The sequence below is a fragment of the Amphiura filiformis genome, chromosome 13, assembly GCF_039555335.1.
Source record: "Amphiura filiformis chromosome 13, Afil_fr2py, whole genome shotgun sequence".
Lineage (NCBI taxonomy): Eukaryota > Metazoa > Echinodermata > Ophiuroidea > Amphilepidida > Amphiuridae > Amphiura > Amphiura filiformis.
This window is the reverse complement of record NC_092640.1, coordinates 30,167,389-30,228,336: the sequence shown is the minus strand read 5'-3', so window position 1 is coordinate 30,228,336 and position 60,948 is coordinate 30,167,389. Positions and strand designations below refer to the sequence as shown.

The 60,948-nt window shown below is 38.4% G+C and overlaps 4 protein-coding genes across 4 annotated transcripts in view; 1 reads left to right on the top strand and 3 right to left on the bottom strand.

Moving 5' to 3' along the window:
• Nucleotides 1–728: 728 nt before the first annotated feature.
• LOC140167575 (actin-binding protein IPP-like) lies at nucleotides 729–6,175 on the bottom strand. Its single transcript, XM_072190875.1, has 3 exons — nucleotides 6,003–6,175; nucleotides 2,380–2,701; nucleotides 729–1,898 (listed from the first exon to the last, which is right to left on the bottom strand). Exons 1-3 carry the CDS (start codon nucleotides 6,020–6,022, stop codon nucleotides 729–731), a joined length of 1,512 nt encoding a protein of 503 aa, XP_072046976.1. The 5' UTR covers nucleotides 6,023–6,175.
• Nucleotides 6,176–6,452: 277 nt separating this feature from the next.
• Nucleotides 6,453–31,552, top strand: LOC140168227 (protein mono-ADP-ribosyltransferase PARP12-like). Its single transcript, XM_072191564.1, has 10 exons — nucleotides 6,453–6,895; nucleotides 11,507–11,549; nucleotides 12,527–12,687; nucleotides 13,715–14,015; nucleotides 20,611–20,834; nucleotides 21,237–21,429; nucleotides 22,530–22,759; nucleotides 23,915–24,133; nucleotides 27,113–27,267; nucleotides 31,142–31,552. Exons 1-10 carry the CDS (start codon nucleotides 6,543–6,545, stop codon nucleotides 31,411–31,413), a joined length of 2,151 nt encoding a protein of 716 aa, XP_072047665.1. The 5' UTR covers nucleotides 6,453–6,542; the 3' UTR covers nucleotides 31,414–31,552.
• Nucleotides 31,553–55,561: 24,009 nt separating this feature from the next.
• LOC140167574 (craniofacial development protein 2-like) lies at nucleotides 55,562–56,521 on the bottom strand. Its single transcript, XM_072190873.1, has one exon. It carries the CDS (start codon nucleotides 56,519–56,521, stop codon nucleotides 55,562–55,564), a length of 960 nt encoding a protein of 319 aa, XP_072046974.1.
• Nucleotides 56,522–57,878: 1,357 nt separating this feature from the next.
• LOC140167249 (carbohydrate sulfotransferase 9-like) overlaps nucleotides 57,879–60,948 on the bottom strand; it is a 3,925-nt gene continuing 855 nt past the window's right edge. Inside the window, exon 2 of the mRNA XM_072190591.1 lies at nucleotides 57,879–58,918. Within this exon, the coding sequence (XP_072046692.1) occupies nucleotides 58,016–58,918 (903 nt within the window). The 3' untranslated portion in view covers nucleotides 57,879–58,015. The remainder of the gene's footprint in view (nucleotides 58,919–60,948) is intronic.

Here is a 60,948-nt window from a genome sequence, read left to right as displayed (position 1 = left end):
CTTAATTTAAGACAAGACACATTATTTATATACTCTATCTATACCTCATTCATCAACTTGTTTGGAAAAAAATCAATTAGGAAATACCTCTATTGACCCTTTGCATGGTCATCTCAAATGAGGTTCTTCCCCCAAATTGCATGATGTGCATAAGCCTTTCATACACATACTTAAAAGGGCATATCGTGATCCACAACCTCATCACCCCACTTTTCCCAAAAAAAAGTTGAGATTTTTACACCACTGGATACCTCTGGCTACATAATGTTTATGTACCAAATATTTCTTGCAGATTAATTCGCTTAGCAAAAATATCGCCAAATTTGAATTTCGTTCTGGTATACCAGAACAAAATTACAACAGTGGCCTATGGAGCAGTGTTATACACATAATCATGCATAACTCACAAACGCAAAATCGGAATCAAAATGGGAATAAGCTTTTTTCGTAGATATCTACTGAAAAATGTCATAAAAAGAGGATGCTAGGATCACGAAATCCTCCTTTAATTAACGATACGCTTTGTACACACCTTCTGGTGCATTGCTAGAAAAGCGCTAAAACAAAAATGCACTTCGACGGTTGAGAACTAAAACATTAAATACCAGTGCCTTTCATTGTGAGTTAAGGCTTTCTGGTTCTCAACTTTTTGCGCATGTGTTTACAAGGACGGAGAACCTAATTTTAGGATCAAGATGGCAGATCCATGCAAAGGCTTAATATTTCTACTACTCACTACTTTCCTCTACGGAAATGTAATAAGCCAACCAATTAGGGGTCTTGGGCGCCCCCACCAAAGCTGGATGTGTAACTTGGATTTTCTTTAAGAAGTTTGCCCGCATGCTATTCTGTGGAATTGCACCCCAGCTATTTGATTTCACCGCCGACCTTTGACCTGCACTACACACATGAAGCACCCTCCGCTTTTTGTTGTAAGCAACAATTTCAAACTGTCCAAATATTAACGGTCTGTTTAACCCTAATCCGCTTCCACTGCCAAAACCAAAATTAAATCCAAATAAATATGTTGATTTAGTCGGGTAGACCTCTACTTGTGCCGCGTAACCCGATTCGCAAACACCTTTGACCTTGTTCTTCGTGTTCGGTTTCATCATGTGAACTTTAATACTACCCACGGTGATATTGTTCTGATTGACTTCCACAATTGATGGACATTTTTTTTTTTTTTTCCTACTAACGCCATCTTTGCTTTTCACAGACATATCCGAGTAATATTTTTTGGCTTGTTCAGATCTTCTTGTGACCGGTACAGCTTGAACGGCTAAAAATTTATTTGAAAGAGAGACCTTCTCCTTCAAGTACTCACTCATGCAAGAGCTTTCGCGTGCAAGTTCAGAGTTTTCCACGTCCATAAGTTGTGACCCGTCCATCAGTTGGAATAGTACGGTGTCCAAAACAGCCTTGCCGTTGATTGCTACGTCGATTTTGTTTTGCTCCGCTAATAACCACTTTTCTATCGCATGAAATTCCCCAGTGCATTCTTTTGTGACCACAAAGGAGTTGATATTTTCAAAGTTACAATTTCTGTCTTTGAGGACTTTGATGATTTGTTCTTGCGTCAAAAACGCCCACTCTGGTAGTGAGGATGCTTCGTCTAAATTATGACGGATTACGTGATAGCACCATTTGATCATGTGCTCATGATTGATTTGTTCTGCAAAAGTTAACCATTGTACAGCACCCTCTATGTTGGCATCTTCGAGTGACTTGACGGCATATTCCTCGCAGTGTTTTCTCAATGTCATGACCTCGTACTTATCCGCTAACTGGAATATGGGGACTAGTGTTGACATCGTCACTGTGATGTCGACGCCGTAACAAAACTTGAGGAACTGGTCAAAAACCAACTCGCAGGCTGGATTCTCTTCAAGACGAACCTATAAAACAAACAAAACAATAATTATATGTAAACAAACATCAACAATAAAATCTTGGTGTAGATTATTCATCCAGTTGGTAAATCATGTGACCAATCGACCTAATTCAGTTACCTGATGATGTCCTAATTCAGTCACCTGATGATGTCCGATGGTTTTGAACGAAACGTTGTGTTAACGAAATATAAGTTCCAGTATTTCATTTATTTTCATCAACAATGAAGTTATTCATTTGTTATTTATTCAGGAAATTCCATCAATACAAATGTACTGGTCTCTCTGGATGACCAGATTATACTATGAACATGATAATAAGAATATAAGAAATATATACAAAATGAAGGAACCAAACATGATACAAAACAAAATGCAATCATGTTTAGCTCAAATTATTATTATGTGAAAATCCACTAAAAAGAGGAAAAGTTTCAGGTCTGTAGATAAAACAAGCAACTTTTGATCCCATTACTGATTTACCAACCTTGTGTTGAGTCGATTCTTTCCAGTCTCCGTAAAACATATTGGAGAAACACCGACTCGCAGTTGCTAAGATCATCTTATGAGCTGGGTACTCCTTGTCTCCGACAATAAGTGTCACATCCGATAGATTGCTGTCGTTGAAGAGTGACTGCAAGTTTTGTAGCAGGTCACCACTACAGGTGAACACAGCAACATCTTCTGCAGACCCCTGAGCTGCTCCCAGGGCAGCAGCTGTTCCCAGGGGTGGGTTATTTACAACAGGTTTAGATGTTGATGGTTTTTTGGCATTTTGTGCCATTCCTTTGGTATAGTCACTAAGAATCCTGAAATGAAAGATAATTCATTGTTAAATACTGGTATATAGTTTTATTATTTTCAATTCATACAATCTTACAACCACATAACAAATCAGAAAAAGCTGTTATATAGAAAAATACAAAGTGCATAACAAAACAGGCTCAAATTTCAGGGAGGCCACCAAGGCCATTGCCTGCCCTTTCTCAGTTTTGGCCTTGGTGCCCCAGATCTTTGTCTAACTTCAGGGCATTCTTCATCACTTGTTGCCCTTTGTACCCTTCCTTAATGTCTTTGCCCAGTGGCCTTGAAAATGGGTGCCTCAAAAACATTTTGAGGCCTGTAACAAAATATAATATGTTGATGGTGAACATACAGCAGATGGTAGGCCTGTTGCCTATGGGGGTTGACGATAAGTGCGGAGTGTGACAGCGAACTAAAAAATAGCACTAATAGAGGTAGTCATTGTGACGTCAACGCCGCCATCTTGTTGGTACGGAGTGCCTTGTTACCAAGATCACCGCGATGACGCTTGTAGAGATGCATCACGCGCTGCGACTTCCGCGTAATCAGGGGGCGTAATGTCTAACGCATGACATGAAGAACGGCAGTACCTACAAGATGGCGGATCCCGCGGAAAAGGCTGACGGCAGAGCTTGCACACAGGTCTGACAAGATGAGTGATCATGCTCAGATGACATTGCCAGGTTCAAACACTGTACTGCATCAACCGAATTAAAGCTTTAAAGCCAGTGCTCCATTGTCCTACTGTTGCAATGCAGAGTTTGAGTACATTGACAGCTAGCCACCTGTCATTTTGGCAGGCAGTTTGATCCTGGGACAGGCAACATTATGGTGGCACTAGGGGAGGGGAGGGGGCAAGGGGTTGCCCCTCCCACACACACTTTTGAGGTGAAACCCCCCAAATTACGTAAATTTCCGCTTTTTGGTGGCAATTTTGCGCAAAATTTGTTGATTTTGTCCCTCCTGAAATTCACTCCCCCCAATCCCCCCTGAAAAAAATTCCTGGTGCCGCCACTGCAGGTGACAGTATCCCAAATTCTATTTGAATAAGTTCTGTAAACCAAAAGACCAGGCAAACAAATCAAGATTATAGCATTTAGCTATTGACTGAACTTAAGAAGGGACAGAGGTCAAGTTCTTGTTTTCAAGGTCAAATTTTGGACAGGCAGTTTTGGTGAAAATGATTGGTACTTGTCAAATCCTAGTTAAGACCTTGAGTATTGACTAGTTCACCACATAAACTTGTATGGCTCAAAATTCGGACTGCTCGCCATCAAGTTTACTGACTTCCTTTGTTGACTTTTTAATGATCCCCCCGTGGGGGTCACTCCCATTGTGGCCTGTACACCATCCGCGATAATCAACTTTTGAAAAGCACCCTAAACAAGGATTTAACCCTTGGCTAAAACGACACCCTAAACAGGGATTTCATTCCTAACATCAAATTTCATACCCTAAATTTCATTTCGGCGTATTTAGCAATTGCAATTTTGCTACCCTTTTTTCCAATTTTTCATGTTTTTGACACCCTAAACGCGACACGCTGCAGATCGTGCCTACCACCTAAAAAACGACCCTTTTTACGCTTTTCATTATCGCGGATGGTGTACAGGCCACAATGGGAGTGACCCCCGGATGATCCCGATATCCAGTGGATTATTTTAGCTGTGTAACGTGTATGAAGCTTGTGGGAACCAGCCAAACTTTGGAAGAAAAAAATTCGCTGTCTTTTACGTACCGATAGCGAATTGAGGGACTTGTAGGTACAATTACCGAATAGGGTGCAACTTGCTAGACTTGAGTCCAGTCCTCGCCACGGAGTTTAGGGTTAGGGTTTAGGGTTGGGGTAGGGCAGTCTTGTAATAAGACTAGTAGAGTTGCACCCTATTCGGCAATCGCTCCGACTTGTATTTAGAGTGATTAAATTTAGCAAAATTTGACCTTTATAGGCTAGTTGACCAAACTTTATGTGCGTAATATGATAAAAGACAGTAAGTACTGTAAAACAACTTAATTTCGCTAGCAATTTAATTTCGCTAGCGCCTTCAATCGCTAAATTAAAGTGCCGCAAAATACATTTGTAATGGTTTTACAATAGCAAGAGGATACAAATTCACAAATTTAAATTGCCATAAAAAGATGACTTCTTGCCGATTCGCCAAATTAAGTTGCCGTGAAATTTAAGTGTCTTATAGTAAGTATATGTGCAATGCTTTTGGTGTTTTGATGTCTTGGGAGACTGTGAGGGATCCCAAACAATGGGTGACGGATCCTATTCTTGACTGTGTAATATTCCTTCAACGATTCCCTGTATGGTAATGGTCTTATACGTTGTCCAGAGACAACGTATATAAAAGTTCCTTGTACTAATTATTGACTGAGCATACAGAGGAAGTTTTGCAAAATTTTCTTTACATCACACCTCATCTGGAGTCGCTACAAAATGATACGTATTGAGCTCTGTGTCAAATATCCAACAACTCTGCCAACAGTCCACACTGTGTGGACTGGGGCACACACTACACTAGGTTTTAGAGAGGAATGGCAGTCCCTTGCTCAGATTGACGCGAGTGCTCTGTTAATGAGCGACATACGCCATGCATTGTTTGCGCAGACCAAGGTTTTGATGTGTAATCTGCCAATCAGATTACCGCGTCTGTTGTTATGTCAAACGATTGAATCAGCTAATCAGAATCTCACTTCCGCAATTCCGTGATTACGCATTGCACGCTCTCAAAAGTTGTACAAATTGGCTCACGGCGATACAACAGATCGCAGAATTGCGCGCATGGTTTACCACCACTCTCAGCAGGCTGCTAGGCCTATGTACAATACTGTATGAGTTTCTAATGAGTGCATGTCCATCTTATAATAATATTAAAGTCGGTTTGTACTTTTCATTAACTACTTTTTGAATCATAACTTTCGTGACCGAGGATATCTTATAACTATGTGAAGCTCGTCATGCAAATTCTAGAAATGAATGAATTTGCTTCACGCAATGAGTAAGTCGTATTTGATTGGTCAGTTTTTTACCTCCGCGTAATGAAAAACTCTAACATGATTGGTCAATTTTGGCTCAGCGGAGCAAAACGTAAGCTTAAAGCTACGCGTAGCAGCTCCACGTTGTGGCGGTTGCGGCCTACCATAGACGGACACCACTAAAGTAATTTACAGAATAGTATAATAATTATGATTACATGAAAAATATCATGTGATTGCAGATTGTTGTTTATTATTTTATTATTAATTAATGTTTTTTACTTTTTAGCCTTGGCTTTGGACTCAGACGTCTATATCACTCACCTATATTTCAGCGCATGCATGTGACCGATCAAGTTATATCACATAAAACACAAAAATAAAGCTTAGATTTGGTAAAAACCAGCAAATTACAGCACCAAAATTATGTGTAAACAACTGTCATTTTACAGCCACGAATAGGAAGTGAAGTCGGGAAATCCCCTTTGACCCAATAGCCTAAGTACTAGACTGTACTTGTAGGGTCTAAGTAGATCTGTGTTGTAAGATTGAATGCGTACACTACATAATTTGAAGCACTTACTTAAATATGATTTCCAATGGATTTTTTTACAAATTTTTCACACTAAATACAAAATAAAAGCAATATTTGACTTTTACAAAATATATCAATGTTTTTATTGCAACATTTATTTAACAAAACATTGTAAATAAGAAATGTTAACATTAATTATGAGGATGACTTTTTGACCTCTGACCAGGGAATGACCCACAGCCAGATACATTGCGAGATATGTGAGATGTTGACGGGAAAGTTGACTCAATTTTAACTCTTTTTACTTGCAAGATATTACATAATTCACCATGAGTAAACAACCTACAAGTACAAAATCAAAAAGAGACCCTGAGCTGCTTAATGCAAAAGCTCTAGGGATTTTAAATCGCTTGTGTTTATGCGGTGGATCGATGAGACTTTCGGCACTCGGCGGTGACAGTAAAACTTTTTTTTATCAAGATCCTGTGAAGTTTCTGAAAAGATTTCCGTGTTATTTTCGACTTGAGCACAGACGTAGTGAATCCGATTGGCTCGTTCACGCTCATACACAGGCTCAGCTATGTGTAGAGTTTGTTAAACAAAATGGTTGTCTGGATCCTGAATGTGATAAGTTGCATCTATGCAAGCATTTTGTGACGGGACGATGCAGATTTGGTGACGGGTAAGCTTATGCCTTAATCATGTTAATAATGAAAGTTCAATACTAAAATATTTTGCAATTTCCTTTGACAGATTAAGCGTACTGCTAACTGCCCAGGGCGTAATTTTTTTCACAAGGTCCTGTTTGATCGAGAAATCTACTCTCCACAACGACACGATATCTACAGCCAGTAGGAATTCCAGTTTCAATAGCTGCACTCGAATCTCGATCCAACCGCGATCGTATATCTCGCGTATTTCAAATTACAACGTGAACGCACAACCTTGGATACAATGCTAACCAATCACAAGTGCGTTGGCATGGTTGGGTTCACGTCCGCGTTACTCACGCACAATCGAAACAATCATAATACACGCTGGCGTACATCGTGCAGTGTACACAAAAATTCGTCATCATTCAATTGGAATTCCCACTATAGTTAATTCATTTGAGCAACGTTTTCGAGTGCTATACCCGATCATGTGATTTTGTTTACTTCTGAATTTCCATTGCTTTGTGTGGTGTCATGTTTCACCGATTGATTCTGATGCGATTTGATTTTAGCTCTGCAAGCTCATCCATTGTCGGTTATTTGTGGCCTGGATTGAGGATAGACTACAAGATCAAGGTGCTACATTGTAAGCGCACGCTTGATGTCTTACATAATATACGCGATGGTTTAACAGGAACCTTGCAACAGATCTGTATAATAAAAAACATTGGCATCCGTGTCACCAATAGCTGATGATGGATACTTTATGTTGGTAATATTATGCACCACTAAACAGGTTGCAATATTTAAGGGGCTGTGCAATAAGCTAATTCGATAATTCAGAACAGAGTGCATTGTGGGTAATATTCTTGGACATTCTTGGGGATATAATAACACAATCCTCCCATAGACGGCTGTGGGAATGGACTTTGACTGATCGGAAATTCCTGTGATTTCATTTGTCATTTACAACTTTGGTACTTCCAAGGTAGGTTCTAACTATCTTTGTTTGTTATATAAAAGTTCTATGGGGACAATCAGACCCAACAACTGGCAAAAAAAAATTTTTAAAGGTTTTTTTAAAAGTGCAAAGTTCGTCACCATTGAATTACTGTGTGAGGCATACCGCGGAAATATGGCATGTTGCCTTAGGGGATCGACGCTAAGTCAGGTACCGCGTGAGCAAACTCAAAATAGCGCAAACAGCGCGAGTGTACACAAAAGAAACTTCTCGCAGAAGATAAGCGATGTCGCCAGGTCTGTACGCTGTACCAAGGCCAGCTGAATTGGCACGCTTAGAGCGCACAGGCATGGAAAATTCCAATCTGTGTATTAATAATCTAAGGTGTGAGGCCTGGCTGTGATATCCCTACAGACTTTTACCCACAATGCACTGATTTGCACTCTGTTCTGAATTATCGAACTTGCTTATAATTATGAGCCCCCAAACCTTGCCCCCCCCCCCCTCGGCCTGCCAAAAATTCTTTGCCCCCCCCCCCCTTGTGCACACATGCCAAATTTTTGGGATCCCAATTTGCAAACCTTATAAGGTCTATACTTGATTCATTTTACCTTGACAGTCGCGGGAGTCCTTTCGAACGTTCCAATGAGTCAAATAGGGCCCAAACGTACGGTAGAGTGAACACGATAATTAATGCGATTTTTACGTAAAAATACGGCCAATTCAGAGAGAAAATCTTGTTTCTCGTATAGGGCCTACTATAGACAATTTCTTTTTGTTGGCCGGCCGCTGAGCTACATCTTTTCAGTAATTATAGATACTTCATAACATGTTCCCATGTTGAAAGTTGACAAGCTATTTCTACTTGCTTTAAAGAGAGCACAATTGAATGAAAACGATTTATTTGTGCTAGGATTTCATTTAATATAACTATTTTTTATTTTAATAATACCCCATACCCAGAGGCTCCGGAAGATGTTAAATATTGGGGGGCCAATGGTGCCTGGCCAAAATTATTGGGGGGGGGGCAATGGTAATTTTACAAATTATTGGGGGCCGAGCCCCTCCACCCCGGGCCCCCGGTTCCGGAGCCACTGATACCTAACCAAGAACATAATAAGAAAATATTTTAAAGGCCATAAATATACACACTCATGCATAGGGAGACAAACATGATAAAGTTAATCTGTTCTTTTCATTCTTCTAGGGCCATAGGCCTATAGTAATTTAAATCGTGAAACCGTAGAACGATCTGTTGGTCAGCATAGATATTGAATAAAATTGAATCCCATCACATCAATTCAAAGCTACACCTTTTTTGAAATACTGGTTACCAATCGACTTAAAATGAATTGACAATAGATATATGTTGCAAGCGCAGCGAGCTGGAAAATTTGCATATTAAAGTGTTTCCGCATTGTTTTCCTAAGCCTTTGGCGTTATTATTTAAAACGCGCCCATGAGTGTGTGCCAAAATCGCTTCCCCCCTCTCGGCTCGCCAAAAATTGCTTGCCCCCCCCCCTTTCAGCTCGCTAAAAATTTCTTGCCCGCCCCCACCCCCGGCTCATAGGATTGTAAAAATCATTGTTTATGCCCAGCACTGCCCGAGAAAATATAATGAATGAACCCGGCCCGTTCATACTTATTAGAACATTTTGTGATTGTTATTTAATACAGTACATTAAAAAAATAACAAAAAATGGTATGTAACTTTAACTGGAAAAAAAATAACCTCAGACACTGAATGGTAATTGCCTTGGGTGTCCCATGCCTTTGCCTTGGTGCCCCCTCAAAATGTGTAACATTGGATGTATTCTTTAGCATGTGATTGCCAAAATGAACTTTTTCCAGTGCAACATTATTTTTTTAAAGGGGCCAACACTTTGTGTATCCGCTGGTACATGTACTACTATTATGCTGTAAAATAAATGACTTGTCGTATTCATTTTTGTCAAAAAGAGAGGAATCTTTAAAATATTGCTCACGTTTAAGGGGGGCATTTATTGTTGAAGGGCAAAAAAATCCTGATATCACTTTAAAAGTAGGGATGACCAATGAACCATCAACTTGATTAGAACGCTCCCATAGACATGCATGGGAGCTCAACTGTGCACTGCTTGCACAGACATTTCTAAATTGATCTCATTCTTTTATTTTTCAATATTTTTCTGTAAAAATTGGGAAAGTGAATGCCAATTATATTTTGTAACTATCTTGCAAATTACAGCAACACAACTTATTTCATTTTCCTGTAAGTGCGAAGTCAAAATTGGTCCATCACCACAGTGCGTTTAATTGCCAGTGGCTGAGTTCAGCACTGCTCAAGAATGGCACAAAATATTCATGTCAATAATTTCAGGTGAAAAACGTGGCCTACTGAGCTGTAATTTGGCAGAGTTGCCAGTAATACCTCTATCATACACTCTGTAAAAAGGAAAAAAAAATTGAACAAGTAGATCTCGAGTTACAAATTAAATCACCAGCTTCCCTTTGGAATTTCCATACTCCTTTCGAATCATGCTAAGAAGACACCTTTCTGAACATAAATGTGAAGTTTCGTGCTCATTCGATGTATTTTTCACCTGATTTCAACCCTAAACGTTTTCTTATATTTAGGCCTATACCATCTACAACTTGCTGCTGGCTATACCTTGTTTAGAACTTTCAAAAGAAGTACCTGAATGTGCAACCATAACTGTTTCAAAATAGCCCATGAAAGTCATGCAGGTGACTCCGAGGTCATGCATTGAATTGGTTTGAATGAAGAATACTACGGGAGCCAGCACCTTTTGTTAGAAGTCACACATGAGCATGATGAGTGAAGTGGATTTCCTCTATTGTTGTGAATGAGTCAATGACCTTCAATGACACTGAAGATTTTGTTTGCATACACCTACTAATTGGTCATATTAAACCCAATAACATTGATATTTTTGGTTGTGGAAAAAAACTGTTCACCTGGACTTAGTGCAATTTTGATTTTGTGCCATATCAGCCATCTTGGATGATTTTTGGAAAATGTTCTCTAAATGCATGATTTCAATGCCTCAGTTTGAAAAAATAATTTATGCCATTGACTAGTAAAGTGCCATTTCACAAGAAACCCTTTGATACTTTCACAATATGCTTGTTTCATGTTTGCATATATGTTAAAATAAATAAATATATAAAGGGAAATATAGGCTTATGCCAATTTTGCGCCCATTTGCTACTTTTGGACCTTGTCATTTTATTTCGCTCCAATGACCGGTCAGAATGGGAAACTTTGAAAATTCATAATTGAAAAGTTTTTGTCCGATTTTGACCATTTAACCACCAAAATACTTCTGTTGATGTGTTCTATCCAGAAAACAATCTTTTGTAGCAATAGGGGCAACATGAAATTTTGATGGTTATCCCTATTAAAAGGGTTTTTTCGCAAAGATGCAAAAGTGGATGTTTTTGGAGTTATCCAAGGAGCATTCACTACATGTAGCTGTAGATACACAGAGCATGGGACTGGTAAATTATAAACTTTGTTTCCTGACAGCGTTTATGCCTGGCACTTGACCAATCAGAAATGCAGAAATTTAGTGAGTATGAATATATACTGTTTCATGCATGCCTGTATGCATCCACGGTGCATTTTAATTTTCCCATGGATGTTTTAAAACAACTCTTCATATTTGTATATTTTCAGTTGTCGTCATAGCCATGCGTTGCGGTCACCGCATAATGCAAAGGTAAGCTGTGGATTTTATGGTCATTTTCATGTTTAGAAAGCTCTAAAATCTCAGAGCTTCCGGGGGCGCTGCGCCCTGGACCCCAGCAGCCGACACTTTTTCGCGGGACCCATCCAGGGGCCATAAGGTGGCCCCTGGACCCCACCCACTATGGTGTTCTGTCGTGCACGCTCTCCCTCGCAAAATCCTCCCTTAACCATGTTAACACTTCATGATCACTAAAATTTCCCAGTTGGCGCTTCAAATAAACTAGTTGAAAAGGCCTGGTCTAGATACATGTTGCGAGTGCAGCGAGCAGGAAAATTTTCATATTTAAGCGTTTCTGTACTGTTTTCCTAAGCCTATTTACAGCATTTTATTTAAAAGGCGCCCCATGAATGCGTGCAAAAATCGCTTGCCCCCTCGGCTCGCCAAAAATTCTTCCCCCCAATTTTACCCTCCCCAGGGCTGACTCAAAATGCCCTGTGTGTAAATACAACATGTTACAGAACACTTGTAACAAGAACGCATTTTGAATCAAAGTTTGCCAGGCCTATAGCCATGGATGTTATCGGAAGCTAATGACTAAAAACTAGAAAAATTTATTAAAACTATCTCTTGATCTTCAATACATGTAAGTATTTGGTGACGCCATCAAAACCAGACAGAAGTGTTGCGGTGCTAAAAACATCTAGAAACACCAGTACCAGAGTGAACAAGATTCCTGATAGGAATTGAAATATTTCTGAGTGAGTAGTATCATTTTAATTGGATCTGAAAAAGAACCTTTATCAATCAAATGAACAATGAACGATCCTGATGAATCTGTTTCAAGAATGAAGATGTTATTCTTCCAACATTGCTGAATGTAAGCAGAGAATCTCTCTTGTCATGCCCAGGGTGACATCCCAGGGTCACATATACCCGCTTTGATTTTGTTACATTTCTATTTATTTCACTTCCCCACTATTCTTTTTTTTCTGCATTTTTGTTTTCAGATTCTAAAGAGCCACAGTCTCAATGAGCTGGATGATGAGATGATACGTCTAACTCTGAAGCAGTCCCTAATAGACATCACAGTGCCTGATATCTGTACACACTACAACTCCATCCATGGATGTAATAAGGATAACAGATGTCCATTTCTACATGTATGCACGTAAGTACTGCCTGTACGTTGATGGCAAGACTTTATGGGACCCAGGATAGATCCCCGAGGTACTCCATAACTGTAATCTGTACACACTACAACTCAATCCATGGATGTAATAAGGATAACAGATGTCCATTTCTACATGTCTGCACGTAAGTACTGCCTGTACATTGATGGTAAGACTTTATAATGGGACCCAGGATAGATCCCCGAGGTACTCCATAACTGTAATCTGTACACATTATTACTCCATCCATGGATGTAATAAGGATAACAGATGTCCATTTCTACATGTCTGCATGTAAGTACTGCCTGTACGTTGATGGTGGGACTTTATAATGGGACCCAGGATAGATCCATGGGGTACTCCATAACTGTATATTTCATGTGTGCAGATTTGGTCAATGAAACAGTGATGAGGGTGGGTGACGGGAAGTTTGGAATCAACTTTCATTAGCTTAAAGTAGAAAATACCATGAACAAGTGGAACCACCTACCTTAAATGTGAAAGTGTCACCAGTTTTTGGTTCATTTTGTCATTCTTGATGTAGCATTGGTTTGATGTGTTAAACAGTATGCCAATATGTAACACAATCTAGTCCATGGGGGCCAAAGGCTGCAGATTTGAAACCAAGGTAAAAGTAAAACATGGAGTAAAAAAACAATAAAATACATAAGAAAATAGACATCAAAAAACTTCATAACTTTAGAACCAAGTATGCTAGACCTTTGGTGTTTTGAGTAAATGATAGCCTATTATATAATTACAGTAGCTCAATTTTCAAAACTGCCTCCTTTGACCCCATGGACCAGATCGTGTCACATATGTAGCATGATTCATGATAATTTTTTGTACCCAGTGTGGCACCAAAGGGATGGGGAATTCTCCCTCCTCCCAAACAAATTTGTCTTTCATCCTTTCACTTAATCAAAATCTCACTATATTAGGCAAAAACTTGCAAAAGTTTAGGTTTTGCCCCCTCCCATTTCACCAGCACCAACGTTATAAATTTATATTTATATTTTTAAACAGCCATTACATAAAAGGAGACTGTCGTTACACGAACACCAAACAACAGCATTGTCGTTATTCTCACAATCTCCATGACAACCAACCCTTCATGGTACTGCAGAAGTTTAACATAGACATGACCCAAAGTGTGCAGGCGGTGCTAGATATTCTGAAATATAAGATGAAACAAGGCAAACAGCGGATACTGTCCACAGATGGCGCTGTGGATCATTTAGATCAGGAATTTGCCAAGAAAGTTGGGATTTCTAAACAGACTGATGGGAACCAGCTAGCATGCAGCTCTCCAGGTGCTCATCAACAGGTAAGGGATTGTAGCATTTGAGAAGATTCATGTCAAGCAGTCAAGTTAGTTCGACTATGGTGAGAGAGGTTGCGGGTTCGAACCCTGGTGGTGGTTAAGTAATAGTATGTTCTTGTGCAAAAATTGAGTTAGCTTGAATTTCCCCTGGACAAGGAACTTACTGCTAAATGTCTCGTTGTAACCCGTACAAATCTCTGGGTGCTGATCCTGGTTGCAAAGATAATCTGTGGAATGTGTAGAGTGTGTGCTCTTGAAGCTACAAAGTCCCCGTGTGGTTGTTAAATGATTTATGGAATGATATGGGCAAGACATATTTAAGGAAATACTGCTAGTGATCAGGCACACTATAGCGCACAATCATGCCATGTCCTTAACATGTCACAGGACTTGGTCATTGTAAAGCGTAGGTATGTTACATCACAAGATGTGGTCATTATACTTTTTCAATAAGCTGTAGTGTCTGCATATTTAAAAGTTATTAAAGTGTTTTTAACTATGAGCTAGTCTACTATGGTATGCTCACAGACTAATGGTGGGTTCATACTACGTCTTTTTCCGTCTGCAGACGTCTACCGACATCGGCCGACGTCGTTCTACTATCTCTGAGTGACGTCACAGCGATGAGATTTGACATCGCTGTCCATCGGCAGACGTCGCGGCGACGTCTTTGCCGAGTTGAAAAAAGTTCAACTTTTCACGGCGACGACGCGGCGATAACCAATCAAAATCGCGAATTAGGCCTATGTAACCTTTGACCTGTTTGGTGTTGTATTTTGTAAACAAAACACGTGTAGGCGCATTGTGTTTGTAAACAAAAGCACACCTGGATTACATTGCATGGGTCTACTTGTAGCCCGTTTTTGACAATTTTCGACCTTTGCCCACCATACGCTACTGGCACTCACACATAAAGATGTGAAATCACTTTGTATAGAGACCAGACAGCAAGAAATCTTGTTTTATATAGATGGGTGAAATTTGTAGGCATATGAAATTGACCCGAAAATTGAATTGTCAGTAGATTTACTTTATTATTCCGTTTTTTCCGGGGGGGGGGGATAATTGTTTGTCCAAGGTATCACTACTTTACTCGATCCTTTGGATCATCATAATCCATTAGTTAATGAAAATCAGTCCAATCATTTTTTTACCGTTTTTAAAAGTTAATTGCCTTTGAATCATTTCACAAATAATAACCTACCGCATAGGCCTAAACGTTTTTGAACTTCAACTCATTATTCAATGCCGATGTTTTGTGCTCTTGTACCAATAAAATAATAAAATAACAAACCTTTTTTTTTGTTCAAATGTTGACATCGGTTTTTTTTTTCCTTCTTCTTATTTCCCTTTTTTTGTACATTGGTTCTTTTTTAGTTTTTGAATATAAAATAATGGGGTCGCTGTGTAGGTTTTTGAATATAAAATATGGGGGTCGCTGTGTAGGGTTTGGACATTTGTTTTGGACTCTTTAGATATGATGTAGCGACAGTAGCGCACAATTATAAAAGATCAATTATAAAAGATCATGGTGGACTTAAACTGACAAATTTCACCAAACTTTGTGGACATAAGTCAGTCAGTGTAAGTTGTTTATGCAATTTTGAAATATTTTGAATTATTTCAACTTTTACTTCACTACATAGGCCTACATACGCCCTAATAGCTGTAACCCCATCAGCAAACACAAACACGTTTTTAAAACGTTTTAAATAAGTTGGGTTTTTGTATGAAAACACACAACAATATTTCAAAGTGTTGTTTTTTTGTAAACAATAATTTATTGTTTGCAAACATTTTTTGCCAAATATCTGTCAACACTTAAATAACATTAGGCCTATGTTTATACCCTTTATATAACCCGACATTTAAACGTTTTCTGACAACCTTTTATAACCTTTTGCGAATGATATCGAAAGTGTTTTTGTGTTTGCTGGGACTGATCCAACAAAAAACTTTTCCCCAGTATGTTTCCACGCCCTCTTTAGGGTGTAATATCGAAACAGTGCTCAAAATATCTATGGCAAAAATGACCCTCCCCAATTTTGGCCTGCCAACAAATCTGTGGCCCCCTTTGGCTTTCCAAAACATCTTCCCTCCTCCCTTTTGCCCCCTCTACAATTCACCACCGGGTACACATAATTATTCATTGCACCACTCCTAAAGGCAACTGACAATCAAACACAAACAAATATTGCATTTTATGTATATTATGTTTATTTTTACCAGTTATTAAAACAAACCAAATGTTAGAATTGCAGATTCATAAAATGAGAATAATTTAACACCACTTGTTTAGGGACCGTTCACAAACACTTGTTAGGGGGACCTGATGCAAAAAAAAAATTTCATTGCGACATGAAAATTATGGGTCAATCTGCCCCAATAAAAAGTATATAGACTCAATTTTCCTGGGAAAATTTGTGGTTAATTTTTTCAGAGCCATCCCCCCTTAGGAGGGTCAAAACTTTTAATGGCCCCCTTTTTTGCATCAGGCTCCCTCTAACAAGTGTTTGTGAACGGTCCCTTATTTCGCTTACGGGTACGGGAGCGCTTTCGAGGCGATGTTGTTGCTGTTTCATAAAAACGTTTTTAAAATGTTGCAGTTTTGCAAGTAATAATAAAAACGTTTTATACCCATTATCAATGTTTATATAACCCGACATTTAAACGTTTTCTGATTCTGACCTCTATACGTTTGCCAATATTATTGTCGAAAACGTTTGTGCTTGATGGAACATTGACTTTATAGTTAATGAATTAAGTAAGCATCTGGTCATTTATATTTCCATATGTATTTCCCCTTCCAGAAAAAAAAACCCATGGGGGAAAATAACACTCATTACAATGAGGCTAGATATTGAACCCATACCTTACGTGAGTGAGGACTTTATTTTTCTCAATATTTGAGCACAAACACCGCTAGCGCAGACACCGCTCCGATTCTCCTTAACAGATTGTGCAATATTTGGATTTAAGGGAATCCGAAAAATTTTGGGGTTCTTGAGGGCCTAGGGGGGAATCTTGATTTGGTTTTTATTTATTTGTACCAATGTCAAATTTTTAAATGGAAAACCTTGGGCATCACATGTGGGGAAATCAAAAAAATATACCAGGGTTAACATTTTTGGGCAAAAGGTTAACAATTAACATTTTCTGCACCTGCACCCTGCCCGCACACACACAGCTAAACTTTGTTTTTTAGCATCAGAGCAGCAACATATAACATTGAATTATGCTAAAATGCATGGGGGAAACCAAACAAATTAAAGCTTTCAAAATATACATTAGTCCAAGTGATGCAGATACATCCAGGAACTGAGGCTTGCATGATAATGGTTCCATCATAGGCCCTCAACAAATCAACTACATACTTCCAAACTTTATGGTTTGGAATTTGGAATAGCCATGGCATCGTTGATCAATGATCATACCGTAAAACGTGAAACAAGACCAATGCCATTGCCTTGAGGAACACCACCATAAAGTAAGGCCAATCGGAATGTATCTTTTAGTTTTACTCGACTCTTTTCATTGGCACTGGTATTATCCCTGGAATGACCTCATACTGCCAAATTGTTTGTCTGAAGTACATATATAATTATTTCTATAGAATGAAAGTAATCTGACGAGCTGGCCTGGCCAAGTGGCCACTTACAAAAAAAAAAGTTTAATGGTGGGTTCCTTATTGGGAAGGTGCACCACTCGACTCTCAGTGTGGATTCTTGATGACTTGATCTTCAATGGCAACTATGTCCTAAAGTCAGGTCCATTACAATGCACTATGGTGTGATATTCAACCGCCAGTAGGTGATTTCAAGTAGTGTGAGCTGATTGGGGGGAGTACATCCAGGTCATATCATCTCTAGTGTTAACTTGTTGCTGTAGGCCAGTTCAGGTACAGGTGCCAGTTTGTATCTGTTAATAAATGAAAGAATTTAAGAAATATTGTGATACTTGCAATATTACAACAGTATACTTATCATAAATGTCAGATGACATACACCCCTTTATATTATTGGCTTTTTTTTAAATGTAAGATTCTGAGAGATACACTCCCTAGAGTACCACAAAAAGTCTTGGAAATGAACCATGTTCTCAAATAAACTTATTTATATACGTAGGGCCTATACATTTTCCCAAGTATTCCGAAGTCTAATATATTTTTAAAAATCTAAAAAAAATCTGACAAATCCCAGAAATTGAGGCGGGAGGGGACCAGAACCAAAATATTAATTTGACACGGCTTTAAAGACTTGACTTTGGCCTAAAAAATTGTTTGACTGGCGTAACCCCACCTACCCCATTTTTTGGGGAAAAAAATGCAATTTACACAATTTACAAAAAATATCCCTACCTACCTAGTGTTTTTTATGTTATGCCAATCAAACATTTTTAGGCCTTCAACACAATGACTCTACATACACGCTTCAAAGCTAAATTTGAGGGAAAATTGTTTTAGCATGTCATGTGGATCATAATTGTCTTTTAGTGCAAGGCTCCCTTAAATTTGTGGAATTTGGTATTTCATGTTATATTATGATTGTACCACATCAATATGACATCATAAAATCAAAATATGAATGTATGCATTTAAATTTACATAAAGTTGTACATTTATGGCTATACTACATAGCGTACCTGTCTCCTGTTGCACGTTGGTACAAAAAATGGTACTCTATTTGTTCTCTCAGTAGGCCATAGATGTGGTCCCATTCCCTCCACCTCTGAAGAATAGTTAGGTTTCTACCAGTCCACTTCAAGTCACGTCACTGACCTTGTTGGTAAAAAGAAAAGAAACATGATTTGAATAATTAATTTTTAACCAAACCGCGCCGATATTATTATATGATCTTTTCAAAATTACTGGTTATAATTAGTCTTTAAAAATCTAAGGTAGGCCTAGGGCTACTCAGAATACTCTACCTAATATTCTGTTTTCCCTTCATTTGTAAAGTAGGGTATAAAAGACAGAGCCCATCCTGTACTAGCCTGGGCCTGGCCACCCCTTGGCCTAGGCTTCTGCATAGTAGGGCCCTAATAGCATTATTAGCCTGACCGCCTAGACCTAGCCTAGGCTGTCGCTGTCTTTGGTCCAGACTTGCTTTTATTGTCACTGACACTGCCACTGTGCCAGGCCTATTCACCGTGACATTGACATTGTATTTGTAGCAGCTGTCATGGCTGTAGTGTAGCCTGTCGTGCGGTCCTAGGTCCTCCTATTGAAGATTTTCACGGTTGCATATAGGCTATCGTATTAAAATTAATTATTAAATCATGACCGGAACTAGACCCTATTCCATGATTCGACATGATAAAAATCCCGGGAATGTGGGGAAATGACGGGGCTTGTATTGTAACGTTCCCCGAACTGCGGTGCCATTTGGCTTAGGCATTTACATGCATGCATTTATAATATACTTTTAACTTTTTATTATAGCTAGGCTTACAAACCTCTGGCCAGGGCATTATTCAAAATCTCCCCGGGGGTTGCAGGGTCGGGAATTACATTATTTCTTTCCTGATGGATCGCACCAACCTTGACAAGCGGTTATCTCAGCATACAACCAATGCACCAGTGTCCTACTTTCTTTGACAGGCCTAGGCATGATCATGGCATGCTAGGCTAGGGCCCTAGTCATGCCAGTGGCAGTGTTAAAACCGTACTTACCGAACATTTGTGACAGCAGAAGTTCAAGTGTTTATACTCATATACTGGAATGAATTCCTGAGGCAGAAAGGCAGTATTCCTTGCCGAAGACAGTGCTACGGAGTATGTAATCCACATGAATATGAACATTTTCGCATGTTCGTGTACATTTTGCAGTCATGACATGACAGCCCAATACGAAAATTGTGTGCGTTGTTTACGGTGATTTGGCATCCTTTTCTTTCCCAGATCTTGTACCATTTAAGAGTCACTGAGGACACAACATGGTCCATGTCCGCAAATCTTAATATATACGAAGTTTAAAGTCATAAATATTGGATTTATTAGCTGATATTTCAAGTAAGCGACTGACAAATAAAATGGCGTCTTTTCACACCGCTCATCGCCGCTCTCATCGCCAGGCGAACTCAGTACGCCGCGATCGTCGACCGATCATCGCCGGGCGATGGAGCAGCACAACGATTTCGCTGGGTGTTTGTGTTCATCGCCAGCGACGTCGGCAGACGTCTGCCGATGCACATCGATTTACTATGAACCCACCATAATACAGACTAATTACCAACAGTCCATGTGCATTTCATGCTGTGAATTCTTGCATATTCATGAGGGCCGATCATGCCGTGTCTAACAATCACTCCAAGGTTGCATGTCTACGCAATAGAGCGTTGTGTGTCTTCGCATAGACCGTAAAAATATATGGTATGTGCGTAGCAGTTTTGCTTGATGCATTTCATAGAACGATTGGCCCTCATTATCGGATGATGTTAAGACTTTGACTGTTTGGAGTTTGTCTATATCTGTTAGTCCATAGGTATGCTGTTGTACAGCACTGTGGTAAGCTTTTGAAATTACCCTTTGGTGTGAAAAGAAAAATTTAATTAAAATAACTTAACCATTCCTATTTCTCTTTGCTGATTATCGTTGCAGTCAGATGAAATTTGTGTGTGTGTTTTCCATCTTCGAGGCAAATGCAACTACGCTGATAATTGTCACAATGTCCATACAGAGGAACCATTCCAGTGGATGCACAGGGAAACTGTTGGTAGTAGGTGGACAAACTTTACAGCTAGTACCAATATGAAAATAGAGGAATCATACTGCCGACCAGATGCAGATAGTTTTTACATCAGCATTGTGGACAACTCAGAAGGGTAAGTATAACACTACCAATTTTGTATTGCTCCCACACTGCTGCTTTTTGGTATATCGATGGGTCCAAATTTCTTGAAAAATTGATGGGTTCACTTTCAAATTCTCAGCAGCACATCCCTATCAAAACCAAACCGGGGGCACATCATCAATTTGTTGGTGTGTATACTCCCCGGAGTAGGGTTTTTCGGACCTGCGAATGGTCAAAATCAATCAAGGGTCTTCTTGGCTTCCTGGATGAAAATTTTGTGGGGAAAAACAGAAATGTGTAGAATTAGCAATTTAGGGGTCTTTTAGACCTGACATTATCAAAATCAGGGGTCTTTCAGTGCTCTATTTTGGTAAACCTCAAGAAGTGACATAGGTAAACATGCTTTCCAGATTTGTTTTTTTCACATGTTCAGAATTAGCTATCTAAATGGTGCCACACTCAAGTTTGACACCATGACCATAGAAGGATATGGACTCATGACAACGGTAGAAATCAAACGCATCTCACCACCAGATGTGGCGCAAGGCTGGCGGAAAAGTTACGCAATGCAGTGGGTGTGGTATTGGAAAGATGAGATTGGGACGTGGGTGGAGTATGGAAAACAGGTGGGTGAAATTAAGATCAGAGTTTTCACATCAACTGCATTACGCAATGCTTTTGACCCATCCATGTGGTCATTGTAAAAGTTCTTTTGGGGGTTCAAGTACAATGTATTTAACATGTTCAGTGACATAGCAGGATCAGTCTGAAAGCGCAATAAGATAACATATAATCTATATCTTCAATGTGAAAGGTCAAAAATTTCAATTGATCATCAGCTTTTCATATCATTAGATTTATACAATTTACTTCGAGGACTGTTAAATTTCAAAAATATCAATTTGTAATCATTTGTCATAAAATATGTATTACATTGCGAACATTAAAAAATCAAAATTATTTGATATCAGAAGGACATTCCTCATTTTAAAAATGCAATTTGATACATCTGATGTGCTCTCAGGTCCCACAAAAAATATGTGAAAACATCGCTATCCAAGCCCTTAAGGGGTTGAAATTTCCTTTTTTGGGGTTGAGTTAGCAATGCAATTCATATGCATGGGGGCCCTAACAGGGGTAGCACTAGAACTAAACACTCCGCAGGGACCCCCAAACTTGCAGAAAATTAAAAAGTAGGGGGTCTGGAGTAGAGTTTGGTAAGTCCGAGTTGCACAAATGCAGCATAAATAGTATGTCTACAATTGAGCTAGACTGAAAAACTGTGGGTCTGCAGGGACCCCTGAACTTGCAGAAAATTTAAAAACAGGGGGTCCGAACTCTATTTTGGTGGGTCCGGGACCCCAAAAAGCAACCTAGCGCTACCCCTGTCAGCCCTAACACCCTCATGACCACACTGATTGCCATCCTACTCTTCTTTCCCACACAGGTCATAATTGAGTCATCTTTTTTAAAAGCCTATTCCAAAGGAGTCTTAACATGATAAAAAGCATTCTATACTTTGTTCAACTTGAAATAAGCAAAACTCATAAACATGATTGATATTTATGGCGTACACCCAGTTGGGGAGTGCACTTTGCATAATGTCTAACTGGCACATGCTTTTGTGAACGTATGTATTCGCGAGCTGGAACAAGCCGAATAAGAAATTGCTGTGTTAAATATTAATATGCAATGGTTATTATGTAAATGTTCTGTCTTTTCCCAGAATTTGACAGGCATGCAATCCGACATCAATAGTACATCATTAGAAGAGGCTTACCAGAAATACCAGAAAGAAGGTAGCAGTCGATACCTTGACTTCCAGACAGAGAGTAACCAATATAGGCTAGACATAGAGAGCAAGATGCAGAAAAATATTAAATACCACACAGAGAGGCCACTAAGAAGACGCCCAATGCTGGTATCAAAGCAAAGCTTAAATGATCGTGCTGAAAGGTATGTTATACATTGTCACAGGTATGAAGTGAATCCCCCTCCCACACAGACACACACACCCCTACATTATGTTGTTAACAGCGTAACCGTGGACCTCTACGCACTGACATTTCAATATTGACAATGTGAACTTTTGTGGTAAGATATGATATATACCGATGGGAGATCTATACCCTGTATGCATTACTACAGAGTGTAGCGCCCTCTACCACGGTTGCTATGGGCACTTTATGTTGTTTTCTGAAAACCAAAGAAACCCCCACACCCCATACACCCACACACATAGTGCCAGAGTGTATTTGCTTGACACACAAATCAATACACTTGGCACTGTTCTGAGCTGATGTTGATGTATCTAAATGCGCAAGTCATATGATTTGTTTAATTTTTGAGCCATGTCGAAGATATGAGACATGTTCTCAAAAAATGAGCGAAAAGTTGACAGGGAGGGAAAAGGAGGTATGGTTTATTGCACATGACAGAAAACAGTAAAAAACATAAGAAATCTTTTTTGAAATATTGACTTTTGAACACCAAGTGAGGGGGCAGTCCTGCCAAGTTACCGTTAAAACTCAATAGTATAAGCATATGTGCTTACTATCGAGCGCTTTTAAGGTTATTAATTATTTTAAACTGTTGTGATTTGGTAGTTCGCAGCATCTTACGAATGGTAATGAGCTTTGGCAAAAACTGCATTGCTCAATTCATAGCGAGCGTGTAGAAGAATTAAAATATCACAGATATACTTTTATAGGTGCTGCGGTTCTGAAACAACAACACTTTTGTAAAACATACATAACTCATTAACAACAATAAATTAAACAAGTTTGCAAAGTATATGATTTGTAGAATGAACTTTTACAAACATCAAGGTGTTAATTTTCAATAATATATTGATCTAGATAATGAAAATTGATTTTTAGGTTGCTTCGACCAACAATACCTCGTCTACCCTTAAAACATGCAAACGTGAAGAGTCCCATACACAAAAGTGTAAAAGGGTTTGAGCAAATCATCGATACATATAGTTATATATGAACAAGTAAACATGCAAATGTGTTTATCAACCCCATTAGCTCAGTTGGTAAAGCGCCCGAATTATGCTAACTATCAAGTTTTTACGGTATTTGAATCCATTTTATTTCATCTGTATAGGCTAGAATCTCAAAGCAGTTTTACAGTACCCGACCATTGGGATCTCTATGGCAAGTGTTCCAACTCACACAGCAACTTCCAGCGATGCCCAGTAACCCAAGACAGTGATGAATACCGCCGAGTACACCGTCGATTCAGCGCCACCATGTCGAGTTCACTGTGTACCATAGAATGTATTGAAAGGGTGCAGAATGTGGATCTCTGGGAAGATTTCTGCAGGTGAGGAAGTGTCAAAAGTCACCATTTTGGTATCTGTTTGTGTATTCTCATTTTTGCTGGTAGGATGATATAGTATGGTGACCTTATGTGCTGTATAGTTAACTTTATAATGATGAATATTAATGAGTTTATTTGCATATTTTGCCTGAACAATTCTATTAATCTACTCTGCAGCTTACATGCAATAACTACACTCCTCGAAAGAATTAAAGGATCAGTTGAATATGATCAGCATTTTTGCAAATATTGGATAATGATAATAATATTATTGATAATTATGCTTGATCTTTCATTACATCACTTGTTCCCTAAGCTGCAGACAAAATTCACTCATTAAAAATATCCGCCATCATCCACATCGTGATGGGAGGGAGGAAAATGGAGGCCAAAATTTCGATTTTGAAGCCATTTTTCAAACGTCACCACGGTCAAGGTCAAGTCACATATTGGGGTGGGTTTGTGTATGTGACGTGTGTGTGGGTCTATACGTCACATTAGTGGGTATAAGATACTCTCAATGTATCCCCGGGGGTGGGGAAAGTCATTAATGTAACCGTACAAAAGATGACCTCCCAGCCCCCTCCTCGTTTCTCTGAGGGTAGGGGTCTTAATCATGATCATTAAATGGTACAGAGCGACAGAACATATAGAGGATTCATTTATGCATTATGTTGCACTATTGAGGGAGCTCAATTATGACCCCTACCCTCAGATATGTGAGGAGGGGGCCGAGAGATCATCTTTTGTGCGGTTACATTAATGACTTTCCCACCCCGGGATACATTAAGGCATCTTATACCCACTAATGTGTCGATAGACCAAACACACATCACATACACAAACCCATCTCAATATGTGACTTGACCTTGACCGTGGTGACGTTTGAAAAATGGCCCCAAAATCGAAATTTTAGCCTCCATTCTCCCCCCCCCCTCCTCACAAGATGTGGGTGATAGTGGATATTTGTAATGAGTGAATTTTGTGTACAACTTAGGGAACAAGTTATGTAATGAAAGATCACATTTATAAATCCTTTAATTCTTTTGAGGAGTGTATATGTAGATTTCAAATGGAGTCACCCATTCAGGTAACCCCATTTGAAATTCACACTCCCTGTGTGGACGATTAAAGTAATGTCTTCCATAGGGGTGTATGGATTTCAACAGGAATAGCCCAATTTAAAAGAGCTCAGGTACACAACTCGATAAACTCCAATCGGGATATCGGTGTTCATCGTGTTCTGCATTGACCTTTTCGGTAAATCCCATAAGCCTTTGCGAGTACACCTAAGATGTCATTATTTGACGTCAAGCCGACTTGCAATGCACAGAAACGATGTTCGATAAACAATGTGCACATCGGTGTCAGACAACGTGACGTCAAATGATGACGTTTCAGGTGTACTCGCAAAGGCTTAATGTAGGGCTGCTAAGAATGATATAACGCTATTGCGTTATTTGCGCCGCAATTTGCGTATTTTGGCTCCAATTGCGTTTTTGAAATTTTTGAAAAAATCTAGTAAAAATATTTTTTTTTTTATTTTTTTTTTTTTTTTTTTTAGATTTTGCGTTTTTGGTGGAAATCGCGGATTTTTTTGCGCTTTTTGGGAAATCGGGTGCGCGTTTTTTGGCCTCAAAATCGCGTATTCTTATAGCAGGCCTAGCTTAATGGGATTTACCAAAAAAGGTCAATGGCTGTATTAATTGTGCATGAGGTATATCATAAACGGAAGCAAAACTAATACAGTGGGATACATTTTCACTCAGTCGACGCTGTCAAATTTGTTACAGCTGTAGCTAAACGCCAATCGGGATTATGGCGTTTATCGTATTTTGCTTCTGATCTCAGAATTACAATGGATTCCATATTACGTTGTCCAGAGCATTGGGAAAAGGTTAAAGAGCATTGAAGCACCACCATTATCTGAAATAAGTAATAGAATTGAGTATTATTGATCTGAAAAGAAAGAGCAAGGTATACCAACTTGATATGGGAAACAAAATACAGACTAGAAGTTCAATGCAGCAGAGGGGGCAAAACAACAAATAGCTCACAGAAGTGTCTAAGTCAGCTATTTGGCAATTTTTGGCCATCGAACTTTGCCTGTACCTACATTGGTTGTTTGGTTCTCTATGTCTGCTTATGTGCATAGTGATGTTCATCACTTGTTCCAGTGCACTTTTGTATTCCTATTGATCCGTGTTGTTTTTGCAGGTTTAACACTTCTGTGGGCCTTGGAATTGGTAATTTTGGCTATCGAACTTTACCTACTTCTATGCTCACATTTGTTGTTTTGCCCCCCTGCATACCGCCTAGTCTGTATTTTGTTTCCCATATCAAAATGGTATACCTTGCTTTCTTTTTTTTCAGTTTTTCGATAATCAAGGTATCCTCTTGTATCATTTATTGATCCTTGATGTGTTTTGTGTCCTCGTCCATTGGATTCACCATTACCCGCTTTTTTATTATTGATCTCTTCCAAATTGCATAGTGTAGAGTCAGTGAGCCGGTCATTGATAATAATACCTGTACAAAAATAAAGGTTACTTTAAGGGGGTACTACACCCCTGCCCAATTTTGTGCCTATTTTTGCATTTTTCTCAAAAATTATAGCGCATTGGGGACAAGTAAGATATGTATATTATAGGGGCAAAGACTACAACTACTGCAATGGAAATTTTATTTCAGCACAGACAACAGTTGTGGAGTTACAGTCAAAAATGAGGTAAAACCAATATTTGATCAATAAATCAATAACTACTTGCTTTGACTTGCTTAATTTTCAGTACAGTAGGTGTAGTCCTTGCCCCTATAATATACATATCTTACTTGTCACCAATGAGCTATAATTTTGAGAAAAATGCAAAAATAGGCACAAAATTGGTCAGGGGTGTAGTACCCCCTTAAACAATGTGGAGCATATTATAGAAAACTTACAAGAAGTCTCTATAATAAATCAAAATACTTCATTAATTGCAGGAAAAAAGACAGATTGGAAAAGAAATACAGCGGGAAGAAAATCCGGGAGGAGCCGTTATTTCACGGCACCAAACAAGATGTAGTGGAAGCAATTTGTCAGCAGAATTTTGACTGGCGATTGAGTGGCACACGTGCAGGCACATTGTATGGCCAAGGTAAGGTGAAGAAAGATGTATACACTATATGCAATATGCTGTGTTCTACCCCCGGGGGGGGCACCAGTGTTCGATTTACCACCTGCATACCTGCACCAGTGCATGTAACATTCCCTCTGTGCATGCAGCTTTTCACTACCTGCCTGCACGCGTGCATGTACGATTTTAGTGCTAGCGATATGACAAGGCAATATACAAAAGTAAACAAGCAGTCAGTCCGATTTGGAAAAACCCAATTGATCTATTTTTAGCGCAACATCCTGACTTCATTAGAAGGGCTGGCGCAAATCGCGCAATTGACAATTCCCGATACCCCTATCACGTGAGAACTGTCACTTTTTTCATTGACTTCCCTAGTTTTCTACACAGCCAGTTTGCATCGGTCTGATACTTGTCGATCCTAACGAACATTCGAGATAGCCACATACAGTCTGGTCCGAGACTATGACTTCCCTTATAGAGGGGCTAGCGTAATGTGACGTCATCCACCAATTCCCGATACCCTCGCACATGTAGAAGCTGTCATTTTCATTTCATTGAAAAAAAAAGAACCAGAATTTAAAACGTGGGAAATAATTTGTTTACATACGGAAAATAATCATAATAATGTCCAGCAAAAAGGAAATAGCTCAAAAACACTTGCATCATTCTGAAAATCGTGGCACCTCGTCGGCGACTAGTTCTAGAACAGATGAAGCCACAGCATCCAGTGTTTTGGCTAAGAAATTGGCAGTGATCGGCATAAAATGACAATGATAGTGGAGCCGGAATATTATTACAAGCTTAACTGACAATGATCGTGATTCAATGTGATTTTATGTTTGCTTTAATTTTGGTGCATGCACACTTTTTGCTGTGCATGTAGAAATTTTGGGCTACATGCACCAGTGCAGGTAGGAAAAAATTTGTAAATCGAACACTGGGGGGCACTCACATTTCCCAGCTATACGGGTATGTGCCGCGGCGACGACCCTCTTTTTCAGAGCCGCTGGCCGTTCCCTAGACCCCCTGAATTCATTGATTGCCGCTCTTGATGACCCGATTTTTTTTCTAGCCGTTCGCTAGACTCACAGAATTCATCATCTCAGCTCTCATTGGCATGTTTTCCGTGCTACGTTTACAAGCCCAAAAGCTACTTTTTTGCAAGCCCAAAAGCTTCCTTCAATGGGGATTTTCCATCATTTTCTTCCCCATTTAACACATTGTAAGGAATAAGGTGAATTTTGGGCTCCTTTTTAGGCAACACTGGGCCAGTTTGTGATTGTTTTCAAAATGTAAACATCACTCGACCGAGCGAGCTGTGTGTGTGGTCATTATATTGAAAATCATCGGACTTTTCGGCTGATGGTGACATGAACATTTTGATGAATTGAGACCATCATTGGGAATAAAACTGGAAGTAAATATTATGACTGTAGTACCTCAAATATGTACACTTCATTGGCTGGCCCGAATAGTGAATTTAGAAGTGATTTTCGATCTATCAGCCTGGTGGAAAGACTGCCGAATTCTGCTCACTTGACATTCATGGCTCCATTCATTCACATAAAAGTAATCATGTTTTTCTTTGCGGAAATATTGAGAAGGAAAAACAGTATAGATGGGTTTGCTCATCTTAATTCTCAGGTTTGCTTGTAGTAGGCCTACTGCTATAATTATTCAGTATGAGAAAGTAGGGCTATTTGGCATTTTTTATGATCTGGATTTTATAGTACAAATCATACCTAGAATATTTTCTCAATTTGAATTTTATCCTTTCTAGATGATCCACCCAAAAATAATCATCGTATAGAATAGATCCCTGTAGGCCTACTAAGGGAGCAATCATTATTTATGGCAGGGGGTAATGGGAAAATTTAGGGGAACACAAAATTTTTGGGGTCTTGAGAGGGGGGAACCTGAAATTTTTAGTTGAACCAGGAGCTAGGAGGGGGATTGTGAAGTTTTAATGGAGAAATTGGGAAAACAAGGGGGAACGCGGAAATTTTGAGCGGACGGGAGGGGGGAACACGAAATTTGTTGTCGATATATTTTTTCCAAAACGCCCATTCCCCACCCTGCCGTAAATAACGATTGGTCCCTAATCTGGATTCAAGTGTGATGCCCGGTGTGATGCAGACATTCTGCTTGGAATGATCCAGGTCCAGATGTTGAGATAAATTTTATTTATTTTTCATCCTGATATAGGCCTACTTAATTCGATGCACAATTTTTGACAAGAATCAAAATTTATTCTTTCGAAAATCTGTGGCAAAAAAACCAAAAAAAATTGAAAATTACCCTGGATCAGTTCTCGAGACCCCCATTGGCGGCTGATCAGTTCCCAAGACCCTCCTTTTTTGACCGCCCAATCAGTTCCCTAGACCTCCTTATTTGACGGGCGATCAGTTCCCTAGACCTCGAGTTCGAAACTGGCAGTGGCACACCCCTACCCAAAAAAATGTGAGTGCCCCCGGGTTCTACCCAATTAGTGCTCAGCTCAGGGTGCTTTAAAAATTTGTGGGGGAAAGTTTGTGTGCATGAATCTTTGTCTATGACTTTGGCCCCTTCTATGACATGGTTTGATTCATTCATTCATTCATTCATTCATTTTATTTTGATGCAAGATATGGTCCGTAATGGCCGAATTATGTTTGTTCATCCTCAACCAAATCTTTCCGTACACCACATACATAGTACTGAAAGTATATTTCTACACTTTTCGTACACATAATTTAGGGCATGATGAGTTTTTGGTGTTTTTTTGTTTGTTTTTTTGCATAAATATGTCCAATATGTTCACTCAACTTGTAGCTTTGAGATCAAAAGTGTTGGTCTTGAGATCAGAAGGTCAGTGATTTGAATATGGGGTTTTTATTTCTCAACGTTTACGTGCACCGGTCGCTCGGGGTGAAGATTGTGCAGAATGAGCCTACTGAATATTTTATTTCTGATTCATTAGAAGATTTGCTGCTAAAGTCTGATGTCACCCTTTTCATCACTTAGCAACCTGGTTCACGCGGACTACATCATGAACCACGATCAAAAGGATCACAGCACAAAGTCAATAGACCTTTTCAAATTGATTCATTCCGATTAAATCTGGTGAATGAAATAATTTAAACATATAAATCGGTACTTCTTCAGCATAACATGCAGTGCGGAGTACCGATGTGTAACATGAAAGACACAATCAAGCATGGGTATGTCTTGCGTAAGAGATTGATATTTACGTTGCCAAACTTGTGTCAATTTGTCCAAATCTAGATTGTCGAAAACCTGTGAATATTTGCACTTTTCGTTCCATTACTGTTATATTGTGAAGTGCCAAATAGCAGAGGTATAATTCAATGTGTTTGGAAAATATTTTAGCCGATGACCCCATGTTGACATTGGCTGTATTTTTGCTCAAGAGGGTACTGTGATTCATGACATTTCTTGAATTTGTGTCTGCCATTTTGACCCCTTAGCTTACTGAATAAATACCGCTCACTGCACCTGGTTTTCCAAACTTTTCGATCTTGATTTGAAATCGTTTGTAGCCTTATATAAGTGTACAAGTCCAAAGTGTGACCCAGTAACTATTAAATATATAGAGGTTGTGCATGAAATTGTTGATTGGCTCCAAACAAAGGATTTGAACCAGTCCTTCCCCGTAATCATGGGGCAGTGCAGTCCATTCAATCAAATGTTGTCATCAACCTATTTGATCGTAGTGCATTTGTTATGTGTGTGAGACGAACTGTTGCGGTAGATTGCAATCATGCTTTTGTTGAATGCATTTGAGTAGTCCGTCATATCTATGGTATGATACGTCATATGCACAGCCTCTATTACATAATCACAATGACATCAAATAGTATAATTATATACTGGTGTTTTTTCTCGTCTACAGGTAGTTACTTCCACAAGAAAGCATCCTATTCAGACAGATATGCGGAACCAGACCTACTCAACAGCAAGACCATGTTTATGGCTAAAGTCCTAGTAGGATCCTTTACGCAAGGCAACTCATCCCTCCGAAGACCGCCACCTAAAGACCCCAGCAAACCGCATCATGCTCTGTACGACTCTTGCGTGGACAATGAAACGGATCCTAATATCTTTGTAGTCTTTGAGAACAATCAAGTATACCCAGAGTATATCATAAAGTACCGTTGTGCATAACCATTACTTGCCAAATTGTTTTTACCTACTTGCAGTTAGAGGCGACAAAAAAACACCCAGTTCTACGCAGTGGCATAACTAGGGTTGGTAGCGCCCGGGCAAGAAACAAAATTGGCATCCTACCCTCCCCGGAGAATATCTTGGACGCTGGCAATGACGTAGCTAAGGGCTAAGGATACATAATGCCCCCCCCCCCCCCATTCTTGAACAAATAAATTTTGGACAAATAAGGCCTACACACTAATTAATTTTGGTTACTAGAAGTTGAGTATCGGTCTTAAAATGTTCTTTCAATTGATACTGTGCTGAAATGCGCGCGAAGCGTGCGAAAATTTTGACTTTCATCGCTTGGAGGGGCGAGAATCGATGCTGAATTGGTCAATTTGGCGCCCCTAAGGGTGGCGCCGGGCATGTTGCCCCCTCTGCCCCCGGTAGTTACGCCACTGGTTCTACGGGCCTGACAGACCCAGATTACATTTTTAGGATTTTTTATTGATTTTTTATTGCAAAAGTGGATATATTTTAACTGCAAACGAAGCAAATTATTGTATGTTTTTTAACAAAATTCTATGCTTTATTAATGGATATTTGGGGGGAAGCACAACCAAAAGTCTGTCTACCCGTAAAATAGGTGGGAATTTTGTCACCTTTTGGAGTTATTGTATAATTTGATTGTAGCCTCTTTTTTAACCATAATTTTGTCGCCTTATGGAGTTATTGTATAATTTGATTGTAGTTTCTTTTTTAACCATAATTTTTTTAACGTTAAAAAGTGAGCAGTGTTGTAAACTGCTTATCCACAAAAATAGCCTGTTAAGTAAAATTTCAAAGTTTTAGGGGCCTGAGCTTTCGATCCTAGCAGGATCTTTATCAAAGGCAGCCCTAACCAAAGTGAACAGCTAATTAAGCCTTCACTAGGATGTTACTCAGCAGTTGTAAGTTTGAACAGCCAGTAGCTTAGCTGCTACATGCTTGGAACAGCTATAATTTAGCTTTCACATTTTTGAACAGCTATAATTATAGCCTTTACATTTTTGAACAGCTATAATTTAGCCTTCACATTTTTGAACAGCTAGTTTAGCTATAGCTGTTCAATTTTTAAACTTGGCTTACAGCTGTTAGCATGTTATAGCCTTCACTAGCCTTCACTTCCTCAGTGGTTGACCCAAGGGTCAAATAGGTGCATGATGGGACTATTCTAACTGCCATTTTGAACTGGTGTGGATGAATGGAGATGGAATCTTAATAATACTTAATATGTTTCCAGCTTTATTTATAGGCCTTGTTTTTCACTTTTTACATTTGGGATGCATGTTATGTGGACAATATCATATGTAATGCATGTAGTTATCTATGTATGCAATAATATAATGCCGCATCATGGATAATGTTATGTATACTTTGTTATAAAGGTTAATAAGGCTATAATCATCGAACAGCTAGTGAAGGCTATTATTGAACAGCTAGTGAAGGCTATTATTGAACAACTAGTGAAGGCTAGTGAAGGCTGTCACTAGCTGTACCTAATTTACATAATTCATCATTTTGAAGGCTTAGTACATGCTAAGTAACGGCTACTATCTGAACAGCTAGTGAAGGCTTTTATTGAACAACAGCTAGTGAAGGCTATTTTTGAACAGCTAGTGAAGGCAATTATTGAATTATTGACAGCCTTCACTAGCTGTACCTAATTTACATAATTCATCATTTTGAAGGCTTAGTACATGCTAAGTAACAGCTGCTATTACAGGCTAAATTACCTGTTCAGTGAAGGCTTTCAAACAGCTAATTGAAGGCCTTCATTTATGGTAAGGGAGAGCCTGCCTTTGATAAAGATCCTGCTAGGATCGAAAGCTCAGGCCCCTAAAACTTTGAAATCATAATTTTTTTTATGCTGCAATGTGAAAGACTGACAAGCACAAGCCGATCATGTGACTAACCTCAAGATATTCCAATCATAAATAGCAGCCCAAAAGGCCAGAGGATGTTTAAAGACATTCCCATAACCCAATGGGGTTTCTGACCTTGGTATGTCTGCCTTTTGTACACATGTGGCACAGTTGACCATATACTTTGCATTGGGATTGTGTGCAAATATCTGGTGTTTTCATCCGTTTATTTAACATTCAAAACATTGAGAGATTTATGAGTAAAATTAATGCAGTGGGACAATATGAATGTGTCCTGTAAGAAAGTCAAATATAAGTCTCAACTATTAGCTCGTTGGCTGCAGTTTAAAAATTACAATTTTGTGTGTTGCCTTTAAAATTAGGTTATATTGATCAAATTTCCCAATCATAGTGCATTGTAGGAATGCCTATAAGCCTCCTCTGCCAAAAGGCTGTACTTGTAATGGAGTGGCTTGTGTAGTCAAATGTGAGCTAGTAGCTTTGTAAGACTTTGTGACAGATTTTAGTCCATTTTAAAAAACAGCTCAGATGCAGGGGAATAGCCAAATCGGCATTGGAAGTTTGCAATGCATTGTGGGACAGTTTTTGCAGTTTTGGGACACTTTGCCCTCTGACCTATCGGGAAAATTCAGAAAAAAAGTTTTTTTGTGCGTACAAAATATAATCTAAAATTTTTTTACTAGAATAAAAACAAACCCTCAAAACTTGGTTATTATATGAATTAATTATTTTAATATTAGTAATGATAACATTATTACAATAATAAATTAATTAATAATAATTACAACAATTTCCTCGATATGTCAGAGGTCAAAGTGTCCCCAAACTACTCTCAAAAACCGGAAGTTACAATGGCGATTGGCGACTGGAAATTAAAATATGCTGCAATTTGAACACATGCCTCTTTCAAGTGATATGGGGCTAGACTCTATGAATAATGTTACTGTGAGGGGTTTGCTACTCATCCTGCATGAGTATAATGGGTTATTCCAGTTGAAATCCATAAACCCACTTTGGAAGACATGACCTTAATCTTTCACACAGGGAGTGTAGAATTCAAATGGAGCCACCCCATTGCTTTGTGCTTGTAAAGTGTGGTATGCCGCCGTCATACTGTCATGTCGCTTGCTTCTGCGTGTATCGGCCAATGACAAGCCTTAATTGTATCCATTTGTCTGCAATGCATGAGCGTCATGCCAACAGTATGAAACCAGCCTAAATGCCTGTATGATAATAATGAAAAAGATCTATGCATGTTGCCGCCAAATATTGCTGTCATTGCTGCTATTGCAGATCACATGAAATGACTACGAATGAAGTTGGTGTGAATGTAATTGGCATACACCAAAGAGATTGAGCTCATTGCCCCATTCATAATGCTATGGTAAATCCACCATATTTGTTTGCCACACAAGATTAGATTCAATGAGTACCAACTCAGAATTGCCCCATGCATAATGCTATGGTAAATCCGCCATATTTGTTTGTTTGTCACTACATTTATCTGCAAAAGCCTGATATCGAACAATAATTTGTGTCTTTATGCTTGAGCATTACAAAGGTTTTCGCATAGTACTTGGCTTGTATTATCGGTACAGTGCACTATTTGCACAACGCAAGGTAGCACACACTTTGAATCGAAGTTTAATGGGCACATGGGGGGAAATATTCCAGAGGTACACTATTTTGTCCTCCATAAGGCCAAAAAAAAGATAGTTTGCTTGTCCTCCACAACTGTCAGAATTGGGTCGGTCGGTCGGGATTAAAAAAAAAAGTCATAGCCAAAACATCACTGTATCCTTTAAATTGCTTAATACATGTAAATAGCCCAAATAGTTGTGAATTGGGATATTTCTCTACTGTATACCACTTCATTCATGTTTTTTAAACAGTTTAGAAGTGTGTAGAAACTTTTCAGGATGTCAAAAATGTTAAAAGAAAAAAAAACTTTTTCTGGAATTTCCAAAATTAGGGTTGGTATTAATTTGTACAGTAAAACAAAAAAAAAATAAAACTTTTTTCCAGATTAGGGTCGGTTGGTGGAGGACAAGCAAACAATCTTTTCTTTGGCCTAAGTGACATACTAATATGGCAGAGTCGTTCCTCTTTGGTCTAATCTCTTTTGCATACTTAAACAATCCTTTTTAATAATTGTAATGAATATTATTTATCTCTGTATATTATTTTTTTCACAATGTGACTTAATTTATATATTTATTTTTTGTTAACATATTATGTAGAACGCTTTTTATAACGCCATGTTTCTTGACCATAGCTGGATGCAACATTCTGTTAAAAAATCAAAAATGCAATTGTTTTATTTTTAGTTTTGATATATGTTTAATATTTTAAGTGTAGGTTAGCCCTACTAGAGAGGCCCTTTTACTATAAGCTAATTCGATAATTCAAAACAGAGTGCATTGTGGGTAATATTCTTGGACATTCTTGGGGATATAATAACACAATCCTCCCGTAGACGGCTGTGGGAATGGACTTTGACTGATCGGAAATTCCTGTGATTTCATATGTCATTTACAACTTTGGTACTTCCAAGGTAGGTTCTAACTATCTTTGTTTGTTATATAAAAGTTCTATGGGGACAATCAGACCCAACAACTGGCAAAAAAAAAAAATTTAAAAAGGTTTTTTTAAAAGTGCAAAGTTCGTCACCATTGAATTACTGTGTGAGGCCTGGCTGTGATATCCCTACAGACTTTTACCCACAATGCACTGATTTGCACTCTGTTCTGAATTATCAAACTTGCTTATTGTCACCCAAAAAACTCATCGCCCAAGAACAGAACCAGTTTTCATGTGATACAGGCCATAGTAAAAGAGATCTACAGACAAGGTACCAGTTATGTTCACCCCTGCATATCCTAAACGTAAGCCAAAAATGTCAAAATTAAAGCCTGCAACTAATAATACCTGTACCCTTTAGCTCTGAAGACCTCAGTTGTTGAAATCAGTTGAGAATTAAATACAGTGATCGAAATCCAAGGAAGGAATGAAATCAAAAGTTGCATTTTAATGTTCTCATCAATGGAACACTTTGCGTACAAAGCAATAGGGCATCCAACGACGCAAACTGCAACTTTTGAATTTGCACCTTCCTTGGGTTTTTGGATCACCGTGTCTTTATTTCTTGACCGATTTCAATGATTGAGGTCTTAAATTCGAGCTAAAAGATGCAGCTATTGGCTGCTTCTTATTATTACATATGTCTTTCTTAGGATATACAGGGGTGAACATAACTGGTATCTTCGTTCTTTTGCCGTCTGTATATGGTAGGGCTAAAGTGCCTGCTCATTCGATGTGTTAATACATGTATAACATGTTACAGTGTATGTGAACTTTGTGAAAAAATCATTGTAGAAAACAAAATAATAAACCAAATAACAATAATTGTGTGTTTTAAAATGTACAAAATAAGAAATAATAAAACAACATTCTTAAACAGTTGTTGTTTTTCCTTTAATTTTGTTGCTTCTTGCCTGTGTTATATGCTGAGACAAGAATACCAACTTGTATCAGGTTATATGGGACAATAGAGTACAGCTGGGTGCGTTTTGAACTGCATGGTTGCGTGCACAGTGGCGGCGCCAGGAATTTTTTTATTGGGGGGGGGCAAAGTGATTTTCAGGGGGGGCAAATTTGGCGCAAAATTGCCGCAAAAAGTGGAAATTTATGTGATTTGGGGGGTTTTGCCTCAGAATTGCCCCCCCCCCTGTAGTGCCGCCACTGTGCATGTATCGTTTGCGTTGCAGGTAACAAGATATGCCCGCAGGGATCTGGCATCTCGGCATGGTGCAATAGTTTGCATCCTTTATGAAGAACTCAAAGGAGTCGCTAATTTCATGCATGGGAGTGACTGGTTGAACTTGATAAAAATGGCCATAAAATTGGATGTAAATTACATACAAGCATGTTTTTATACTTGATATGTTTAATAATAAGAATGAAAGTATTGCTTTGAGACCCAGCCATGTTTCTATCACCTGATATTACACAGATTTTTTTGCGTGGAACAACTCAGCATGTCGCCTTGTTGGTCCATATGAAAATAATGCTAGATCTCCTAGAGACATGGCCGAGTTTCAAAACAATACCTTGATTCTCTGAATAATGAATATATTTTAAAATGTGTTACATAATTTACAATAAATCACTGCAATATTATATTTATCCCACAGAGTGTGTACATATGTATACAAGGATTTGTTGTCAGTAAGCATGTGTTGCAGTCATTTTAAACACTGACATCATTACCAAAGTCAAGATTAAACAAAAAGTAGACAAGGCGTCAAAAAATCCCTGTTCTACAGGCCTGGCCGATACAGCCCTAGGAATAGGGCCCAACCAACCCAGATTTGGCAACTTTTTTTATCTGTATGCAATTACAAATGTGTACATCCATATCAAAACGATGCACTTGTCGGCTGCTACATGTGTCTCATTTCACATAGTAGCTAGGAAAAATTCCAGACTCATCTCCAAAGTGGAGGTCACTTGAAATCATTCCAAGTCACATGGTTTAGGAATACAGAGAACATTCCTTAACTATGTGACTTTGGGATGATTTGAAGTGACCTCCACTACGAAGATGAGTCTGGTATTTATTTCTAGCTATTATGTGAAATGAGACACATGTAGCAGCCGAAAAGTACATCGTTTTGATATGGATGTACACAAATAGGAGTTTGTGAACGGAAGGGGATTGATTTTGACTGCTTTTTTGAAAAAAATCAGATAATTATCATTATTATGTCTTCAGAATCTGGGCTCCTATACTTTGTACATAACCTGGCTGTCTGATCAATTTGTGTATCGGTCACCTGGAGCTACAGGGTTTTTTCATATCTGTAGCCTCTTCATAGAGTGCATAGTTCATATACTTTATGTGTAAAAGTCTCTTTTGGTGTGATTTTTTTTGGTAAATGTGACAAGCCATGACCAAAAAAATCATATTTTTGACCAAAAATCACATTTTGACCAAAAATCAAAATTTTGACAAAATCACATTTTCACCAAAAAAATACATTTTTGACCAAAAAATCATATTTTTGACCAAAAATCACAATTTTGACCAAAAATCACATTTTTGACTAAAAATCATATTTTTGACCAAGAGTCGCATTTTTGGCCAAAAATCACATTTTTTAAAAATCATGTTTTTTTACTAAAAATCATGTTTTTAACAAAAAAAGATTCTGAAGACATAATAATGATAAAATTGACGGATAATTTAGATGATACCTGAATTTATCAGTCTCGCTAGAGTTTTCAAATATCACGCTCGACTTCGTCTCGCATGATATTTGAAAACTCTAGCTCGACCGATAAATTCAGGTATCACACTCAATCCGTCCTCAGTTTGCAAAAAAATTTGAACCAACCAACCAGACTTTGCAAGTCCATCCACCTGTAGATCAGGGCTTTTTTTTCATCGCCAAAGCATCCAGTCATCGTCCTTGAATATGTGACCATCCACCACAACTGAGCCCAGATGTCGCCAGTGCCACTATTGAGATATGCTCCATTGAACGTAACAATAAACAATAGGAAACAAAGGATTTATTGACTGTTTTATTGATTTTTCACTACTTAAATGTCAAGTACTATAGACATGATATGCATCATTTTAAAGCTAATTTCAAGCAGAATATTTTGGTTGAATATCTCAAAAATGATGATTGGCGACTTCAGGGCTCAGTTGTGCTGGATGGTCACATATTATATTGATTCAATTGAATACCTGAGTAGTGTTATTTCAATGCATTGGAATAAGAATTGAATTGGGTTTTGGCCTTTTTTTCATTTCAATTCAGTGAATTGAATCGAAATGGTTTTTTTTCCCCATTTCAATTCAATTCATTGAATCAAAATGTTTTTATTCTTTTATTTCAATTCAAACATTGAATCGAAATGTGTTTTTTTTTTTTTTCATTTCAATTCAATTCAAATGCTGTGAATTGGAATTGAAATTGGTTAGCAGTTAATTTCAATGCATTGAATTGGAATTGAATCAAAATGATTTAAACCAGAGAAGAATTGAATTGAAATTGCATCAAAATGATTTTATAAAATAAGAATTGAATCTGAATTGAATTGAAATTCATTTTCTGTATCGAAATAAAACTATACCTGAGTGGAAGATGGGCCCCAACTCCCAATTTTTTACAAAAATGAGTTAGACCCAGCATTTTATTGCCAGCAGATTTTTCTTCCTTGTGTGTGAAAGATGAGCCAAACTGCACTCTCTAAATAGTCTTCCAAATACACTTAAGGGATGGGGTATGAACGTTTGGACAGTATTTATTGTGGGATATTAGAATACATCAGACATATCGAATTGCATTCTGAATACGAAGAATGTCATTCTGATATCAAATAATTTTGATTTTTTGAAATTTGCAATGTAATACACATTTTATGGCAAATGATTAAAAATTGATATTTTTGATATTTAACAGTACTCGAAGTAAACTTTATAAATTATTTGGCACTTGCAGTATATTAGTGAAGCTAAAAACATTCTGCCTATAAAACTTTTCCAAATAGTAAGTTTTTTCTTAATATCTTAAAAACAGTTTTGATGGAGTTGGGCCCTTCTTCCACTCAGGTATTCAATTGTAGTGATTACATTACTCTCAAAATTAGATTCTATTACTCTTATGACCCATTATTCAAAATCGCGCACTGTGATTTGTTAAATCACGTCATGTGAGAGCCCATTATTCTGCAATAATGGGTCAAGCATTACGCTTGGTTACGCGTACACGCTCCACCTTAAAGTAAACAACTTAAAATATTTGTGCCAAAAAATTATATTTTCTCTTTAAATCACACTATTTTCTGGTAATAGAATATTAATAAAGGGTGTGCCTCACCTATTATTTACGTTTTTACTGCCTCTGACACATTATTTGGGTGTAAAGGATAATGCATTAATTACCCTTTATTTCTTAAGTATAGTGAAATATATATATTTTCATGTGAAAATTAAGATGATGCTGTAATAAAATAGAATGAAATGATTAATTTGCAAGTGAAATAGCATTTCTTGCATTCAATTGTTTGTACTACCTTTAACCCTACAACTTTGAGGACTGTTAAATATCAAAAATATAAAAAATGTCATTTTTTAATAATTTTCCATAAAGTTTGTATTATATTGTGAATTATAAAAATCTAAATTATTTGATAAGGACATTACTTGTATTCAGAATGCAATTATGGTGTGTCTGATGGTCTCTCAGCTCCCAAAAAAAATAATGTGCAAAGGTGGGAGACCGAGCCCTTACGCGTAACAAAACTTGTTAGTGTTCCATTAATATTTGTTAAAGCCATAAGGCGCGTGAAAGTCGATTCCGAGTTTATCGTCCCCCGCCCGCGTCACTTTTTGGAAACCAAAAACACCCGCGTCAAATTTTCAAAAATGCCAAAGTAATTCATTATTTTCAAAGTATCGGTGTTTTCACCAGTTTTAGCAATTGGAAGCACATATTTTTGTTTGTAAAACATATAAATTCATAACTTTGAATCAAAACCAGGCTCTTTTCTAACTTTTCTAGTCCCTACCCATATAAAAACCTGTTTATAAATAACATGTATGAGTGTGGCTTTAAATCAACACACATTTTAGGTCAATAATGAAATCTGATGAAATAATGAAAATGAAAAAGTCACCTCACCAACCCGGGAAAAAAAGGGACGATAAACTCGGAATTGACTTTCATGGGCCTAATGTTTCATCTTTCAAAATGAATTAGTAAGTTTTGGCAAAAATTGCATTGATCATTTCATAGTGAGTGTGTAGAAGAATTCAAATATCGCAAATATACTTTTGTAGGTCCTGTGGTTCTTGAGTTATGTTATAAAGAGGGCTGGAACAACAACATTTAAAACGTATAACTCATTAACAACAAGAAATTCAAGCAAGTTTTCAAAGCAAAGTGTTATGTCAATAATATATTGAAGCTTATTGATGCAGATAATGAAAATCTTTTTTTTTTTTTTTTGGCTGCTTCGACAAACAATAGATCACGTCGCCTTAATAACCAGAAAAATTTCCTGACAGTTGTTACTAATTAATAATATTTTATTATATTTGACAAACAATAAACAAGTTAAAATTTGAACGATATCGTATATTAATATGAATGTACAACCATCCTGAAATTAAAATAATGATATTCTGACAAATTCAGATGACCCTCTCAAAATCTATTTAAAACCATACTATAACATTTCTTTAAAAATAGATTAGTATTCTATACGAGTGGATATTCAGATTAGTATTCATTTTCAATAAAATATTAGCATTTACTGTCAGATATGTCCCCTTTTAATTTTGAGCCGAACAAGTGAGGTAAAGCGAAGAAAATAGGAATTCACAACTAGCGCCAATGCATGTTACTCCGGCGTTTGTAATATGGTACGACCCTCCGGCGTGTGTGTTTGTCCCGCACGCCGTGTACGTAGGGGTGTGTTGACATCGCATACGCGTTCGACTAATATTTCTATCGTAATAATAAAACGCTGATTCCGGCGGTTTATTCAAAATCTTGGATTTTGACTAAACTACAGCACCTAAAGTCTTGATTTTTGCAGAGAATCTTGGGGAATTTTTTTGAGGGCGTTCTCCTCAGCAAATGTTATAATATGGCTTTAAGGCTTTTTCATTTACCAATTGGTGTCACCTTTGAGGTAGATTCAAAACGTCCATGCTATAATTAAATGCATGATAATCATTTGAAAATCTGTCTTTAAATGCTGCCACCAAATCTGGCGTCAATTGAGACAAATATGCCTCTTTACTAGATGAATTTGAACTATTTGTTTCATGACCTCCTTTTTCAAACAGGTAATGTAAAAGTTTTTCTTCTCCAATCCGTTTTAACGTATATTCAGCATCATTTTTCATGTTTTCAATTTTTATGATGAAATCATAGTTGAATTGACAGGGAAAACATATTTCTGAGATAGGTATCCAATGTTGATCTCCTCTGTACTTATTTACAACTGATGTATTCGTAGTAAAAGTAATAAACTCCTCAAAAGTTACCAGTGCTTTATGGCCCGAGATGTCCTTTCTGGTGCCAACTAAGCTGGGGTCTTTTCCTTCAGACTTTAACATCGTTTTCGCCCAATCTTTCCAGAAACCATTCGGCCTTAAATCAAATTTATCTTGGTAACCAGATACAGCTCTTGCGAAGGGTTCTCGAACAATCAAAATAGATTTGTAAGTTTTCAAACGTTCAATAACTTTTTGAACCGATCTTTCGTTGCTTAAGTGCCATTTTGATTTAAAGCTGTGAGGGTGGATATTCATTTTTCTCAATACTTTCTTGTCCTTTCCACCGTTCATGACGTAAAATACTTTTTTCATTCCAGTGCAGGCCGATTTTGGGACCTCACAATAGATAGTTTTATGTTTATCAGAAAAGTAGAAAGATTGTAGTACTAATTCGTTGACTTTGACCCATTCTGCCCAGTTGTTAATTTGGCGAGCTTCGTTGTTCAAATCACATGCGTGGTTTACATCGGCCTTGTAGCGAATTTGACGGTTTTCCCACTGACATTCTTCGTCACAAAGTTCCTGCAAAGAAAGGATAATTGTGGTTTTAGGTTAAGGGATCAGGAACGAGTGTTTTGAGCGTTACGACAGTATTTTTTGTGGAACATGAGACCACATCAGATATCGAATTGCATTCTAAATACGAAGAATGTCTTTCTGATATCAAATAATTTTCATTTCTTGAAATTCACGATATAATACAAATTTTATGACAAATTATTAAAATTTGATATTTTTCACATTTTTGATATAAAACAGTCCTCGAAGTGAATTTTATAAATCTAATGATATAGTCTGAAAGTGTATGTAGCTGGGAGGAAAAGCCGACGATCAATTGAAAATTTTGACATTTCATATTGAAGATATGGATTTTTTTCCCAAAAAGACCTAATTTTTTTGGTGTTTTGGGGAAAAAATCCATATCTTCAATACGAAAGCTCAACATTTTCAATTGATCGTCGGCTTTTCATCCCACCTACATACACTTTAAGTAAAAATCATCAGATTTATAAAGTTTACTTCGAGTACTGTTAAATATCAAAAATATCAATTTTTAATCATAAAATGTGCATTACATTGCAAATTTCAAAAAATCAAAATTATTTGATATCAGAAGGACATTCTTCGTATTCAGAAAGCAATTCGATATGTCTGATGTGCTCTAATGTCCCACAATAAATACTGTCCAAAGGTTCATACCCCTTCCCTTAAGCAGTGGACTTCGGTTGTAGGCCTATATATAAATGCGCATATATAAATGCGCACGTGACCAGATGGCCAGTGCCATGTTCGTGTTACCTAACTGTCAATCACTGAAATTGCGACCACAGTTCCAGGTGGTGGCCGCATTGCATTCTCTAAATTCAGTAAATTTTCATCGTCAACCGTGTAATTGAATGGGATTATTTTGAAATTTTAAAACGCTTGAAATACCACAAACAAATAGGCCTATGTTGATAAATAATACAAATACAAGCTAAAACCGTTGGGGTTCGATAATGAACCCCACAAAATTAACCGACTATATTGGAAAATGCCATACGGCCGGGCGGTTTCACAAGTTGCCGGCTCGATCATGTCATCCGCCGCCTGCACAGTTCTGACCTTAAAGCCAATCATGTGAATCATGTCCCGTTTCATACTTTCATGCCGTTGCGACAAGAGGCATGACTTATCAGCCATTCACAAGTCTTGATTGTGTCTGTCTGTCTACAATGCGCGTGTGTCACGCCACTCGGCGGCAAGCAGCATGATAGTATGAAACCAGCACTACGTCATAGATATGGCCAATTGGCACGCCCATTTAGCACGGAAATTATGAAATATAAGTTTGTAAATCAGTTATATCTAGCTTTTCCGTAGTTAATTTTTTTCCGTGATGGAAAACGTTAATAAAGAGTTTATCTTTCGGGTCAAGTTATTTTGCCATTTGCAATCAATGCCACTATTTTGCAAAAGCAATTTTCCTTGCGACCTGTCATTTTCCCCTATACTTTTGCACGGGGAGTTTATGTACATCCGGGTACCTTATATCGTTTAATACGGTATGGCGACTTGTAGATGTCACGTGCGCATTTATATATGCGCATTTATATATACAACCGAAGTCCACTGTTAAGTCTGAAATGATTAAAATGACTAAAATGTCTAAGAGGTGGTGCAATAAATATATGTACCCCGGTGAATTATAGGGAAAAGGGTTTTTTAGGGAGTGTTCAGAAATACTTTGGTGGGGGCTGGTAAAAAGGAGGGGGCCAAAAGTTTTAGACCTTAAAAGAGGGGGGACCAAAAAGTTTTAGGTGGTAGGAAAGGGGGGGGGGGCAAAAAAGTTTCCCGCTTTAAAACCCAAAATTTTCGCGCGCATTGAGACCCTCTTTATCACTTTTAACCAGGGCAAGTTTTGGTTTTCAGTGCCGAAAAAATGATGGCACTTAGTGTACTGTAGGCCTACACATATGTATTAATTTTAAAATTAATATAACATTAAAGATGATCAGTAACATGCAACATCTGGGTTGGTCTAAGAAATACTGGCACTTTTTATCATAGAATTTTATATCTCTTCGAAGTAGCTAGGCTACAAACATGATTATGTACCAATCTGATCAAAATACAACTAAATCAAGAAAATATTGCAAATAAATTGGCTTTCCCTTTTAAAGGGAATTTTTATTTAATATACTAACTAGAAATTCAACTACACTATGTACTCAGCTGCGATTGCTGTTTTCTTTAAACACATATATTTAACTGCATTTTCACCGTAATGTTTTAAAATCGTACGATAATAATGTGATATATTCAACTGTGAGAATATTATAATTGTTGGAAAATCTATAGCAGGTAGCATAGTAAAAGCCGGGAGTAAAAGTATACATTTTTTTGAAAGCTCTATGGAGCTTAAATATAATGTTCTTTTTGATTTGGGGTATAAGATAAAAACAAAAAGTTGAAAAAACTGAAAAAGTTAACTTTTCATGTCACGCGAAAATCTACCAGTTCAAAACACATGGCCAGATGCCATTTTGTGAAATAGAAAACACTTCACTCTATTTTTTATTTTTTGCACTGCATTATGCAATTCACTCGTTGTGCAAAGAGTAGCATATTTAGTATTTTAATAGTGAATTTAAACTTACCGCTTTCGAGTTCAAGAAATCTCTGTCCGAGTGGAAGACATTGTTAATGTAAACATAAGTTACCAAAGCACCCAACATAATAAGGCCAGCAAAGAACATATATTTCAAGGAGCAATATTTATTTCGTATGCTGAAGCCACGTTCATCCATAGCTATCACTCATCAGTATGTGTCGAAAATCGGTACCATTAATAATCTAATACTAATAGGTCGATTCTCAGAAAAAAGAAACAGACGACATAGAGTATATTAGTGCGGACGCAAACACCTTCTCGGGATCGAGTAGAAGATCAGGAGGGTGAAAGTGCATAGGAACAATGCCGAAAACTACGTCACGCTATTGTTCGACTAAGGCTACATCATTTTTAACGCATGCGTGTTCGTCAATACAGCTCTAGGATGCTTATCCCTTCGTATCGATCCCTGAGAAGATCTTGTGAAAATGCTGACTGGCATCTGATGTCACAAGCTGTTATGCTAGACTGCCCAATAATCTCAAGCTATTGTCAGAAACTCCTCCTCGGTTCTTTATCTATCATAAGAACTCAGTCTTCAATGATAGTCAGTCATTTGGTCGTTATAGGCCTATCACTATCATTTGAGGACTGACTTCTTATGATACCTAAGAACCGAGGAGGAGTTTCTGACAATAGCTTGGGATTATTGGGGCAAAGGTTATCTATTGAATCCTTTCATGACCACTGAAGCATAGTCAAGTCTGCCAAGGACACTCATCACGAATTGAAATACCATGTCACTCTCGACAAAAGAATGCATGCATGTAAAAGGTCATAAAACACCAATTTGGTGTTTGTTATGCTCCCCAGAATAATATATAGGCCCCTACTAGGCCTACATCCATTGCATTTTTTTTTTTTTTTTTTTTTTTTTTTGCATTTTGTGAAGAAATGAGAAAAAATCGGACAAAGTGATATGCAAAATGAAGGTGCAAAATGAAGGGGCAAATCTTCTCGTTCTATTGGTGGCATCAAATGTAGCTTACATGCTTTTAAAGGTGGTACATCACTGATGTTTTAAATTCACATCATTTTGGAAAGCTTACTATCAACGGATTTCGTTTAAATTTTGGATATGTGTTGCTAACGCATCAGAGAAATAATGTTGATATGTAAAATGGGAAAAAGGCTGATTTGTTTTATGACTTCGCTCCACACCTATCAAAAATGAACTGGTTAAAATGCTTTTATTTTCAATGTGAGCTATATTTTGTATTTTTAGCTGGTGACATTATTTCACTGAAACTTAATTAAGCCATAGGTAACAGGTTACCACATCCATTTACAGCAATGTTGAAAAAAAATTATTTCTTGTCACCTAATACCATTAGGTTGTTATTCGTAAGCTTCACTTTTGTGATTTTGTTAACTATTTTACCTTTGTTTGTCCAATCCATTTCAACTAAGCAATCTAAATTGTACTCACCATTTACATCCCAAGATATGTTAATATATCCACCTTTTCATTATATATCCAGTAAAAGACAAACTAGACAAAATATCAAAATTGGTGCCTCATTATGATATCACAGACTATCAAATGTATTTCAAAATGAATGCCTAAATTAGACCTGAACCAGTGACCTATAACCTGACCTATGATGACCTATAGCATTTTGAAATCTCTTTTCTTAACAACACATGATAGAAGGTACATAGTATTAAATTGGCTATGCATCCACTGTGGAAGAGCTTATTTAATTCTGTTATTTAGCATTATTCTATTCTAGTACTCTACTTGAATACAATAAATTATGTTTTGTTATGAAACACACCTCTGAGTTACTAGGATACAGTAAACAAAAAAATAGGGCCAAAATGATTTACTAAAATTGTTTAAAAGAACTTTGTATGTAGAGATATTTTTAAGTTCAGGACATGGGGTGATGAACATAGTTATGTACTTCATAAATATGTGTTATGGAGCTCCGTTCCCGATTTCATTATAATCGGATGGCGGTTCCATGACCTCGTTAACCTAACCTTTTTAACTTTTTATGAGTCGGCGCATTGACGACTAAACCAGCTTGGCAAAGACTACCCCGCCCTTGTTGGGTCAGTTGATTGCGAGCTGGTCAGTCGACAACACGCCTTTGATTTGTGAGTACATTTTATACATAATCAATTTGATTTGTAATAACTTGAATAAGAATTAAATATATTGCAAAGAAATAAATTTATTGGTTTCTGGTAGTTATTTTGTGTTTGATCTTGGTTTTCCTCTTTTGGCGTCCACAAGCCTCAGCACACTTTACAACGCCATAATATTTGCAAGAAAAAAAGAAGAGGGGTACTGATGAAAATCATGGTATTACATGCCCTTATGGCCTACGTCTGCTGTTATACATCCTTCAGGTGATTGTCACAGTATTGACACCGACCGATAAATAGAGCTGATGTGCTATCAACTGATCTTGGAGGTGGTTTAATGCCATGATCATCTGCCGACAAAGCAGATGTCACTCCTACCCAGATGTCGCGTCGTCGGATATACTTTTTTTTCTTTGTAGGTTTGTATGGCGCCCGGGAGGGCACTCAACTTAAATTTTAGTAGGGGTGTGCGGCGCGGAGCGCCAAACTTTGGGAACTAAGAACTGATTCTCGGGCAAAATAGGGGCTTGAAGAACTGAAATTAGGGCCAAATTATAGGCTGTTGAGCTAAAAATGTCTAAATTATTACCAAGTTTGAGCTTAAAGAGCTACAATTGTCAGAGTTTGAGGCTCAAAGAACTACCCGTACCCCCTTAACATGTGAGTGCCCCCCCCCCCCCGGGTATGGCGCTTTCAACTCTGGTTATTTGCGCCAGTACTCACTCCTTTGTCATATTGCACCTGTACATCTTCATTCAGTCTCAAAACGTTATATGCTTCACTGCATCTTAGTTATTTCCTTTCAGCTTGGTGCCACGCGTTGTATATGCTTTTCTCGTAAACTCGTACGGTGATTTCAATGTAATAGAGAGAATGCGATTTCCAAACGTAGACATCGGACGTACGTTGATCTATTCAAAACCACTCTCCTGTATCGAAGCGAGGTCACGTATTTAGCTATTTTTTTTTTTTTTCCACGTGCGAAATCGACGTAGATACATCGTTGAAAATGCAGAAAATTTGTCCATTTCACAATATGTTAAAGACAGTCAAAGATAATGAACATACGAAGGAAAGTCTAATTATTATTATGATTCTTTTGTTTGTAACAAATCATTATAATAAAGGTACAGCGATGTGTTAAAAATGGACTAAATTTAAACGCAATATTCATACGCAGAGATTGTCCATTGAAATGTGTGTGATACTTTGCGTATAAAAAATTAGCTTGCGATTTGACATTTTGGACTCAACGTAGCATTAAAACGTACGTTCCGCCATGGTTCCACGTGGAAATAGGCTGATTTTACCTCGAGTCTAGGTAAATGAAACGTAGAGAACGAGTGTTTCTCTACGAATGTTATAGTCAAAATATCATGTGTTTTTTGTACAGCTGAGGGGTGGTGCAATAAGTTTGTGTATCCCCGAGGTGGTGAAGTATTATAGGGGGTGGGGGTGGGTCAAATATTGGTTGGCGGGTCAAAAGGGGGGCAAGCATTTTTTCGCAGGTCGAAAGCTGGGTGGGGGAGGATACGGAAATTTTGGCTCAGATATTTTGGGAACATTAGGAACACGTTCAAATATGTGATGCGATCAAGCAAAATCAGTCGGAACTCGGAAATATTGATTTTGAGATACAGCCAAACAAAGGAAACATTTCCTTTTGTTTCCTATTGTTTTGGAAACTCTTTAATCGCTCATATCTTTGATACTGGTTGTTCAATTTCAATGGGGTTTTCAGCAAATAGCAGCTTTGTAAATGCTTTATACTATTCTATAAGAAACTGAAAATTTAATATTTCCGAGTTCCGACTGATTTTGCTTGATCGCATCACATATGCACAATTCCTGATCGGTTATTTATTTATTTATTTATTTATTTGTCTGGCGCTCTAGCTGAAATACAGCAAGATAATGTAAGATAGTAAATGTAAACCTGTATTTTAGCTAGAGTATCTCGAGCTAATGAACACGACCTTTTGCCAATTAAACCTATGTAAATGAGTCATTGTGAATTAAAGCTGAGTTTATTCACCGCAGAAGTGACATAATTAATCGGATGAACTACCATAGCAATAGATGAATACAATATTTATTATATCGCCCTGCACTACAGCGTTCACGCGGTACCTATGCATTGAACCATAGATGTCAAAGGAAGGATGTTCACTCGCACCTATAAGATTAGTATTTTTAAAAAGAGCTGTATTGTATTCAATCTATGTTTACAGACATACACAGGTGATTAGTGCAATCTGCTTGTGTTGGCATGGTTGGGCGATCTATTCAAACATTGTATTCATTTATTACGTCACTTCTTAACTTATAGAGGCCCTGCATTCTTTTATCGATTGGCTCCAAACAAAGGATTTGAACCGGTGTCCTTCACCGTAGTTATGGCGGAGTGCAGTTCAAGCATGATTGCAATCTACCACGACATTTCGGCTCACACACATAAGAAATGCACTACGATAAAATAGGTTGATGAAAACAGTGCAACAGAGCATTAATGCCCAAAATTGAAAAGCTGTATAATTTATAAACAATATACACTACACATAAAAAATACTACTACAAGGGATTTTCAACATATACGAATCCAAACAATCAAGTACCAACATGCACAGTTTTGTCCTAATATCACTTTTGGGTTTATAACAAAATGTTTTCAAGCCTCTATCGTGATTGGCAGCTGCATAAGACATCTCTTTGATAGCTGATAATGCCCATCTATTCACCAAGTGGCTATTAACTGACAGTGGCGTAACCAGTGGGGTGGCCGGGGGGCAAGCTGCCCCCCCCCCCCGGGCACAAAAAAACTGGGAAGAAGAGCAAAAAATTGGGAAGAGGAAAAGGGAGAAAAAGAGGGAAGAAAAAAGAGGGAAGAGAAAGGGGAAAGAAGAGGGAAGAAAAGGGAAAGAAGAAAAGAAAAAGAGGGAAGAAAAAAGGAAGGAGAAGAGAAAGGGAAGGGGAAGAGAAAGGGAAAGAAAGAGGAAGAAGATCTATAGGGTCCTACTACTTTCATTGTGAAATTTGTTCTCTGAAACACTGATTTTTAGCTTCTAATATGCCAAAACCAGGAGCTTCAGGGGCTCCGCCCCTTGACCCCGCCGGGGCTTTGCCCCCCTGGACCCCACCAGGGGCCCTAAGGCGGGCCCCTGGACCCCACCAGTTTAATGCTTCGCGGCAAGCCGCTCGCACATAAATACTACGATTTTTTTTCAGAAATTGGGAAATTTTACAATCTTGCCCCCCCCGGAAGGTCAGGTCTGGTTACGCCCCTGTTAACTGATGAGCACTGTCATTATGCTAATATGAAATCATTGTTTATCAACAAAGGCGAGGGACTCGTCTGTCGATATGCTCAAACAAACCGCTACACTGTTCAATGGCTTTCTTGTACTATATGAAATATGGTGGGCGATTTGAAATGCACGTGCCCTGAGCAAACTACGATGCGTACGCACACTGCAGGGTAAAGAGCAATGGAAATTGTCATAATTCGCGCGCATACTGCCGGGCAATGACGTCACATGTCAAGTGGTCTATACCCGATCAATGTTGGAGTTGCCTATAACCTATATGTTTAAAATTCAATATGGCTACCGAACTGTCATGTGGTCCAGTGGATTAGTGCGCTGGACTTCTGTATTATGTATGTAGCAGCGGCGTGGGTTCGAGGCCCACCTGTGCCGAACTGAAATTCCATTTTTTTTAAATTTAATATTAGGGAAATGAGACTGGGCGAATTTATGTATGACGCACAGTGTAATTTACCCATTACCAACTTCAAAGTAATGCGCCATATTGCCTTAGCGCCAAAGCTGCAGCACCCATATTTATCCAACAGTCAAATATGTTGAAAAATCACTCATGAACTTTCATGTTCATTTATTTTTCAGGTTCAAATTATTGTTAAATTATTCAAATGCTTATATTTACCCCATAACGTATTTGATATTAAACATTGACTTTGTTTTATATTTTACACCCTGCTACGATTGGTACACTCAGTCAGCAGTACTAGTGTTTATGCATGCAGGTCGCTATTAATAGAATCCATGCGTGCATAGCTGACCCTGTTCCCACACACACACACACACAGCGGCCATGCGAAAGATGGATTTTTAATGTCACAAAAAACAAAAGATCCGCCAAATTTTCGAAGGATCCGCCCCCGGGGGGGCACTCAACTTAAATTTTGGTAGGGGTGTGCGGCGCGGAGCGCCGAACTTTGGGAACTAAGAACTGATTTTCGGGCAAAATAGGGGCTTGAAGAACTGAAATTAGGGCCAAATTATGGGCTGTTGAGCTAAAAATTTCTAAATTATTTCCAAATTTGAGCTTAAAGAGCTACAATTGTCAGAGTTTGAGGCTCAAAGAACTGGAGCAGATCTAAATGTGGGGCTTAAGGAACTGCCGGAGAGCCTGAAAAAGGGACCCTTGAGCGCCGCACATACCCGTACCACCTTAACATGTGAGTGCCCCCCCGGGGATCCGCCTCACAAGCTTCAGCGCATTCAACGCTACGATAATACACAATGTTAATTTGAGTAAGGCATTGACATTTATGATTACAAAAATTAAATATCTGCAATTAAAAACTCGTGTTTTTGAACGATTTTGAATTTTATCAATGAAAATGCAGCGATGACGTCATTGGGTTAACGATTTTCCAACTGCTGATTGGTTGATTGCGTTACTGTCAGTGATCTGTGCATGCACGGTACGGTCCGTACGGAATGATTTTTCGTATGGGTAAAATACACTGTGTGACGTAGAGAGGATTGAGATCCCTTTATTGATCCCTGACCCCACCGACTACCCCGGGCTGATTTCATGCAAAACAAATCACCAGATTACTGACTATACACCAATCCGAGAAGCATTTACTGTATTTGGCCCTCTATTGACGGCAACACGGATGTACCAGAGCGGGAGATTTAATTCGTAATTCAATACTCATGATTGTGTATTGAATATCACTGTTGTGTACAATTCCGGGTACAATTCTGTATAGCACACAATAAATAATGGATGGAACCCCCGACCTCGGGACACCGCAGTTTTACATCGGGGACACCGCAGTAATGGCGAAGTCGGATAGGTGTATAGGACATAGCGCCACAACACGAGCGTTGGTAAAGTATGTGGCCTCACTGCAATACATAGCTACGTAAAAACGTACGTGTTAACGTACGTGTTAACGTACGTCCTACGTCTACGTTTGGAAAATCGCAATCTCTCTAATTTCTCTTGCAGTCTTCTTAAACAACAAACGGTATCTCTTCAGAGCCACACCAGGCTGAGCCAGCCGAGGAAGGGCTAGAACGTGGTCAAAACTTTACATGATCCTCCGCTAGCTTGACTTCCTCGCATCCAAGCCTGTTCCCCATTGCCCAAGTTTGCGTTACCCAGCAAGATAATGTAAGATAGTAAATGTAAACCTGTATTTTAGCTAGAGTATCTCGAGCTAGCATTACCCATCCGACACCACGTGGAGGTTTGGGTTGAGTTGCCCGCGAACAAATACTATGCCAGCTCTGCGGACCTTGCCGGACCGTCGGATATACTTGTTGGAAACTAGGCTTTATATGGCCCTAAAATCATGGCTATTATCTACCATAGCAATAAATAAATACAATTTTTGAATATATCGCCCTGCACTAGGTACCGCGTGAACGTTGTAGTGCAGGGCGATATCCGGGGGCGATATATTCAAAATTGTATTCATCTATTACTATGGTAGTTAATCCGATTAATTACGTCACTTCTACGGCGAATGGCTAAGCGACAGGTAAAATGGCTTACTGTAGTCACAACTTTACGTCGTCGTCGTCCTATGAGTCATGGCTGACCCGTTGTGACCTTTTGATGATATCATTCCAGCTATTTCGGTCTTGTGCAAGACGATAGGCTGCAGTAAGAGATAGTCCTGAACACTCTTTGATTCCATCTGACCAACGTGTCTTCTGTCTACCTCTCCTGCGATGTCCTTCAACATGACCTTGAACAATGATCTTCTCCAAGCTATCTCCGTCTCTTCTAGAAACATGGCCAAAATATTGAAGTTTGTTCCGGTCAATCTTCTGGCATAATGAGGTGTGGTCTCCTATCTGGCTTCTGACAAATTCATTTGTTTTGTGTTCTTTCCAAGAAATTCTCAACATTTTTCTCCAGCACCACTGTTCCAAAGCTTGGATTCTAGATCTATCTGGTCTTCCAATAGCCCATGTTTCAGACCCATATGTGGCAATCGGGAAGACCAGGGCATCAATGATGTTCATCTTTGTTGTTCTAGAGATTCCTCTATCTTTCCAGATGTCTGTGAGTGCAATGGCAGATGTTCTTGCCATAGCCAAGCGTCTTTTGATTTCCTGGGAGCTGCCTCCTTCCTCTACAATGAGGGATCCAAGGAAGTTGAAAGTATTAACAACCTCTATGTCCTCTCCACCTGCCTTCACTTGTTGGTCTGCGTTTCCACCACAAATCATGACCTTTGTCTTCTTGACATTGAGAAACAATCCATACTCCTCACTGCCCTTCTTAACTCGGTTAATGAGATCTTGTAGATCAGAAGCTGTTCTTGCAATGAGGGTGGTATCATCAGCATACCTGAGGTTGCTTATTTGTCGTCCTCCAATTGAAACCATACCCTCGTAGCCACCAAGTGCATTCCGCATGATATGCTCGGCATATATGTTGAACAGGTATGGTGACAAAATGCATCCCTGGCGTACTCCTTGGCCAATTGTAAAACATTCACTATCTCCACCTTCTGTTCTTACTGTGGCTTCCTGTCCTTTGTATAGAGATCTAATCAAATCCACCACATGTGAAGAGAAACCCATATCTTTCATGATGATCCATAATTGTCCATGTTGGACACAATCAAATGCCTTGGAATAATCAATGAAGCACAGAAATAAAGGTTGCTGGAATTCCATGTTTTTCTCCATTAGGTTTCTCAGGTTTCCAATTTGGTTTCTAGTTCCCCTTCCTCTCCTGAAACCTGCCTGCTCTGGTGGTAACTCACTTTCTAGATGACCCCTAATTCTTTCAGCAATGATATGGAGCAGCACCTTGCTGGCATGAGAGATGATATGGTACGGTTATTTGCACATTCCCTTGTGTCCCCTTTCTTTGGTAGCGGGAGAAACACTGCTCTTTTCCAGTCTTCCGGCCATTCTTTACTTCTCCATATCTTGTTACAGAGTTTGTGGATGATGGCGACTCCTTCAGCATCACTTTCTTTCAACAATTCTGCCTGGATGTTATCAATTCCGGGTGATTTACCATTCCTGAGTCTTTTTATGGCTTGCTCAACTTCACACATCAAGATGTCTGGGTCAGCATTTGTATCTTCCTGATCAGGTTCTACATCAGGTGTATTTCCTTCTCTAGATGCATACAGGTTTTCACAATACTGTTTCCACCTCGTTTTGATCTCCTCTTCTTCTGTAAGGATGTTGCCAGCTTCATCTTTCAGCACATTGAGCCTGTGAGTTGGTTTGTTGGTCAGTAGCTTGATGTTTCTATACATGTCCTTGGTGTTGTTTGTTACACTGTCCCTTTCAACCTCGGCACATTTCTGCTCGATGAAGTCAGTTTTATCTTTCCTGACCTGTTTTTGTATTCTCCTACTCAGATCACGATAATCCTGGCGGTTATCATCCTTATCAAGTCCCCTTTCCTTTACTTTCCTTCTTTTATCCGCCAATTTAAAAACCTCTTCTGAAAGCCAGGGCTTTTTCATGTTCTTTCTTTTGGGGAGTGTCTTCTGTGCTGTATCTGTAATTACAGTTTTGATTTCTTGCCACAGTTCTTCTGGTGTGGACTCCTCTGGATCATCTTCCAATAGCTTCTGGAACCGATTCTTCACCTCAACTCTATAGCTGTCACTGATCTTACTCACATCGTATCTGGTAGGCTTTCTTTGTTGTTTTTACGTCTCAGCTTAAACTTCATGGTTGACATAAGAAGTTGGTGGTCTGATCCACAATCTGCCCCAGGATATGTCTTTGCAGACATGAAACTAGATCGCCATCTCTTCTGGACCAAAATGTAATCAATTTGATTCCTTGTACTATGGTCTGGGGATGTCCAGGTGTAGAGCCTCCTTGGGTGTTGCATAAAGAAAGTATTGAGGATGATAAGGTGGTTTTCTTGGCAAAAGTCTATAAGCATTTCTCCTCTCTCATTCTGTTCTCCCAGGCCACAGTTTCCCATCACATTTTTGTTGGTACTTTGTCCTCCAACTTTTGCATTGAAGTCTCCAGTGATGATCATAATATCTCTCTTATTGATACTGTCTATAGCCATTTGGAGGTCATCATAAAAGGTTTTGATTTCTTCTTCGTTTGATGCCGAGGTAGGTGCGTATGCTTGAATCACAGATATGTTCATTGGTGTTCCTTGTATTCGAATGGTAATGATTCTCTCATTAATTGGGTTGTATCCTAGAACACACCGGGCAATATCTGGGTTGGCAATGAAAGCAACACCATGCTCTCTCCTTGTGTCTTTCCCAGAGTAGTAGACAACATGATTGCCAGGTGTGGTGAAATGCCCTTTTCCTGTCCATCTCATCTCAGAAATTCCTATAAGGTTGACATCATTTCTATCAAGTTCTCTGGTTACAATGTCCAGTTTACCATGGTTCATCGTTCTAACATTCCACGTTCCAATTTTCAAAGTTGTTTTCCAGAGGTTTCGTCTGGCTTCTCTGTCCACAGACCCATCAACACCAACACTTCCATTTGGCTTTGATGTTGGAGCGTCATTGGAACCAAACATGATGCCATCCGTCCTCTCTTCCCCAGTAGCATTTGAGACACCTTCAGGCCTGGGGGTCTCACTATCCAGTGTCATGCTTCTCACATTTATGAAACTCATCATCAAGGTATACATGGCAAAAAAGATGTTAAGTGTGATGGGTGGTGGTTTGCCGTTGCCTTCCACCCCACACCGGAGCACCCATTGGGATAAAAAACACCCATGGGAAACCCAGCACCAAGAGGTGCTGGTAAGGGTAACTTTCAGCTCCTCGGCAGTGCTAAGCACTGCCTCCCCTTCACAGCTTTACGCAGGCAGCCAAAAAAACAATCCCATAATGCACAGCGACATTCTTGGTCCCGTGAACCGTCTCACAAAACGATTGAGTCAAAATGATTTTGATCAGTGCATGTGATGCCTGTCAAACCAACTTTCTCAGTGTCGTATATTTTTTGAAGATTTGGTAAAGTCTAGTATCAAGAAGGCTTCGACGGTCAATTCCGAATCATTAATAGTCCTCCTTTTATTACAGATTGACTTGTAACGAAACTCATACTCAGAAGTCATAGGAACAAGAACAAGATTCAAATTAGTAACTCACATGCTGTAAAACACAATACGGTTTTAAACAATGGACGATATGGCCAAGGCTCGAATGAAGCCATTATGGTGACCTGGCCCTTCCAACTTGTGATTTTTTATGAAGTTACAAAAGTAACATCAAGTCTGTTTAGAACAAGTATCAGCGAATCATGACACGGAGACCATAAACACAATAACTTATATTTTTAAAACGTTATTCAAACGTGTTATTTATACTGTAAATCAAAGTGTTTAGGGTTTCTGTTTAGAAAGTAAACACACCAAATGTTTACAAAGTAAACACATGTGCATGTACTTTCCGAACAATATGAAAGTAAACATGTTGAATGTTTAGAATCTAAATACTCTCATGTGTTTACGCACTGACCCGTGTGATATCGTGTCATATCACACGGGTAAGAACCAATAAGATTGCAGGAATATTCTCAAGTGTTTAAGAATATTTGACCAACAATAACCAAATTAAAATATGACCGAAATCGTATATTAAGTGGTACTACACCCCCTGATAAATTTTGTGACTAATTTTGCATTTTTCTCAAACAATAACTACACACTGGTAACAAAAGTTGTGTATATTATAGGGACAAGGAATCCAATAAATTACTTCACTAAAATTTCAGTGATTCAATACAAGTGTTTCATTATATATGTTAAGAAATGAGGTACATTCTAGCGGTACCCTTTTTCTTATCATAAATAATGTACCACTTGTCTTGAGTCACTGAAATTCCAGTGTAGTAACTGGATTCCTTGCCCCTGTAATATACATAACTTTTGTTACCAGTGTGTTATCATTTTTTGATAATAGTCACAAATTTATCAAGGGGTGTAGTACCACCTTAAGACGTTAAGTAATATGTTAAATTATAGATGTACTAACTTCTTGAAATTAAAATACATGTAATGATATTCTGACAAATTCAGACGACCATCCACCTCTCAAATCTATATCCCTTTAAGGCCTTTTTCATTTACCAATTGATGTCACCTTTGAGGTAGATTCAAAATGTCCATGCTATAATTAAATGCATGATAATCTTTTGAAAATCTGTCTTTAAATGCTGATACCAAATCAGGCGTCAATTGAGACAAATATGCCTCTTTACTCGATAAATTCGAGCTCTTTGTCTCATGACCTCCTTTTTCAAACATATATTGTAAAAGTTTTTCTTCACCAATCTGTTTTAACGTATATTCAACATCATCTTTAATGTTTTCTATTTTTATGATAAAATCATAGTTGAATTGACAGGGAAAACATATTTCGGCGATAGGTATCCAGTGTTGATCTCCTCTGTACTTATTAACAACTGATGTATTCGTAGTAAAAGTAATAAACTCCTCAAAAGTTACCAGTGCTTTATGGCCTGTGATGTCTTTTCTGGTGCCAACTAAGCTGGGATCTTTTCCTTCAGACTTTAACATCGTTTTCGCCCAATTTTTCCAGAAACCATTCGGCCTTAAATCAAACTTATCTTGATAACCAGATACAGCTCTTGCGAAGGGTTCTCTAACGATCAAAATAGATTTGTAAGTTTTCAAACGTTCAATAACTTTTTTCACCGATTTTTCGTTGCTTAAACGCCAGTTTGATCGAAAGCTATGCGGGTGTATATTCATTTTTGTTAATACTTTCTTGTCTTTTCCGCCGTTCATGACGTAAAATACTTTTTTCATCCCAGTGCAGGCCGATTTTGGTACCTCACAATAGATGGTTTTATGTTTATCAGAAAAGTAGAAAGATTGTAGTACTAATTCGTTGACTTTGACCCATTCTGCCCAGTTAGTAATTTGGCGAGCTTCGTTGTGCAGATCACATGCGTAGTTTACATTGGCTTTGTAGCGAATTTGACGTTCCTCCCACTGGCATTCTTCGTCACAAAGTTCCTGCAAAGAAACGTAATTGTGGTTAAGTCTGGGACTACAATACGTAAGGGGTGGTGCAATAAAATATGTGTACCCCCTCCACCGTATTTTATAGGGGAAAGGCTTTTTTGCAAGGGGGATGCATTATGATAGCAAAACGTTCACTTTAAGAAATAAAGGTTCTAAATAGAACTTTTTTATCCTCTCAGGAAAACCCTTCCTCTTGAACCTCTAAAAAAGGTTCTTTAATTTTGGAGAATCCTTAAAGGTTCTCTAAAAGAACCGAAAACGTTTCTGTATCACATTTTGGGAGCCATTTCGACGGTTTGGGAACCACTGAGATTTGGTTCTTTTTAGAACCTCCAAGGGTTCTCCTGAGACGACAACTTTAGAACCTTTTAAGAACCTTTATATCTTAGAGCGATCTGTTCAAATGTGTATAAATTTAGGGGCTTAATAATTTTTGGCACGGCCAAAAAAGTGCGACAAGCAATTTTTGCAATTTGCCAGATCATTTTGAAAATTCATTACACATAACAATTGCACAGCCCTATGTTATCTAACATTAATTGAAATTCCATCATCATGATATGCAACAGGGCTTCCAAACGGAATAAATGCCATGGACCATTCCTATAATTGGTACTTTCCTGCCATTGATGGGGTGAACAGGCCCGTACGCAGGGGGGGTGCGGGGGTGCGACCGCACCTCCCCAAATTTGCAAAAGTGTACAAAAAAGTCCCAAAATTTCAGAATTTGCGAACGTAGCGATCAAAAAAATAAGGTTTTTTGGTCAAAAAAGGTCCAAATTTGGGAAAGAAAGTCCACTTTTCACACAATCGCCCCTCCCCCTTGGAAAAAAGTCCACCTTTTCAAAATCAGCATCCCCCCCCAAAAAAAACCTGCGTACGGGCCTGGGGGTGAATATCGATCACTTATTATAAAACAACGAAAGTGAGGGAGAAAAAGGTTTGACATGATTATAAAATATATAAAGAGCGGACAAGAAGTTAAGGACGTGCCATATCGATGTTCACCCATGCACCAACGGCAGGAATGATGCCAATTATTTGAATGGTTTATGTACCACTTTAAAGGTTAGCAAACAAGTTTTTTCGTGGATACCTATCGAAACAGATAACTGGAGAATGTTAAAATCACAAAATGCCCTCGCGCTTTCGCTCTCTTTGGTGATTTAGAACAGGGGAATTGCCCAAAGTTGTCCAAAATTGACAAAAATGTCGCAAAGTTGTCCTAAATTGTGTAAAGTTGTCAATCGACTTTGCTAATTTTTTTTTGCAATTTTGTGCAACTTTGCATTAACCTCGAGTAACTTTGTGCAATTTTATGCAACTTTATGAAAAGTTTTGGGCAACTGTGCGCATCTTTGCAAAATGTTTAGGCAACTTTGCGCAACTTTGCAAAATGTTTAGGCAACTTTGAGCAACTTTGCAAAATGTTTAGGCAACTTAACATGCTTAATGCAACTTTGTGTAACTTTGGTCTATTTTGACCATTTTGGGCAATTTCGTCTGTGACATGGGGCCTTAGTAGGATCAGTAGGGCCTACCCGGGATGAGTCATAGTGATGAGCCTATGGATGAAAATTTGTATGCACTGTTCCATTCGTCGTTTAGACTTGGTTTATGATATATAAAGATTGTGATGTACCCTGTATTATTGTGCATCATCATGAAATAGGGGAAGTTACCTTTCTAATCATGCAATAGTTTGTTTATTAAGACTTTTCTGGAAAACCCATATGATGCAATAACAACATCATTAATCAAGACTGTTAATGTCAAGGGGAAATCTCTGAGACTAAAGAAAGAATGATATAATGTTGGGGAAAGCCCCAGGAAGTGATGTAATGTGAAAGGTTAATGTCTATTAGTAGAACATTGGGAAAATCCCAGATGGGGGATAAAACACAATGTTTATAGCTGTTTATAATAATTCTAGGCAGACCTGTATCGATGTGATTGTAATGTGAATGGATGTAGCTATAGCTCTCAAAATGAGAGTATTTTAAAATATGTTAACCAGTTAA

Excerpts from the sequence above, each read along its gene's own strand:
- LOC140167575 (XM_072190875.1), bottom strand. The coding sequence starts at position 6,022 with ATGCATGCGCTGAAATATAG. Across the intron at positions 2,702-6,002 it reads ATGCATGCGCTGAAATATAG|GATTCTTAGTGACTATACCA; the intron begins GTGAGTGATATA and ends CTTTCATTTCAG. Across the intron at positions 1,899-2,379 it reads AAGAATCGACTCAACACAAG|GTTCGTCTTGAAGAGAATCC; the intron begins GTTGGTAAATCA and ends TTTGTTTTATAG.
- LOC140168227 (XM_072191564.1), top strand. The coding sequence starts at position 6,543 with ATGAGTAAACAACCTACAAGTACAAAATCAAAAAGAGACCCTGAGCTG. Across the intron at positions 21,430-22,529 it reads GGGTGGAGTATGGAAAACAG|AATTTGACAGGCATGCAATC; the intron begins GTGGGTGAAATT and ends GTCTTTTCCCAG. Across the intron at positions 22,760-23,914 it reads TTAAATGATCGTGCTGAAAG|GCTAGAATCTCAAAGCAGTT; the intron begins GTATGTTATACA and ends TCATCTGTATAG.
- LOC140167574 (XM_072190873.1), bottom strand. The coding sequence starts at position 56,521 with ATGACACTGGATAGTGAGACCCCCAGGCCTGAAGGTGTCTCAAATGCT.